This window comes from Arachis ipaensis, chromosome B3, assembly GCF_059453495.1.
Source record: "Arachis ipaensis isolate K30076 ecotype BB chromosome B3, ASM5945349v1, whole genome shotgun sequence".
Lineage (NCBI taxonomy): Eukaryota > Viridiplantae > Streptophyta > Magnoliopsida > Fabales > Fabaceae > Arachis > Arachis ipaensis.
Window position 1 is genome coordinate 136,334,371 of NC_142438.1, and position 72,089 is coordinate 136,406,459.

The window sequence follows — 72,089 nt, forward strand, 5'->3', positions numbered from 1 at the left end:
GATACCCTGACATTCGATTCCAGAACAGTTCACCATCATCGAATTCAAGTAATAATTATTCACCACGACCGGCCCTTCTGTATCTTCCTGCATAAAGTACACCGACTTTGTAGAACAATCAAGCAGGACATGGTTCTCAGATAACCAGTCCAATCCCAAGATAAGATCAAGACCGATCATCGGTAAGCAGATTAAATTATGGACAAAATCACGCTGCTTGAACCTGAACGAAACTTTCGGGCATCCTAGCCTAGTTACCATGGCTTCATGGGTAGCATTATGTACCTTTAGGTCATAACCTAAGGTTACGATCTTCAATCCTAACTCATGGGCTTTCTCAAATGCAATAAATGAATGCGATGCTCCCGAATCAAATAAAGCATTTAAAGTTTGACCAGCCATTTCACAGTTACCTCGAATGAGTGTCTCGGATCCCTCTGCACCCACAGCTGAGGTGGTGAACACCCGACCAGTCTGTTGTGCTTTCCCAGCACCTTGCTTTTGCTTCTCTGGATAACTTGCGGCTTTATGCCCCGCCTTTCCACAATTGTAGCACAAACCCCATCCGGCTTTGCATGGTGCTCCCGGATGGTGACTTCCACACCTAGTACAAGCTTGATCATTCTGAGGCTGCTTCCCAAACCTTTTCCATTGGGAGTTGTTGTTGTTGGGCCTCCTAAAAGAACCTCCCCTCTTGAAGGGCGGACCTCTAGGTGCAAAGCTCTTCCCTCGATTTTGTGAAAATGATCCTTTGTGACTCCCTTTCTCAGTGGCTGCCCTCTTCACACACTCTTCAGCAACCCTACACTTGTTCACCAACTCGGAGAAAGTCCTAATCTCCATTGACCCCACCGAACCGAAAATATCACTCCGGAGTCCTCCTTCGTACTTAACACACTTCCATTCCTCATATTCCACCGGAGTCCCTTGACACATACGAGAGAATCTGAACAGCTCCTCAAACTTGTCAGTATACTCAGATACGGACATAGTACCCTGCTTCAGCTACAATAATTCAAGCTCCTTGGCCGTCCTAGCAGAAGTCGGAAAGTACTTCTTATAGAACTCCTCTTGGAAGACATCCCAGATGATATAATCATCACCCTGCTGTAAGAGGCGTCGGATTCCTTGCCACCAATGCGACGCTCCACCAGTGAGCAAATAGGTAGCGAACTCCACACGCTGCCCTTCAGGTACCACCTGCGCTTGCAGTGCTCATTCCATAGCCTGAAACCACGTATCGGCTTCAGTCGGGCTAGTAGTTCCCTTGAACTTCGGTGGATTAACCTTCAAAAAGTTCGCCAGTGTCATCGGACCCTAAACTCCACCTCCGTCATTACCATGGTTATTCATCTGTTGACCAAGAGCCTCAGCAGTGGCTTGCATAGCAGCAGCCATGTTCTCTAACGCAGTCATAAAGTTCACCGGATCATTAGGGTTAGTCTCCGACACACGAGTATTAGTACGACCTCTCTCACGACCTCTACCGCGTCCACGAGGCGCCATTTGGTTCCTATACACACCAAACAATCGATATTAAGTTGATCAGTCTCAATATCGGAAGTTCAGTGCTTCAAAGTCCCAAATGCATGCTCATGAACGTTTATGCCAATTATATCAAGCAGATATACTAGTAGCACATAACACACACACAGAGAATGCACAGAAGCATAGTCAGTCCATTCCTCAGGCTCTACAGGAACGAACTGCTCTGATACCATAATGTAACACCCTACCATACAAAGTCTTATGCTTAAGTCATAATTCAGAGATGGCAAGGTATTACGACCTCTAAAACAAAAATTTAGTACGTATAGTAGTATGAATAATTGATTATAACTAGGAGCCTTTGTAGAAAAAGGGGGTAAACAAAAACCGTAACTCGAACGGGCAACACTCCGATCGACAACGTAACGAGCAAAGGATAAGCTAACGCAAGATCATATATATAAAGAGTGTCAAAAACGGGAATATCAAGACTCAAAATCCGGCTGCGAAGATAACCGGTCCGAGCATAATAATATATACATATAATAAAATAAGGAAACCCCAAAGGAAACCCAAAGGGACACAAATACATACAACCTATTCTCCAAAATCCCCTCTAGAAGGAGTCATCACAGTTTGTATTATTTAATGGAGATAAAAGTATCTAAACAAGATATATAAACCAAAACAGAGTCCCAAGAACAAAGGATCTTCGCTAATCCAGAAGTCTCCAGCATGCCTCAACGAGAAGCCTCGCGTCCTGCATCTGAAAACCACAAAATCCGCATGGGTGAGAACCAGAGGTCCCCAGCACGGTAACAGCTTCCACATATATAATACATAATAATAGAGGAAAGCCAAAGGCAATCCTAGAACTTCCTCCAGATAATATCAAAGCTTATAAACAAGCTAAACCATATAAGGGTATCTGACTAAAGATTCTTCAGTCTAACTAATACTTCCCTTTCCAATTCCTTCAAACCTCCCAACCACCAGCAGGAGTATATTATAGCAAACACAGTTATATCAGACAAAGAATATACAAATAGGAGCAGTTAAGACATTTAGACAATTAGCAAGTAATATGCAGTCAAATAGGCAATCTCAAACAATTCACATAGTATGCATATGATGAATGCCTGTCCCTAGTGGCTGATGATATCATCTGTCGGTTATAGAGCCAACCCGACAAGTCCTGGTAGCTAACCATTGGACTGTCCCTCTGTCGCGCATCCCCAACTCGAGTTATACTCGTTATAAACTTGATCATAAACATGATCCATATCCATCACCCTCACTGGTGAATATTTCGGGGGCGAGCTCATCCGGGTCTTTCACAGTGCCCGGCCACACTTACGACATAGGGTCAACAGAGTCTCGAGCCTCCACCTGGAGCACGTGGTGGCTAGCCACTGCTTCCTCCCAGGGATCTCGTGCCTCTGATAGTGGAAGTGCAAATCTCAATTATCAATAATTCAGCATAAGCATGCATGAATTCTCATCCATGGATCAACATCCATATCAGCCATCCGGCTCACGGTTCAGTCCAGAACCAGCAAATATTCATATTATACACAGCCTTTCCGGCTCACGGTTAAATCCATAACCAGCCGTTTCATTAGCAATTATAGCCTTTCGGCCCATGGCTTAACAAGCACTTCCACCACCATCCTCCGCATCTCACATAATCATCTTGATCCTCATTGATCATTCATTTTTCCCTTGCTTCACTCGCAAGTTACCTCATTCACTAGCCCCTTTTTAATAGCTAGGCATGTCATAATGATTTAAGACATAAATGGTGAGATCGGAGGCTTAGAAGTATGAGATTTGGCTTTTAAAACTCAAAAATCAACTTTGGGATGAAAACAGGGCCACGCGTACGCGCACTCCACGCGCACGCGTGGATGGCCTCAAAAACTCATCGACGCGCAAGCGTCATGCACGCTAACGCGTGGATTAAAGATTTGCCAATCGACGCGCACGCGCCAACCACGCGTACGCGTGGGTGTTCTCGTGCCCCAGGCACAACACTGGCACAGTTCTGGCATAACTCTCTGGAAAATGGCTGGGCATTGGGTGCAGCACAATCGGCGCGCCCGCGCACATCACGCGCACGCGTGGATGGCGCTTTCTGGAAGATCGGCGCGTACGCGCCAGGTGCGCCCACGCGCAAGGGGTCATTCTGCTAAAAATTTTCTAAGTTAAAAGCTGCAGAATTCACAGATTTAAACCCCAATCTTCCAACGGACATAACTTCCTCATTTTAAATCGTTTTTCACCCATTCTTTGAACGGCATGGACATCCCGGATCCAATTTCATTTCTAAACAGATTTGGTACAAAACGGAGATCCGTAGTCCAAGTTATGTCCCGCCAAAGTGTGCCCAAAAACCATATTTTCATACAAAACCACAAAGTGCCAATTTCAAAACAAGCCATTTCCAACTCTTTTCAAAACCAATCAAAACATGCTAGGTTCATCCCTTTTCTTTGAAATCAATCAAAATATATCAAATTCAACATCAAGCCTCCTCAACTCACACATTGACACACATTACCACAAATTACCAAAATCACTATCTCATCATTTTACCCCACTTCACCCAAGTGGCTCAAATTCAAACACATTGACATATCATATACTATTCCTCATGCCAATTCTCAACAACACCAATTCCAGTAAATTATTATTGTACACAATCAACATCATACTCACCATCAACATGGTTCAACCCACAATTCAACCATAACCAATCATCAAGTATATATCACAACATGCATATTTCTCATACATCATACCACTAAGGCCTTAATAATCATCATCACATATATGACCACATCATATATCTCAATCATTCAACAACATCAACAATTCAATGCCTATCTTAGGGCCTCTAGCCTAAGTATTTCCTACCACATTACATATTAGATACGGGAAACCGAAACCATACCTTAGCCGATTTTCCCAAGCTCCCCCGGAGCACTTCCAAACCAATTATCCACAAGCTCTCAAGGCCTCAACACCTCCAAGAACAGATTTTTCACCACCAAACCCTTTCCAAGCTTTTCAAAGTCACCAATCAAGCTCCAATATTCACATATACACAACCTAAGCCACAACCATCATACCCATACACAACATCTCAAAACCCAAACATCATAGAACAACAAAATCACACTAGGGTTGAGAATCTTACCACACCCAAGGTCCAAGGAGACAACATTAACCTTCTCCTTCAAGAGAGTTGGGTCCTATAACATCAAAGAACCCAAAATCTCAACATTTTACCCATGAAACTCGAAAATAAGGGCTGGAATTTCGAACAGAAACACGTGGCTTACCTCAAGATTAGTTGTATGGGTTTTGTAGAGCTCTCCGCGGTGAACGCGTGGCCGCAAACGGAGCGGCAATCGGAGCTCTAGATCAAAAGTTATGGTGGTTTGAAGATCAAGTGAGAGAAAGAACTTGAGAGAGTGTTCTTCCTCCCCTCTCTTCAATTTCAGCGTGTTTGAGTGTGTTGTGAGGAGAGAGAGTGCTGAAAACTAGGGTTTTGGTTTAGTTATGTTGGGCCAAGGGCCCACTTTGGGTCCGGTTGGCCCGGTTTGGCCCGTTCGGTCCAATCTTGGTCCGAATTCTATAAAATTGGTACCGAAATTCTCGTCTCAATTTCCTCTATCATATTAAGCCATAAAAATATCATTTTTGGCTTTCTAGAATAAATTCTCATATATGGGTTAATTAGCCGTTAATTAACCGGGTCTTACATTCTACCCACCTAATTGGGAATTTTGCCCACAAAATTCAAATTCAAATTCAATTACCTGAGAATAAGTGCGGATAATCCGTTCGCATCTCCGACTCAAGTTCCCAAGTGTGTTCCTCAACACCGCCTCGACTCCAAGCCACTTTGACTAATGAAACCTCTTTTCCACGCAACCGTTTGATACTAGTATCATCAATTCTGACTGGAGCCACTGGAAGCGTCAAATCTTCTCTTAACTGAACCGATTCGGGTTCTAACACATGGCTAGCATCAGGAGTGTACTTTCGAAGCTGCGACACGTGAAATACGTCGTGCAGGTTTGAAAGATGGGGTGGTAAAGCCACCCGATACGCCACTGGCCCAATCCTCTCCAAGGTCTGAAATGGACCAATGTATCGAGGATTCAACTTCTTTTCTTTAATCGCTCTACCTACTCCTGTGGTCGGAGTAACTTTCAGGAAAACATGATCTCCTGCCTCAAATTCTAAGGGCTTTCGCCTTTGATCGGCGTAACTCTTTTGACGACTCTGCGCCGTAAGCATCCTATCTCGGATCTTCTTGACTTGTTCAGTGGTCTCAGCTATCATTTCCGGCCCCAACAAGCCTTTCTCTCCAGCTTCATACCAACATAGTGGAGATTGACATTTTCTCCCATACAAAGCCTCATACGGAGCCATTCCGATGCTCGCATGGTAACTATTATTGTATGCAAACTCGTGACTGAGATAATCGGCTAACTTATAATACATTTATCTAAAGTAATTTTCAAATTATACCTTCATTTTGAAATGGGGGACAACTTGCATCGGTTAAGTTCTTGGTCCGAGGTCTACCAAATACAATAATAAAGAAATCAGATCCAAAGTCGACATATGAAGCCTAATGACTAAAGATTTGTACCTTGTTTGTTTGTTGTGTTGTGACTTTTTCTTGTACTGCCTAAAATCACATCCCTATCTCTTCTATTTTTTTTCCATTTTTATCTGGAACCTGATTGAGTGGGTTTATTAGATGGTTGCCTTCTGCCAGCAAGCTTAATAGCTATTTCTCTTCTATTCATTCTTGTGGCTGAATCAAAGAAATTTTCAAATACTCAAAAAATCATACTCTTTCAAACTGACAGATGTGAATAGAGTTTATAAATAGCTGTCATCTAAGACTATTGCCTTTACTCTAGCCATGGTGTATTTTGGCGAACCCATTGTTGGATCTTCCTATGCTTTTGAATTAACTATACATAATCCAATGACTAATTACTTCTATAAGACAATTGGATAGTGGGTTTATTCTTTAAATACATTTCACTGCACTCCATGTCCGTAATCTTTGTTAGGACATTGTCAGCAGCGAGGTTGTTTATATAACAAACTTAAAAACTTCAGCAAAATTACCAATCCTAAAAAATGAACCAAACATTAAAGCTTAGTGTGTGCATACCTTCATAATTACTCATTACATGTGGTCTATTCAGGGCCAAAAGTTGTAATGATCCAACTGTTGTTAACAATGGTGGTGAGGAAGTTGTGATTGATGGTTTAAAATGCACACTCCCAGAAACTTGCTGATTTTCCTTATTTTCACCCAATATTATTGATTGAGTCGATTTTAAGTTTTTCTTTGTGCCTAAAAAAATAATTACAATCAGATTTCATTATTAAGACTGCCCTTATTGTTAACATATAATCTGTGGTAGTATTCTGAATAACTTGCGCATGATACTAACCTTGCATCTCGAAATCTTTGATACATGTATCAGCTTTTCGTTTGTTTTTTAATACACCAGAACTTTCGTCATCTGAATAATAGCACCAAAAAATACTAATTAAGTAGTTTAAATAAATTACTTTCTCATATACTGCCTCACAAAAATAGATTGATATTTTTCAAGCTACTAAATGAAAACTTTATTAATAGTCATTAATTTACCTCGTCTAGGTGACCATGTGTTTAGACTGATATGCGTTAGCGGACTGGTTTGCAATGTTTCATTCTCTCCCTCCCTTCTAGAAGTTTGAAATTTCTTCTTCTTTTCATCTATAATACCCTTTCTTCTATTTCTAGCTATCAATGGAGTGTTGTTATCCATTTGAAATGCTTGTCATTTCCACTATTTCAACATCATTCTAGCATTAGGATTCTACAATATAAAAATATTCAAATACACCAAAGAAAACAAAAGTGAGTGAGTTTTGTTTGCTTTCTTGTGACAACACCTTCTATACTACAAAATTATAAGAATTTATTGATCTTTAAATTAGAGAAATTATTTAATTTTTTCAGGTTATTATATTTAGCATTGCTAATAAGCTATGAAGAATAAGTAAAATAAATACCTGGAAGCGTTAACCACGTAACTTATTTAGCATTGCATAATACTTCTTGCATTTGCATCCCTGCTTATGTGTTGATGTTGGAGTAAGATTCCAATATCATTTATGACTTTCAAGATCTTTCTTTATGAGCTGAATGTGAATGCTGAAAATAGAATGAAAACCAACCTAGATAAAATGCCTTACACTTATCTATGCTTTAACCACATTAACCATCTTGTGGGATGCTTTGGTAAGTAAGCCTGACCCAACTATGCTTGGGTGGAATTTCGATTTATGTGACCTTGGTGTTTAATTTATCTTGTGATAAAAACTGCTTATAATAAAAAATATATTACAGGACTTGTCAACTAAAAACATCTTTATTATATAATATATAGTATAAAATGATAAATTTGTTCCTATTATTATCCATTCGTAATTGATTCTTACTCCATTTAAAGTGGAACACTTATTTTTATTGACATGATTAAAGCTTAGTTTGGTAAAACTTTTCGAAGAGGTGCTTGTGTTTTTTAAAAGCTCAAGCTCCTCATTTTGTGTTTGGTAAATAAAAAAGAACATGTGCTTGTGCTTGCAGCTTTTAAAAGATCCGGATACTTTTGAAAGTACCTAAGATAGAGTTTTTTAAAATTGGCTTGTGCTTTTCAAAATTTAAAAGTCTAATATAATCTCATATGTTAAATAATTTTCAAATTTAATACTTGTTTTTATATCTATTATAGTATTTTTAAATTTTAAAAGCTATTTTACCAAACACAATTGTTGTTGCTTGTGTGTATTGAAAGCCATTTTTAATTTGATTTACCGAACATAAATGCTACAACTTTTAAAAAGCCATCTTTTAAAAATTAGCTTTTATAAGTTACTTTTGAAAAGTAAAAGCTAGGGGTGCACATGGGCCGGGTGAAGCCGGGTTTGATGTGACCCAGACCCGGCCCGAAATATACACCGGGTCTATTTATTAGACCCGAACCCGGTCCTAGACCCGATGAAACCAATACACTTTCGGGCCATAATTATACCGGGTGAAAACCGGATAAAAACCGGGCCGTTAACATTACATTACGTTGATACCTTCTTGTAAGCTAGCATGTAAAAAAATTCAAATTTTCAAGACTCCAACTATTAGTTAACATGGTAAAATTCACTTAGAAAAATATAACAAGAACCAACCCTTCTTCAAAATTAAAGCATAACCACAATCAATACTAAAGCATAACCACAATCAATACTAATATTGTCTAATAATACCAAATATTTAAATAAATACAAATAACACAATCTTATGTATTAGTCTAAAGTCTTATGCATTCTAAACATAAAACATTAATTTATAGTCTTATAATGACTAATAACACAAAATATTAAGATTTACAATACTTAAATTCCACATAAGAATAGTCATGATCTATCACTAATAACACAAAATATTAATTGTGTATAATGACCGGGCCACCGGGCCGACTTCGGGTGACCCGAACTATGGCCCGGACCCGACCCAAAATAATGATCGGGTCTATTTTTGAGACCCGCACCCGACCCTAGACCCGATGAAATCACACCAAATTAGTCCCTAAAGTATTCGGGACCGGGCCGGGCCTTCGGGCCGGGCCGGGTCTGTGCACCCCTAGTAAAAGCTTTACCAAACTAAGCCTAAGTGCTGAGTGAATGGCAACAATTGTTTCATAGGAACCAATGATGTAGATTAACACTTTGTTTGATTAATTTCTAAATCAAGTTATTCTGCCATTTAAGTATGCCAGTTTTGAATTAAACGTAGTTAATTAAAGTTTTTCAATGCAAATATCTATGAAATTTTTTCACCCTATTCTATGAATGGTTGAAAATATTCATTTAGTGGATTCTCTTGTCTTGTGAAGTGTATATTTTATACTGTTAATTTGGAAATATATATAATATTGTTATGGGTTATTGGCATTTTTAAATTAGTTTCTACTTTTTTTTCTTATCAAAACAATTTGCATATACGGGGATTGAAAGAATGATACATAAATACACCCTAATGCAAGTAGGATACATCATATACATATTTATTATATAATTAACTTATTTTTATATGTCACATTCTTTCTTTTTAACGACCACCTAAAATTGAAAGTCGGATACATGAGGTTGATGTTTATTTTAAGATTAAACTACCATGTGTAAGTTTGAACCTCTATTATTTCTACTACCAATTTCTGCATAATATGTTAAAATTAGTTGTGGAATAATAGTTTAAATATGAGTGGATAATCTCTAATTCCATATTACTTGTTAAACTTTGTAATAGATAGATCGATCCACACATGAGATCTGAATGATGACTTGATTTAAAAATAAGAAATAACAATAACATAAAACAAAGTAGCTTAGTACTAATAAATTTACACACATTTGAATGAACCATATAACAAATTAGAAAGGAACATACAACTCTAACACGTACACAACATAAGACAACTAAAGACATACTCCATACAATGGGGATACCCATCTGCCTTTGCTAACAACTAATGCCTAATGACTCTAAAGACATTAATGTAAACCATGATTTTATGCACTAAACCATAAACTAACAACTTAAGATCTAGAGACTACAACACAATCAGCATACTATTTAACTACTCTAGCCTTGACAAATCATCACACCATATAAAGATTGTCTGCGTGAAGCGTGACTGAGTTTACAGACACATGATCCTCCCAGCTCCAATGCATTAAATGCTCCCTCCTTACAAAGTGGCTCCTCAGTTTTGAAAGCAAGAGGTCTGTCTTTTTAGCATCATTTGCAAAACTTGTCCTAAATTCCATAACCGAAATGATATCCTTCTCAAGGAACATGGTGGGATTGTAAGGAACGCCAAGACCTGAAACCCTAAGTTTCCTTTCCCACCAAAGCTGATTCTAGGAATCTCTCTTAATAGACCATACTAACACAATTTTGTCATATCCAACTTTTTCAGTTGATATAAATCCAACACCGTCGTAAAAGTGTGTGAGTGCATGGTCCATGGACTTCGCCTCAACTGGGACTTCGGTTTGATAGAACACCCGTTGTTGCAGTGAGAACACTGCTATCACTGAAGGATCAGTGAAGTTAAGACCATTCCATCCAATCCAATATACAAATCCATCGACCACAATTGATTTGGGGCCCAGTTTCTCAACCTGGGTCTGAGCAATCCCAAAATGAGTCCAATCATTGTCATTTGAACTATAGAGACTCCATGACATGTTAGTATCTGAGTAGTGTTTCTTGTATACATGAACAATGCAATATTCCATTGAATGGTTCAGGAACCCAAATAAGAGAAACTACATGGTAACGGTGCTGCCTTGCCTCATTAGAAACGGTATGGAATTTTTGAATTAATGGATTCCAAATTAGGATACTGGAATCCAATCCTTCTTGAGAGAACCGTATACAGAGCACACCGTGGAAAGAACCAATAATTAAGTACCAACCGAATTGATTTATCACAACCGGAATGTTTAGAGGGATCTGCTGAGGATAATCGACATTGGTTCTTGTAAACCATATGGAATTTTCTTCCATAGATGGAAGACCAACTCCAATAATTATATTCTTATTCTTGTCTTTGTTCTCAAACCAATTCTGCTTGGCAAACATTGGGGTAGAAAGCCTACCATTCTATGTCTTGTTTAAGCATCTACATCTTTCCACTGTCTTTGGATCACTCTTGGTAAATATCTTCAAAAGTATATCCTGACCGAGATAAGGTAGTTGTGCTTTCTTCATTGTTGTGCCTTCCATTGTAGACAAACAACTTAAAATTTTGGTTGACATGTTATTAGGTAATGGTTAGGTTGTTGGTGCTTTGATACTATCCATGTTTGCCAAGTGTTATCGGTGGTGATTAATCAGGGAATAGCCAATGTGTGTGTTCACATTTGAAAGGGGTGAGTTAATGAGCAATAGTTTGTGAAGTACTCATTTTTTATATCACTACTATATAATAAAATATTCTTGTTAACACAATCCCTGGGTCACACATGATATAGTTTTGACAAAGATTTTTTTTGCAATACACAGTTTATTTGATTTTTTTGCATAATATTTTTCCTCTCACCTACCTGCCTTTCATCACAGTTTCCAAAGTTTCATGAATTGTATATCTTCTTGGTCAGTTTTTGTACTTTGTTAAAATAAGCTTTATAAACAATACATCTATTATTTTCTAGATATATATATATATATATATATATAAAATTTATTTATTGAGTCTTACTAAAAGTAATGAATGTGTGTTCCCTTTTATTTGGTTCGAAAATTGATGACATTTCTTTTTAAGTTATTTAGTATAATCCTCTATGTGCTGACAAAAAATATTGTTGTAATAGAAAAACCTGTATTCACTTATACTTTATTAGCATTCATTAGTCAAAATATCCACTTTCATAACTATAGTAATTTCAAAGGCATTAATTCTTTGCTTTTAAATTGCACCGTCTGGGATCGAGAAAAATAATAAATAATTCTATTGTTTAGCACCAATATGATAACCTTGATAACTACATCTCCTTTTGTAGACTCTTTTAGTATATATTTTGTTTGTAGGGAAACAAAGGCTATCATTCCAACTTCACTTAAGAAATACTCGAGACTCCCACCTTAATGATAATTTTTTAGGGAGGCTCATTGTATTTTTCTAGTATAAATATGTCGTATATATTTTATAAACTATTCATAAAAGGTTCTTATCTTTCTAACTTTCTTTGACTTGCTGAAAATTTTTTCCTATTCTAATTTTTTATTCTACTAAAGTTATTCCCTCTAATGCTTTACTAAAGCTACAAAAAATATGTCAGCATGAATCATAAAACATCCTATCAATATTTATGATTTAATAACTATATTCAACTATACACCTCAACATAATGAATTATTTAGTACTTTGCTTGGTTTGTGCCACTGCACCTGCTTAGTTTAGGCCTACTAAAAAATTTATATTCAACAATTGAGATGATATTTTTGACAAAGTTTTGAAACAATTTTGTTATTAATTTTTCTTAATTTATATTTAGAAATCACGAATTCAGCAAGTTACTTTATTCATTTATATTTATTAGTGAGGTCATACCCAAACTATATGAAAATCAGGTTCAGTATTCACCAGCTTGACTTTATCGTAGTTTCTTGAAAATTGCTTGCAGATCAAGTTCTGCAGCATCAGGCATCACCTATACTGATCAGTCCTTATGCAGCCTGCTCTACTTTCTGACTTATTAATCTCTCTATCTTTATATGCTATCCCTTAGTTAATTCTAAATTCATGGAAGCATTGAGTGATGGCTGTTTTGAAGAAATTTCTTCTATCAGGCAGAACACCATACAGATAGAGCCTCGGTTAGTGTTTCGCCTATAGTATGAATTTCTTAATTATCATCATATGTGTCCCTACAATATTGACAATGTGATTATAGCACTTTATTCCCATATTAGTAAGCTCTAACCCAAAATTCTTAAAAAATGGTTTTAGTATCCACAATGCCATCTTTATCCTAATTTCTTAAAAATTGGTTTAATATCACTTTCTGCAACATTGAGCCACACAATTCTGACCACTCCTTATGCAGCCTGGTCTAAATTTTGAATTATTACTGGTAATATGATATGTTTGGCATCCCTTAAAAACCTTAAACCTTGTGAAAGCATTGACTGATAGCCAATTTAGAGAAATTTCATTTGTCAGTCTGAACACCATACAGATAGAGCTTGAACTGGCGTTGTATCTAGACTCTGAATCCCTTCCTTGTTATGATATATGTTCTATGAATATTGACCATTTGATCAGAGTACTTATTTGTGAAGTTAATTTGATATCTTTGTTGGAAACATAGAAATCTTTCTCTGTTCTTTTAAAGAAGTAATATCAAATCATGCTTTTTCATGAAATGTTTTACCATGAATAAGAACCTGACTGAACACTCATCATGCAACTTGTTTCATTTGTCAAAATATTTTGATATCTTTGTGGGGAACATGAAAATCTTCTTCAATTTATAATCTTTACTCTTCAAAAATCTATTTTTCATAAAGTGCTTTACCAAAACTATGTTAAATTTTGTTGAATTATTGTTCTTGATTTTTTTTCATTATATCTTTTTTATATGTTTGTATTTTAGTTTGAAACTATCTATTTGGGACACTCATCATTCAAAAAAACCAAGTAAATTTGGGTAAGAAGAGCACAATAATTTTTTTAATGCGTTACTTGTCATGATGTGGAACCTTTTGCACGTTGAGTGTTTAGCATAATACTTGCTGACCAATATAACTACATCCACCAAAATTATCTTAGTTATAATCACCTAGTTTTGATAAAAATCCCCCCCCCCCAGACATTAAGAATCACAAATGTCCTTCTTAACACTATTTCTTGCTTCCTATACTAGTCAACTCTAACCCAATCATAAAAAATGGTTTTAGTATCCACAATGTTATCTTTATCCTAGTTTCTTGAAAACTGGTTTAATATCACCTTTTGCATCACTGAGCCACACAATTTTGACCACTCATTATGCAGTCTGGTCTAAATTCTGACTTATTACTGGTAATATGATATGTATGGCATTCCTTAAAAACCTTAAACCTCGTGAAAGCATTGACCGATTGCTAGTTTCGAGAAATTTCTTTTGTGAGTCTGAACAGCATACAAATAGAGCCTGGATTGGTGTTGTACCTAGACTCTGAATGTAGGGTATAGAATAAGACTTCATGATTACTTCAGACACCAATGATTTGCTTAATGCATTACTTGTGATGAGTTAGAACCTTTAGCATGGTGAGTGTGTAGCATAAGACTTCATGACCAATAAAACTACTAATTTATACAATGGTAGGACCTTAAATGCCTACTTTTGATAAAATCCCCTGTTAAGCTCGTTTCTTGATAGATGTATTAGTGAGGTGTAGCCCAAACTGGATGAAAAATCGGATTTGGTACACACGAGCTTATTTGTATCCTAATTTCTTCAAAACTGCTTTAAGATCACCTTATGCAGTATAGATCTATACATTAGCAGCATGTTCTAAATTTTGAATTATTACTCATAATATCATTAGTATGACATGGTTAAATTACTTTTTATTTCATCAAGGCTTTGACAATGTAGCCTCCATTATAGTATCACGCTAATAACTTTCTTCACTATTTAGGCATACTTATCTCCAGCATTGATAATCTGAGCAGGTTACTTTATTTCTTCTGTCCCAAACAATTAGACTTGACACACTTTTTGCTAAGTTGTTCAGATTTTGCACTACATGCAATATTGACAATGTGATCATGCGTACTTTATTTTCTCTCTCAACAAAAATTGGACTTGACACTCTTCATGCAAAGTATTTCAATTTTTTCCAACTTACTGTATTCATTCACTGTCATTAAGTTTTGGAATACCACATGAGACTTAAACAATTAATAATAAGAAGCATTTGTGAGTTCTGCCATGACTTTCTTCCTTGTTGTCAACAGTTAATAATCAGATCCAACTCCATGAGTTTTGGCTATCTAGTTTTAGTTAGATAAAAAACATTAAAATAATTATCTCATAGTTGGAATTTGGGAGTGCTATTATGTATTTTTTCTGATATATTCAATTTATGAAGGATTCTCCTAAATGTTACCATCTAATTTATTCACCATTTTATCCTGTTTATTCTTCTCCAATTACATCTTTATCTTATTAAAAATATAAATTTTAATTTTTGGGACTAAATATCAACTCATAGCGAACTCATAACTAAAGTGCATATTATTTTACTGTCAAATAGTAGATCAAATCAATAACTTAAATACATATTCATTAAATTCAGCTCAATGTGCATTATTCAATTGTGGCATTTGATTTTTAGTTCACACCTTTTTTCTAATTGTTTAAGTATATATATTGGAGGATGTTTTATTATACACTCACATAATAGATTTGATTTCATGATTTTTATAAGTTAAAGACTTGTCATAATACAAATGGTTAGGGGTTATTTTTTTTCATGGGATGTGCTCTATATGCCACAACTTCTAACATTTGGGATATTGTATTGAACTTTTTTTTTTCAACTTAGTTAAATTCACTATTGGATGCTATTCCTGTCTAACTTAGATTTGATTCTATTCTTTCATATTCAATTAGTTCATGTGTCATATCAATGTTAAATTATAAAAAATATTATGTCGATCAACTAATTCAAATTTAATTGCATGATAACAACAGCATATAGTTCACAAAACACAGATTCTAATATATAGTATCATACTCTGCTCATTACCGAACTGCATATAGTTCACAAAACACATGTTCTAATATATAGTATCATACTTTGCTCATCGCCAAACTTCTATTCTAGACAGAAATTCCAGTTCTATTAAGAGGGTTTAAGATATATGTCATAACAAAAAGGCAGATTAGCTATTACTAACAAAGTTATCTAATTTTATTAGACATCAGAATCACTAAACTGAGATTTCAGCTTCTTCGTCCCCTTGCTCCTGAGCTATTAGTAGAGTTTTGTCCTTCCTCCTCAATCAAGTTAATATTGATGTTGCCAATTTTTACACTGCTGGTAGTTCTCTTAGCTGGTGTTTTAAACTTGAGACTTGAAACACTTTCCTCAGCAGAATCCTTCACATAGAAAAAATTATATAAAGACCCACCACACTAAAAAATATGCACATTTCCTTCATCATATACAGGTATAATCACATTATCAAGTGTTTAGACTTTAGATAACTAATCATAGTAAGATGAGTATTAGTATCACTCGTAAGATTGACCACAATACCGAAATATCAACCAAGTTGCTGTAGTCATGGTCCTAAGAATAGACAAACCCTATTAAAAATTAGATAACACATTAAAGATTCACCAAAGTAAGAACAACAATGTGTGTGGGAACATGTAATTTGAGATAATTACATCTTCATTAGCAGCCAATTTATTGGGAAGGCTCTCTGGCATGTTTTTCATGATAATATCCTCATCGTCACAAATTTTCATCACTGTGTATACTGGATCATACTGTTTTATATTGGCAGACTTCACATTTAGTTTAAATAACACTCGTTTATCCATTATATTGTCCAGCGATTGTGGGTAATCATCTTCTCCAACTCCCTAACCAAGTACATAGATCAAAACAACTATTTCAGTGTTCTGGTTCCTAAATACACAACATAATTAAGTGTAATTTTAAAGGAATGTGAGTTTATAAACTCAGATTTTACTTACATTATCACAAATAATCTTGTCCACTGACTTTCCACACAACTGTGTGGTCTTCCTATCCCACAGGAGTAGTGACATGCTCCCTGTTCCATCGTGCACCGTTACCTCTAATTTTTACCTAAAAGCCGTTGTTCCGTGTGTGTGTCTGCACTTGCCACATTCATATCTGTTTCCAATGGGAGTTTCAACTTTTTTAGGGCACCTTCTGCAAGATTTGTAAAACCAATCATCATTTCCCACATTTATGGATACAATCGTCCCTAATATCTATATGGGACCTTCCTACAATGATGTGAAAATAATATAGAATATGAGTCATCAATGATTTTGAATTGGATTGGTTTTTTTATCAATTTACAGCAGTGTTATGCATCAGTATCAAAATTTATTGTGTAAAATTTAGCCACATTAGACCTCCATGGAATTGAGAGCTTCCTCTATTGTCTTGATAGCCACACTTCTGTGTTTTAACTCATCTAAGGCAGACCAAGCATTAGGAGATGACACCTGGCTGATCCTGGTCGAATTTGATGCGGCAGGACTACATAACCTACAATCATTAATGGTCACAAAATGTTAGATAAAACTAAAGTGTTTACCTTTTTGCTAAATCAAAACATATAGAAGATCTACAACACTAACTTGCTCTTGAATTGGATGATTTCTGTTAATTCGGGATTAATATGGACCTTCGAGATTTCAAAGTTGCTTTGCACCGATGTTTTTCCATTCCACCTTATTGCCTTAAAATATTGCAGCACAACAATAAGTGGTTCAGCTCTCTCCTCTTCAAGGTGCGGTAGGAGATGGTCAACCAAGTCACCAAACAAAATGCAATTAATCCTATTGTTTCTGAGTATAACACAACCAAGGATAAGGTTCTGTCACCATAACTTGTCAAGAAAACAATTTTAACTTAAACCTTTAAATGTATATATAATACATACTCGAGGTCTTGAAGGATGATAACCAATCGCTTAGTCTCCTTCCCTTTGCTAGTGATTAAGTCCCTAGGATCTTCCTTACAAATAACCTCTCCAATCAGATCTACACTTGTTAATAATGGTATTAGCTTCTGTGGAACATAAACCCAAACTTTTTTAAATGCATAATCTATGCTATAAGTATATATGATACTCACCAAACATTTCAGAATCTGGTAATTTGTCAGCAATTAGAAGATCCACATAGGACTTAAGGCAGAAAGCCTCAAGGGGAAAGCTTGGCTTCTTAACATGATTGACCAAAGTCCTCTGGAAGAATGTCAATACCATCCTACTCACACCATTCTTAAGGCAGAAATCCTCAAGGGGAAAGCTTGGCTTCTTAACATGATTGACCAAAGTCCTCTGGGAGAATATCAATACCATCCTACTCACACCATTCTTCTCCTTATACTTGTGGTCGAACACAATAAAATTAGTCATTGTGTACATCTGAAACTCAAAAATGGCACCACGCCATTTTTTTTACCAACCCCCGGGGAATAGTGCAATGGATTCTACCACTTTGTTTAGCATTACAAATAGATTTGTCTATTTCATGTATCACACTACTATAAAAATATCAACAGTAAATAGAAAGAATACATATTTCAGTGTGAGAATGATACTTTTGCATCTTGGAGAATCATTTCAATCGACCCAATCTCTTTCTCATTGTATTTGCTTGGAACCTCCCATATCCTAACAACATACACTTCGAAATGCCATTGAAGCTTTTTTGGATTCACATCAGTTACTAAATCAAATTTCTCTTCCATTTTTTTCAAGTTCTGCATGAAGTTGATGGGGAGAAAGTGATAAGGAGAGATAACTTTTATAAAATGCTTATTTCTCAATGTGTAGGACTAGCTATTTAAATAGTATCTTGAAAAAGTTGATGTGCCATTTTTTTTCTTTTATAAAATATTTACTTTGAATAATTTAAATAGGTTATACTCATTTTGCTTGTAAAATATTTACTATCCAAATACATGACTCTATTACTTGTTTTCTCTTGCTGTCATTTGGCAACTAAATAGCTATACACTTGTCATGTACAGAAGTTATACACTTGTCAAACAAAGAAACATGCACTAGTTGCTTATTATATATTAATAGATATTGTAATCCAGTTAGAGGTCATGGATTTGTTTAATAGAATTAGGAGAAATGTTAGAGAACACAAGAATTTATTATTTTTTATTATTATTTTTAGATATTAATTTATTTTTTTTAATTTAGTAATATAATAATATATTTTAATTTGTATTTTTTGATAATTGATGGTAAAAAAATAAATTGTAATGATTTTTTAGTATTTTTTTTTATAGAAAGTTAAAAATTTACTTTTGAGTTAAATATTTTTATTTTTATTAATGTGATAATATATTTATTATATTATGTTTTTTGCAAAATTTTATTATATGATAGAATAAAGAGTAATTATTTAAATCAGTGTAAAAAAATTTTAAATTGAATATTTTAGTTTCCAAAAAAATTAATAGAGAGATATTTTTAATGTTTGTCTCTATCAGACATAACAATTTTTTATCAATTTTTCGGCATGATTCACTAACGAAGAATGCTAAGTTGGCAGGTAATTAAATTCACACGGCCGTTAAGTGTCTACGTGTACATAAAGGACAAACTAGCCACTTAAACCATCACCACTGCTTCTACATCCTTTTCTCCGTCTTCTCGTCTTTTTTCTTCCTCCTCCTTTCTTCTTATTTTCCTTTCATAGTTAGACCCAGCCACACCACCATTACCGCCTCATTTTCCCTCATTATTCGCCTCTTCTACTGTGAAATCTCATATCTGACACCGTCATCATCACAACTCTTCCATAACACACAATAAGAACGCTTCTTCTGTCGCCCTCCTCTGTCACTCAACAACAACAGCTCCTTTGACATTCTATGTTCTGTCTTTTGTCAGCTCAATCACCAATCATGCCATAACGTATTCAGTCCAATGCCTTTTTCTTGCGATTCCGAGATAGCGCTTTGTGACAAAAATCTGTCAAGAGTATGGAACCATAGCGTAGGCGAAGCTGCTGCATGGAGAGAACATAGGGGTGCGTGAACGCCACGTGAAGTCGCGGAGGTTGAGGTGAAAGGTAGCAAAGGAAGGGGAAAGGTGGTCGCTAGGAAAGAGCGTATGCCAAAGAGGGATCCGCCAAGGACGTAAAGGTGGTGCCGGTGGGAGGGGCTGTCGCAAAGTTACAGAGACGATAAACCTAAGTGTTGTAGGACATGGGTGAAAGAGGGCGCCATGTGTGGTTCTTTGGGTTTAAGAAAAAGAGGGAAGCGATGGATAGGTCCTGCAAGAAGATGCAAAGGAGGTGGTTGTGGCGGTAGTGGAAGAGAGTAGAGAAAAAGATATTAAGGAGAGGAAACGGTTCCATGAGAGTTGAAGAAATGTTGCATTTTGCTCCGTGTTTCACCACTGCTCAAGGACTGTTTTGTCCTTCTCGCACACGTGAACCTTTAACTATCACGTGTGCGAGTTAATGTGCCAATTCAATAATTTCTATTAGCAAGTCATGCTGAAAATTGGACTAAAGTGACAATCGTTAGAAATTGATATATGTATTAATTTTTTTTTAAAGACTAAAATGTCCACTTTTATCATTTATATTCATAAATGTTCAGAATACTAACAAATCCACTTACAAAAAATAAAAAAGACTTTATATCTATAAAAAATAGATTTTGATAGACAAAAACTATCCAAACCTTAAAATTTTTTTCAAAATTCCTAAATTTTCCTTTCTAATTTAATTTATCACGCTCCAAATCCCAACCCTCAATCCTTCACCATTATACTAATTTACAACTTTTTACCACCACCATTCAAATCTTTTCCGTACGTCCAACACTCAACGCCAGCTAACGTCGTCGTTGTCGCCATCGCTGTCGCCACCCTCCACTACCGCCGCTGTGTTATTGATTACTCTGCACTCTCTAGATCCTTCCCTAGTAAACCAATTGCTCTTGTTGCGTTTTGCTATCCTTTTAGCGTTGGTGTTACTTAGGCATTTTCTAACCAAACGACAAAGAATGATGGAGGAGGACCTTGAATTCACTTTTCTCTTTCTCTTGAGTTTTAAGTTTGAATTTTTAATATATGTTTCTATGTTCTCCTATAAATTTGCTCGTAAAACTAATAGTCCTTTTAACCAATTTGTAAAATGAACTTGAAGGAGTTTCCTCCATGCTTGGTCAAACGCGGCAATGGATTACAAAGCAAATGTCGCAAACAACAAGAGTTATGTTTCATCATTTGGAAAATTGTCTCTCTCTTCTCTTGATTTACCAATGGAAGGTGGATATAAGCACAAAGAAGTGGGGTGAAAAAAGAGAGCTGATGGTAGTGGTCATGGTGACGACGGCGGTAGTGCGATAATAGTAGTGATAAAGGGTTGGAGATTGTGATAGTGTTGGTTTAGGAGAATTAGGAATAAGATAGAATAGGTTAAAAAGATACTTAAGGGATTTTGGATAATTTTATTGATTGAACTCATTGAAGTGAATTTTTTATGAATATAAAATTAATTTTGTTTTTCTATAGATAAATTTGTTAGATTTTGAATATTTATGATAAAAATGATAATTTATTCTCTATGGTAATATAAACTTTTTAAAATTAGAATTCTTCCATAATATTATGAATTTTATTTATTTATTTATTTTAAAGGTGAGTTTAGTAGCTATCAGTCTATTAATCTATTGAAGGTAGTATATTTTGGGATAAAAAATATTATTAGTCTATTAAAATTAGTTATTAAAATTAGTTATTATGTATTTATATACATATTTAATTTATTTTTTTATATATATTTTATATTAATAATTAATTTTAATAGTTAATTTAGATATACTCTTAAACATGATTGTTCGTGGAATTGGGGTAAGATATGTTAAGGTTAGTAACTGTAGGCGAAACAAGTGATGTTCATTATCCATGCTAGTTGGAATTGGTTGCTGCTGCTGTTCTTACATTGTGATTGTCCAACTAGGTTTAGAGCAAGATGGACCATCTAACTATTTCATGTTGGTGTGATTCAATTTATTTAAAAGCAAATGAATTCTTCTTCTCGTATTGAATCATGCGATATGTAAGCTATGAAGTTTAGCCATTGATAGTGGTGTATTTGTGGAGCTGAGCATTTCCGTTATTATTGAAAATTTGAAATTCCGTTGACTGAAATTGGTCTCTCATAATAGATGAGGAAAATCCTAAGCACATTCTTGGAAGGACATCAATATTTACTTGTAGGGATTTATGCTCAAGCACTAAGACGGTTTCAGAAGCTCCAGTTTGTGAATAACTTGCGTTGGTTTCGATAAGGATTACAGTCCTCCATATGAAAAGGGGACATTTATGAACCATTGACTGGAGATATCATTGCTTTCACTGATTTGGGGCCTGCATGCATAGATGATTTGAAGAGACCTGGAAAATCCTGTTATTGCTTTAAGTAGAAGGGCCAAACAAGACTGGTTTATTTTTGACTTTACAAATATCTTATCTACCTTTCAAGATTACTGTTTGTTGTATCTTGTATGATATTGAAAAATTGAATTAATACATTTACATGCTATTGTTATTGTTGCTGCTGCATCTTCTTAGACGTTGGAGAAAATTGTTTAGTGTTAGTCACTTTCTCTAGTGAAAGTTGCAGTATTGATGCATCAAATCTTGGTGCTGTCATCCGCTCTTTTGATTTGAATAAGTCACAAGAGGGAGTTTTAAGTTGTCTAGTTGCAAGGGAATGTTTTTGTGTGGAAATACAAAAATAGTTGGTTCATTATTATTTTCCCTCTTCAAACGGAAATGCAGAACGTTTATGCCAATTAGTGGTTAGTATAGTAGAGGGTTAAATAATAAGAGAATGACTCCTATCAAGATTAAAATCTATACCATTAGATTACCTTAATGCATGACAAACCAAGTTCAATCAAGTGCATCATAGCATTGTCCTCAATTATGTATGTCAATATATAAAATATGCAAGATTTTTTAAGTACGTGAGAATCAAAGCATTCCCATTTTCAGGATGATATAGTCATATTAATGTATACAAAATATAAATCTTTATGAAATTCAGCATGTTTGATCATTAAGTAATGTATAATGTCACATGATAGAATATTTGAATTGATAGTATTAAGAATGTACACACTATACAGAAATCATTCTTCGAACAACTAAATCCCTTCCATCTATATATTAAAGCAGTTTGGCAAAAATGGTCCATCACTACGATCTCAACAGCATAACATGCAAATTAGAGCTCTTTCGGCGCTACTCTACCTAGTCTATTCCTCTTGGTAGAAAAATAACAGATTCTATACGCATACAAGGTCACTCTGACAAGTCTTACACTTATTCTAATGCTGATATGAACTTCTGAATTTTGGTTTGTGCTCGTTCCTTCTCTTCTGGTCCATCAAGATCACCAATATTATCATGATATTCCTGAACCATGCAATTGAATTTTCAATCGATTAGAGCCTCAGCTATCTCATTTGAAGAATAATGGAGTTGTAGGGGTAATTTAAGGGATTATAGTATTCAAGCACATCATGAATAGGGATACTAAGCATGCTCAATTTTGGGAAAAGGGAACATAACTAAATTGCCAAAAGAACAGTGAAACTATGACAGCTTAAGTACATACAAAGACTCTTGAATCAAACTTTTTCTTAAAGGGAACACAAAAATATCATTTGGTTTTTAAAGTCACTAAATAAGAGATGCCCCAATACATAAAAAGACATAAATGGCAAGATATTAAAAGCTGATTTTATGCTTGGGCATAGGAACCCATTAATGTATGGTCACTATAGAAACCAAAACTTTTTTCAATAATAATAATAATAATAATAGTAATAACATAAAATAACTTCAAAATCAACATTTTAAAACATTATCAATAGAGGATAAATACCTGAAGTATATCCTTGAGATGGTTCTTACTAAGTTTGTTTTGCTTCAGTAGTAGTTCAATTCTTCCTCTCATTTGCGGGTGCCTGACCAGAAAGTATTTGATAGAGACAAGTCAGTTGAAAACATACATACCAGAGCTCATTAATATCCATTAATAAATCTAGGTGAAAATACTTACTCCGAGCACCAAATATGACCCAGAATGACAGCAATCAACTGCAGAATCACACAATCCTCTTGGTAAATTATTGCTACAGTTGTATGAGTACAAATAACAATCTCCAACCATGCTTGATATGAAGCCATAAGAAGACACTACTGCTTTATTAAGCAGTTGTGTAATGTGTATAAGTTGAAAAGACACCAAAATCTAGTGCTAAAATTCTACTGCTAAGTCTCTTATAAGGATATTAAGTGTATAAAAGTGAAACAAAATTTTACCTGAAGAGTATAAAGTCCAGCTTCCAGTTTACGATTGTATTTCTCGTCCTCATCCATCTATGAAACATAGGAAATAGGAATATTAAACTTCTAACCGAAACGGTTTCTTCAATACAGTATCCAGAAGTAGAGTAAACCAGTAACTACCTCCAAGTCATCAAGCTCAACTTCATTCAACCGTTCAGATTCTGCTTTGACTCTATCTGAATATCTGATGGGAAAAATAAAGCCAGGATGCTCAAATGAAAATATAAATTATTAAGACAACCAGCACAACTGTTACAGCTGTATATTGAAAAGATGTGTACTAACTTCAAGCCTGATTACTAGCATAAAACAATGGGCATAAAGTTTGATAATCTTGAAGTTGACAAACAGAAGAGGACATGTCCACCCTACCTCATGTATAGTTCCATTAGCCTGTCTATCTTCTCACACTCATTTTCAACAAATTTACTTAACAATCTTTCTCTCCTAGAACCCCTTAAGATCCCACCTAGCAAAAAATAGAGAGTATTGAAAGTTCAATATCACAAAAGGCAAAGTCCAGTATACATATAACATGCATGTATGAAATTAACTGTTCTACTAAAAATGTAAAAATCTGGTGTCTATTTAATATGCAAAATTGCAAATAACATGGAACAGACTACAATACTAAGGCAACAATGCGGGAGTGGGACATTCAACAATTAACAACTAGGCTTTATCTCATTCGGTAAGACTGGGAACTTCTACACGAGTCAATCAATGCAATTGAGGAAGATTAAAAATTAAACTGTCGATTAAACAATTGATCTGATAACACTCCTCTTTCTTTTTGACATTGATCATGTCAAGGAAAAATGCATAATGCACAGGCATTGCAAAACAGCAGGACAATGGTGTAATTTGACCATTACAGATTTCAAAACCTCAGATAAATTACATGCAAAATGGAAAAGCTATTCACTCCTATATCAAACATCCTAAGTGAACTCCATAGAAACCTCACTTGCCTGCTTACCAAATAATGAAGAAATCAGTGACACAATGCGCTCCTCCAATTCCTCTTGGTACCTTTCTTTCTTGTTCTTTTTATTGACAGGAATCTGAACAACAAAGCACACAACCTGAATTTCAGTCCCATGGACCCCATATTTTACCCATAAGGTAAGCGCAAGAAAGTCAAGTACTAATAAAGTCACAAATTAAAAATGCTATGGTTCTGCAAACAATCAACAGTGGGGAAGGCAATGTAGCACTTGCCTTACCCATAAAAGCTGCAAACGCCGTTTTCAACCCCAAGACATCCACAAACCGTTCACAAGCTGGAGGGTACTTGGTCATTGCAAAATCAAGCGCCCTTATGGCCGACCCATAAGCCAGTTTCTTCTGCTTCATGATGATGATCATCAACTCCACTCCTTCAGCCTTAACAAAACGCTCCTTGTTCTCCAATGGCATCAACAGGCAGCACAAGCAGTCAAACAGATTCTCCAGCATCTCCTCTTCATCAGAGCTCTTGGGGTCCCTGCTCTTGTACATTGCCACCGCCTGCAGCACCACATCCACCCCATTCATTTGCCCCAGCCTCTTTTGGTTTGCCGTGCTGCTCTGCAGCAGAATCGCCAGAATCTCCGATGCATACTGCTTATTCCCATCGAATTCCCTAACCTTACAACATAAACAACCGTTGGAGTTGGCTACAGGGTCGGTTATAGTGTCAATTACGGAGCTCGTGTTAATTTAATTTCACTGTAATAATCATACCTTAATCTTCCCAAGCAGCCACTTCATCAGCTTCGTCTTCTCGCAAACTAACTCTGCCACTGCCGGCTTCACTTCGATCAGATTCTCTATCGTTGCGAGCGTCGCGTAAACTGCGGCAGAATCGTCGGGATCAGAATCGTTGAGCCGATGGAGATTCTGCACCAGGAGCTCGAGAACACTGTTCTCTATCAAAGCATCAACTAAAACCTTAGCCGGTTCATCGTTGTCATCGAGGACATCCTCGTCAGTGAGGTCCTGGAGGAGCTGAACGACGTCGATGGCGATGTCAGTGTTGTCATGGTTGAGGAGGTCGACGATGGAGGGGACGACGTTGAGCGCGACAAGGTCAGGGTAGAGCTCAGGGGCTCCGGCGAGGATCTTCAGTTTCTGAAGCTCCTCGTGGAGGTCCAGTTCCGAATCGGCGAATCGGTCTGGTTGATTCGAGTACTTGAGGCGGGCCTCGATGTTCTCCTTGAGGCGGCGCTCGAAGGCGAGGACAAGCTTCTTTAGGGTTCGGAGGTCGAGGGCTTCCACGGCGTTCTGCGATTTCTCTATTGCTTCGAGAAGGGAGAGATCGACGTTGTTGTCAGCGACAGTGCCGTTGGACGTTAACGCGGGTGGTGGTTGTGGCGGTGAAATGGCGTCGTCGTACTTGCGTTTGGAGGAGTGGTTGCGCGTGTTTGCTGGCTCCATTGTTGTTTACGGAGCTGAGGTATGGGACTGTGAACTGAAAAGGTGAAAACTGAAAACCCTAACCTTATGCAAGTAATGGTCCTAAGCTTGGTCTGCAAACAATTGTTGCAAAAAGAAATAAAACGTGAACGGCAGGATTCGAACCTGCGCGGGCAAAGCCCACATGATTTCTAGTCATGCCCGATAACCACTCCGGCACGTTCACTTTGTTATTTAATCAAAAGAAACATTTTTATTATCTAACATTAAAAACCCTAATGATTTCTGATAAATAATTTTAATACAGCCAAAGACAAGAAGATGCGGCTGCAAATTCAGATAAGTCCAGAGATTTCGAATCTGTTTTACATGTGGTGATATCCACACCGTTTACTCGATCTGTTGATATCCATTTGTCCCACTCCATGTGCATATATCTCAGGTCGCAACAATCTTATTAGATTAAGTTTACAGAAAAGAGTCCCTTCATAATTTATAAACCTCAATTTGTTTACTTCACTTAATTAGTTTAATTTTCACCTTGATGAATTTCTATTGACAATCTATCATCACCTGATGGATAATAATATAAATTATTTTTATTTTTTGACATTTTTGAAATGATCCATTTGTCAATTTAATATTTTAAAAACATTTTTAACATTTTTAGTTTTGCTGGCACCGCTAGCTAAAAACGTGGACCCTTGAAATTATCGGCCAAATCGTGCGTTCTATCAGTTTCGAGTCGAGTTTCAACTCAAGCATATATAAAAGCAGCACATACAAAGCATGACACTCTCCAAACTCCAAAGCTTGAAGCTTTACTCAAAATATTATATACTGTCTGGTCTGTAGCTCTTATCTGATTAGCAGGCATGGCTTCCAAACGGGTTCTGCTGCTTTGTGGTGACTACATGGAAGACTATGAAGTAAGCTTCTTATCATCGTCATCTTCCTTCACTCACTTACGTGTCATTCTCAGTTCTTTATGAATGCAGGCCATGGTCCCCTTCCAAGCGCTGCAAGCCTATGGTCTAACCGTCGACGCCGTTTGTCCTGGCAAGAAAGCCGGAGATGTTTGCCGGACCGCAGTTCACCAGCTCTCCGGTCACCAGGTCTCTCTCTATCTCTCTTGCTATTTATGTTCTTGCGTCCTGTTTCACTTCAAAAATATGTGATTGGGGTTTCTGTTTGGATTTGATTTGGGATTCAACTCTTATGATTAGAATTTATTGCTGATGATTAAGGTTCTAGTTTTAATTGATTGCCTATTAAGCTGCCGTGTTTAGGAGAGGCGAAGGGATGAGTTTATAAGAATGAGATTGCAGCTTAGAATACCCGCAACTGAAAGGGGTTTTTTTGCATGTGAAGATTCTGTACAGTATTTTGAAAATGGATTTCATATTCTTTATGTTTAGATGCAAAGAGGTTTTGTTTATGAATCCAATTATTGAGCTTTGCATGTAGAGTTTTCATGTTGTTGAGGGTGTTACATATTGGCTGGTTTCAGACTTATTCTGAGACACGTGGTCACAATTTCGCCCTCAATGCAACGTTTGCTGAAATTGATGCTGCAAACTATGACGGGCTGCTGTTACCGGGTGGAAGAGCGCCAGAGTATCTTGCTCATGATCCTCTTGTTGTAGCACTGGTGATCAAGTTTTTCAGTTCTGGAAAAGCACTTGCTTCCATTTGCCACGGACAGTTGATTCTGGCGGCTGCAGGTGTAGCTAAAGATCGCAAGTGCACCGCTTTTCCTCCTGTTAAACCGGCATTGGTTGCCTCCGGTGCTCATTGGGTTGAACCAGACACCATGGCAGCAACAGTGGTGGATGGTAATCTCATTACTGCCGCCACGTATGAAGGGCACCCTGAATTTATTCAGCACTTTGTGAAGGCACTAGGAGGCAACATAAGTGGCTCCAACAAAAAAATCCTCTTTCTTTGTGGGGTACGTTCAAATGATTTTCAGGCACACAACTAACAGGGACTTAGTACTAAGGGTTTTAGGTCTTCGTGTTTCATACAGTAAACATTTCATCTTTATTTGTAATATTGATGAAGATATGTTTTAACAATTCTAAATTTCTAATTGCAGGATTACATGGAGGATTATGAGGTGACTGTTCCTTTTCAGTCGCTTCAGGCATTAGGGTGCCAAGTTGATGCAGTTTGCCCCAAAAAGAAGACCGGTGAAACTTGCCCAACAGCTATTCATGATTTTGAAGGTGATCAAACTTACAGTGAGAAGCCAGGACATGATTTTGCTTTGAATGCAACCTATGATGATGTGAATGCTTCAAGCTATGATGCTCTAGTCATTCCTGGAGGTCGTGCACCTGAGTATTTGGCACTTAATGAATCTGTCATTGCATTAGTGAAGCATTTTATGGAAAGCAAGAAGCCAGTGGCATCCATCTGCCATGGCCAACAGATTTTAGCTGCTGCAGATGTGCTCAAGGTACTCTCAGATCATGTTTGATATATTTCACACTTGTTTCTCAACGAGCTGTGTAGGCGAAACTTGTGCAGTGTCTACATTGATTTTATTTTCTCAAATTAGCATGATGTAAACTGTTCACATTAATTTGTTGACGCTTTAAACACAATTAAAGTTGGGGAGATAACCTTTTTGCAACTTGTGTGAATAGGTCTTTGTGTGTGCTTAGTGGCATGTATATTGATTTTTAGCAATTCACAATCATGGCACAGCTTGGTTGCACTTCATTTCTGTGTGCTTTTCTCCTTTTTGTGAAAGTCATAACTACGGTTCTCTTTAGTGGATGAGCTACTTCTGAATTTGTTCATATTGGAGGCAGGACTGGATACACTGAGTCACTGATCAATTAGTTACTAAGGTTGCGTTGTGTTTGGTGTAAAAGGTACTAGACTGAGTCATCAGTATTATGTTTAATTTAAAATAAATATGGAGATTGGAGGATAGATTCGGAATTTGAAAAGTTAAATTAAGATATTTTTTAGAAGAAATATTATTAAAGTTTCAATCTCTATCTCCAAAATTTCAGTCCTCTGTGTCCCCACTTTCTGGAAATACTGAAAGGACTGACATTTTGGAAACGGAGATTAAAATTTTAGTCCCAGTCTTTGGCCACCAAACACAATATTGAGTCTCAGTCCTCCAGTCTCAATCTCAGTCCCTCTAACCAAATGCTACCTAATGTACCATTAAAGAAATTAGATGTTAAATAGTAAATACGTAGGGCACTGAACAGATATGTTAACCCAAACAAAGTCTCAGGAAATTGCTTCTTTTGGCTAGTCTCTTGTGATCTACCTATTAACAAATTGGCAAAATCTTTGCTCTCTAGATGCACAAGTAATGGCCTTGTTGGAATGTATTCTACTTCTGCAGAACTTCCACAAAAAAAAAAAGGAAGAAAAAATACCCATTGCTATTATTTTCAAATTTTGCTGGTTAATTTAACCCTGTCTTTATGTGATGCCATTGTATATGGGGTGCATGCCACAAGTTAACAATGAGGGTTTCTGTTGATGCGACAGGGAAGGAGATGCACTGCATATCCGGCAGTGAAGCTGAATGTGGTGCTGGGAGGAGCAATATGGCTGGAGCCTAACCCCATAAGCCGCTGCTTCACCGATGGAAATCTGGTTACCGGGGCAGCATGGCCAGGCCACCCTGAGTTCATTGCTAAGTTGATGGCACTACTTGGTATTCATGTCACTTTCTAATGTGATGTGATCTTTGAAGCTTTGCATATGCACTTCTTGTGTATTAAGGTATTGTATATGATGTGACTTATATGAGGGACTTGTACAAGGCTGGCTGAGAATGAGATCTCGTGTATCTGAATAAAAGTCTATCTTTTATGTGTAGATTTTATTAATATATCTTTGAGCAGGATATCTCCGGTGACAACCATGCAACGATTTCCTGCTACATCTTTCAGTACCAACATGTCTTGTTTTGCAACGATTGTTTCACATGTAAACTAACAGTTTTACCATTTTCTTCTAAATATGACAAATATTTCAATGTGCATAATGTGACCTCAACAATTAGATGGAAATTTTAACAATTTCCAACAATAATGAAATGTCATTTTACCCGACTCATTTTAAAAATGAGAAATACTCTATAGTGTATACATTTTTTTCTAGAGAAATGACATTTATATCATCATTCTTGGTGTATTTTTTCCCATCTATCACTTTAGAGAAAATAAAATAAAATTGTTATGAAATTCCAATTTTGCGAATGTCAGTTTTTTAAGAGTGATATGTATAACAAAAATGTATAAAAAATTGTGTAAATATAATAAAATATAATATAATATTAAGAGAAAAAAAATCCTAAATGGTCCCTAACAATAACATCAAAAAACAAGGCCTCTAGAGAAAAAAAAGCCCTTTTTTGGTTTCTATCTTTTAACTCCGTTAGACAAGTTAGCCCCTCCATTAATAATTTTTCGCTAGAGTTAACTAACTATGAATACGTGGCACGATAAGTTAATGATGTGTCAGTTAAATGCCAACTTGGATGGGTAGATTAATGGGCCATCCAACCTGCCCCCTAAGAATTGTACTAAAAAGAGAAGATTCACTCCTGATGACATAAAAGTCCTCTTTCACTCTCTGGAATTACAGAAAATTCTAATCCTCTGTCTCAAAAAATTCGTTGACGACGCTTCACTTGGAGGAAGAAGTTGGTTCCGATGGAACTATTGACGGCGCCGTAATGGAAGAACTGACTGTTGAGGTAAGCTTCGTTACTCTCTCTGCCAATGCATGTGTATGATCAAATTGAATATATTTTTATTCACATTCTCTGCCATTGAATATGTTTTGAAACCTATGATTTGGAGTATAATTTATATTTAAATTTTGCATGATGGGCTGAATTTATATTTATATTTATATATATATATATGCTCTGTATATTTTGACCTTAAAGCTTATGTGTTTTGTTGATGCTTCCATTTTTTATTATTCATAAATTTGCATTTTATTCTACTGCAATGCAATATTGCATTTTATCCATAAGTTTGCTTATTTCTTATTATTCATAAGCTTATTGTGTTTGTTTTGAATCTTATTTGCAATGCAATATTGTGTTTATTTCACCACACACTAGCTAGCACACAAAAATGTTCCATTGGTCATAGATTTTCATTAACTTATTGCATAGTTTTATTTAAATTTTTGCAAGAGTTTAAACATGTATACCTTAAAATCATTTGGTGAATTTTAGATAAGTTGATATATAATTCACATTGACCTGCTTAATTAGACATGACTATTGTTACCTAGATTATTTTTTTATCAATAATAGGCTTACCATTGTAATTATTTTTTTAGTGGGAGTACATAAAGAGTACATAGTATATAAGGTGTAATAACTCAACAAATGTTTTCTAAGGGGATTTTTCATTCTCTTCAACAATGAGAAGAACTTATTTCTCTCCCTCTCTTAATCCCTTCTGGTTCATCAAACCATCAACATCACAGCTTGAACAGTTTAGGGCATAAGATTTTCTTCATGGTGCGGTGAGCGTAGAGAGCAACCAAGTTGTGAATCAATTAAAAAAAACAGAAAAGCTCTGCATACAAGCCCTAATGACTTGTATGGTTTACAAGTTCATTAACAAATAAAACCCCAAAACGCGCTCCAAGGGTTACGTTGTATACACGCGCTATATAGAGATCCCGCGTATATCTAACTACCAAATTTAAAAGATTTGTTTCCTTCTTCGTTTTCGTTATTTGCAGATTTGCTCGTTCTTCTTCTCGCGAAGCTTTCCCTGGTTTCTTCGATCGTTCTTTTCCCCTCCTTTCTCACTCGTTTCTTCTTCCTCATTTACGTTAGTTCCTCTCTCTGTAACTCCAGCTTCGTTTTCTATTTGATTTTTTGTTTTCTGAAATCAAAGTTTGAACTCGTTTTGAAGATAATGGATGATTCAACCTCAGATTGTCAGCTGAATCCAGGCGAAGTGGATTATGAATTTGAATTTAACAAAGTTCTTGAGGTTTGATTTACATAGGATTACTATGAATTTTGTTGCAGTAATTTGTATAGCATTGTGTAGGTGAATAATTCGTGAACATTGAATGTCAAAATAATGCATGAAGATAAATCTGTGGATTGAATGTAATGTATTAGTTTTGATTAATTATCTGGAATTTATAGCAGACGATCAGGTGTAGATCAGAACTTTTTTGGGTGTATTTACAGTTTACTGCTTTTTATGTTATTTTAACTGAGTTGTTGTTGTTCGGGTGTATTATATCAGACATGATTGGGTGTGTTTTTAGTTTTTGACATGGTGTATTCTGCAGCCTGTGTATTTACAATTTATGGCTTTTATTGTCATTTTAGTTGAGTTGTTGCGGTTCGGGTGTATTATATCAGACATGATTGGGTGTATTTTTAGTTTTTGACATGGTGTATTCTGCAGCCTCTCTCTGTTGTTGATGACCAGTTTGTTCCGAAGGTTGGAATGACCTTTACCACCCTTGAAGATGCTGGAAAATTTTACAGGAACTACGCCAAGGCTGCAGGTTTTTCTACAAGAGTTCGGAGCACAAATAGGAAGGGAAACGAGATTAAGAATCAATTGATTACATGTAGCAGAGAGGGAAAATAGAAATCTAAAATATCTCCGATCGAGAAGACTAATCCGACAGCCGGTTTAAACTGTCCTGCAAAAATTTATATACACACATTGAAGGATGTTGGTGCTTGGATCATTTCAAAGGTTGTGTTGGATCATTCACATCCCTGCTGTCCAAGTAAAGCAGAGATGCTCAAACAGCACAGAAAACTAACAATGTCCATTCGTCGTACAATAGAGAATAACGAGGAGGCCGGTATCAGACCAAGCAAAACCTACCAATCATTTGTTGCGGCTACCGGGGGTCACCGCGAGTTAAATTTTATCGAAAAGGATGTGAGGAATTACATTACCAGGGAAGTGCGGAATGTTTCCGAACAAGAAGATGCAAAGGAATTCGGGAAATATTTGTTAAGAATGAAAGAGAAGAATCAGAATTTCTTTTTTGAGCTTGAACTCGAGGAGGATCAATCGATTAAGCTGGCTTTTTGGGCCGATACAAGAAGTAGAGCTGCCTTTGAGTATTTCGGAGACGTTATTTCATTTGACACCACCTACAATACAAACAGGTAACAAACTGCCCCTGTTTATGATGCTAAATTAATGTATTTTTATGAATCCGCAGCAGAGGTGTATATTGACTATTTTTTGGGTGTATACGAAGCATTTGTTGGGTGTATCTAATGATTTTGCATTCTGCACTATGGTAATTTGTTTCAGGTATAATTTGGTTTATGGTTCTTTTGTCGGGGTGAATCACCATGGTCAGTCAACACTTCTCGGATGCTCTTTGATGAAAAACGAAGAAATTGAATCACTCAAATGGTTATTTCAATGTTGGCTTCGTTGCATGGGAGGAAACGCTCCGAAAGGGTTTCTCACCGATCAATGCGCATCAATGAAAAGGGCTTTAGAGGCCTGTATGCCAACAACAATTCACCGTTGGTGTATTTGGCACATCATGAAGAAGATACCAAGCAAATTAAACGGGTACAAGGGACATGTAGATATTGAACAAGAAATGAGCCAAGTTGTTTGGAACTCTCATAGCAAAGACTCATTCGATAGGAATTGGAATGATTTTCTGCTGAATTTTGGTCTTGTGGACAACAAGTGGCTTTCAGGTAATGTTTGTTAAAAATCTGCAGTAGAGATGTAAATTGCATGTTTTTTCGGGTGTATTTTATAGTCTGTGTTTGGGTGTATTCTGCAGATCTGTATGAAGACCGTCATATATGGGTTCCTATCTATCTGGATCACCACTTCTGGGCAGGGATGAGAAGCACACAAAGGAGCGAGAGCATGCATTCATTTTTTAACAAGTTTATCACCCGGAACAGCTCGCTTATTCAGTTCGTCAAACAATACGATAATTGCCTCGGAAGCCAGGAGCAAGCAGAGAGAGAATCAGATGCTGCAGATTTTTATACGGTCATACCGTGTGCAACCAAATCCTCCATTGAAGCTCAGTTTCAAGATGTGTACACTCATCAAAAGTTTAGGGAAGTCCAAGCGCAATTCAGAGGAAAGGCGAATTGCATTACCAGATTAACGAATTCCGCTCTAGGCTATTCAGTATACGAAGTCGGAGAACAAGTTTCCAGCTCAATATTCAACAAGTTTGTGGTTACTTACGACTCAGTTGCAGCCGAGGTAAAATGCCAATGCTTATTATTCGAGTCGAGAGGGATACTGTGTCGTCACACACTAAGCGTGTTAAGCTTTGAACAAGTAAGCCAAGTGTCACCGAGATATATACTGGAACGATGGAGCAATAAGGTAAAGAGGCGACACACACACATCAAGAGCAGCCACGACGAGCCACTGTTGGAGCCAAGAAGCAAGAGGTTTGACCAATTTGTTTTTCGTTCGCAAAATATTTGCGAATTTTTATCCGAATCAGAGGAGCTGACTGCAATTCTGCACCGTGCGTATGATAACGTCATGGCTGAGATGGAATCATTAAAAGCCAAAAGGAAGGGGACATCTTCTTTATCCCACGAAGACGCCAACTTGGAATCCGTTAACGAGCTTCAAAGCCTGCCAAGGATTCGAACAAGAGGACGTCCAAAAAATAGGCTAGGTTCAAAGTTGGACAAACAGATTGCAAATGCCACAAAGAAGAAGAAAACGAAAGTTTTAAGCGAGGTAAAAGTAATGTTCTTTAAATTTGTGGTGATTGAGTTTATTTTTCTCATTAATAGTTTAGCTAATATGTGAGTTTCTTATATTCAGATAAACTTGTTTGATGCTGCATCAGTGGTGCATTCAACTTCCAGCCAATATCAAGGACATGTTATGAATTATCAGTTCAGGGTACCAGGAGCAGGGGATAACTCTTTGGGTGTATAGTTACTGAATATGGGTGTAAAAGCACTGTTCTTTTGGGTGTATTTTTGTGAATTTTCTTGTGATTCACATTCTACATATAGATACATATATATAATATTAGGGTTCAGGGTTTTAGGGTTTACAGGTTAGGGGTAAGGGTTTATGTTTTAAGTGTTTAGGGTTCAGGGATTTAGGCTCAAAGCATCAGGGGGGATAGATTTCAGGGTGTATATTCAACTTTGTTTGGGTGTAAAAAATCGCAGGTTATGGGTGTATATTTGATTTGATATTTTTCTTCATATTATAGTACCTGTAATTCATATATTTTGAATACAGCACAGACAGTTTAACAGCACAGACAGTTTGGGTGTATATTTAAGCAATCTTGGGTGTATATTAAACTTCCGTTGGGTGTAAAAGTTTAGAATTTGTGTTTAGATCTGCCTTGATGTTTTCCTTCATATTTTACCACCTGTAATACAGAGCTTTTGAATACAGCACAGACAGTTTAACTATGGAAAAAAATTTCATTGAATAGAAGTTGTTTATAAATGGCAAATTTTACAGCATTTGTTCAATTTACAAACTAGCTAGCAGTTAGATTACTTAGTTTCTATATCAGTAGAATTTATTTGACAAAATGGACTCAATAATACTGAGGATGGCTTGGACAGTCTTATTGCATTACTCGCTTTAATTGCTTGATCTCTCTCTTTATTCATTTCACTTAACAGTATCTACGAAGCATATTCTACTCTATAGTGGTCCACCTCGTCCTACAATTAAAAAGTATATTCTGTTTAAACAACAATATTAATTCAGTAAAGTAATACAGAGTTATATAGTTTTAAAGACAGTTACCTGTGGCCAATTATCCCATTCATACTTCGCCCTTTTAATGTTTTCGGGCTCAATTAACTCAAGCCACTTCATAACGTAAATAGCACAGTCATAGCTGAAAACGAAGAAAATAAATTACAAATCTCATTTAGGAAAGTTTAATGTTCAGAGTCACAAATTTATACCTTGATTTTTGGCCTGAGATATTAACGTATGTTGGTTTAATTTCCAACTCATTCTCCTTTTTCTTCAGAGGTGCCCCGCCGGCATATGCTCTCATTCTTGAAATTACATATCCCTTAAAAAATAAAATAAATCAGTAATACACCCGAATGAAATACACCCAAAAGAGAATACTTACACCCAAAGCAAAACATACATACACTTTATATTGAATTGAAATACACCTATCTATTAAAATAAAGAACACAGAGCCAACTTACAGTGAATTTATTAAGCTGCTTTCTCTCATTGCTTGGAGCTTTCTTGTGTAGCGGGTCAAGTATATAAAATCTTCGCTTTGTTGTATCAATCACCCATAACCACCAATGGCCTGAGTAGCAAAAGGTGCAAAAATATGAAGGATTGACACATTTCAACAGTGTGTTATTTTATTTGGCATATAAGTAAAGAACGGTACTAACAAATTTTACAAATGAAAACTTACATATCGATGCGAAGTTAATTTATTTTGCATCTATGAAGGGAATAAACATTGGGTAGTCTTCCACCTTGAATTCTTTATTGGTTTAGGTGATATGAATTCCCCGTTTGGGTGCTTCGAAATGACCATGCTCTGCAACAATTGTGAAACAACAAATGAAATACTGAAAATACACCCAAGTGAATACTTTAAATAAATCCAAATGACTACACAACTTACACCCAATTGAACGTAAAAAATACACCCAAATGAATACAAAAACAGACCCGTTGATCAGAGAATATACACCCTAAGGAATACAGAAAATACAGCCAAAATTCGTAGAAGTAACACTTACCACAATATCAGGGGGGAGACAGTATACTTGTTCTTGAAACCTTTTATCATTTTTCTGGTTGAGGATGAGGCACATGGCAGATACAATCTAGAAATATATGCCGAAATCAATTTACATTAATAAACATTGCAGTTAACTTTGGTGTTAAAACATTAATGTTATTCTAATATTACCTCAGATTCTATATAACTTCTTGCCTGGAGCGATGCAAGGTGCATTCTATTCAAAATGTATTTATCTTGGGCAATCAGAGTGCACACGTTGTCAAACTCGTTAGTACTGCCATCTGCGTATGTCTTCACTCGCGTCCCCCAGATGTAGCACTTCTCTTTCATATCACCCGTATTCTGATTTATTCCCACAGGAGTTTCAAACTTCCCAGAACTTTCTCCGCCAGTCTCCTTTTGAATTTGTGGACTTTTACTTTCTTCTTTCGCCGCACTGCTTGCTATTTTTTGTACCAAATCCTCTAATTGTTCTAGCAAATTTGCAGTTTCTGGAGTTTTTGCCCTGTCTGCCTCCTGCGTTGACGCTCCCTCCTGCGTTGCTGCTTCTTCTTGGCTTGAATCAGTGAAGCCAAGGCTGAATGATGGCATTGGATCTGTTTTAGGAACATACGATGCTGTCCGTGCCATCATCATCAGGGCAGCAGCATCTTTTGCGGCTGGATAACTGCATGATCATGTATAACGTATTATAAGAGTAAGAATATACGGATGATAAGCAAAGATTGATTTTAGTCTGATGAACTTACCTTTTAGATGGAGCTGGGGGAAGCGTGGGTGTGCTTTCTTCAAGTTTTTGGGGGGGGGGGGTTCAGGAGTGCTGCACGGCACATAAAATTAATCATGACATAAAAAAAACTATTCAGGAACAATATACACCCAAACTGTAACCCAATATACACCCATACATTGATTTTACTCTAATGAACTTACCTTTTAGATGGAGCTGGGGGAAATGTGGCTGTGCTTTCTTCAAGTTATTGGGGGGTTCAGGAGTGCTGCATGGCACATCAAATTAATCACGACGAAAAAAAACTATTCAGGAACAATATATACCCAAACTGTAACCCAATATACACCCGAACTGTAACCCAATATACACCCAAACTCAAAACAAATATACACCCAATACTATTTCTTACGTTTTTGTAGTTCCTTCAATTTGTAGCAGAGGGGTTGGTTGAAATTCTGTCTCAGGTGTTTCTTCAAATTCCGGCACGGTGGTTGTTTGGGACACTGGCACGAAAACTTGAATCGGAACTCTAAACAAGAAGAAAAATGAAAGGTTAACAACGCCTTTGAAAATAATAAGGTTATAAGATTGAAATATTCTTGAAAAACTCACATTGCAAGCGCTTCCGACGGTGTCTCTTCCCTCACAATCATTATATTCGAATCAGCCGGCTCACTGGCTGACTCTTGAACCAGACTCAACCTAAAATACACCCAAAGAGAGTCAAAAAATACACCCGAACAATTCAAAAGGAAGACAGGCTTTGTTTTTTAAGAACTTACATACTTGCAGTTTTTGCTTTTTTTTCCTGCCTTTTTTTTCTCGAATAAAATAATAAAGGGCTTTTTTTCTAAAAAAATATATACAGAATTAGAAGTAGAAGGTAATAAAAGAACAGAAGTAACGGTTATTTGAAAGAGAAATTACATGCTCTCTGCAGGCCTATTTACACTACTTTGTTCTGTGTGTCCTTGAGAGGAAGGATCATCACTTCCCAAGTTCACGTCCGGTATTCTAAATAGATTTCATGTTATTCAGACAAAATATGATACACGTAAATCATGATAAAAAGATTTTATTAAATAAAGCTTCTTACGTTTCAGAGGAGACATAGTGACCTTCTGTCGATCGCATGTCAGCTTCCTTCTCCCTGCGAAACAAGAAACAATTATTAGCAAAGAAAACACACTAAAATCTGAAATATACACCCCAACAAGACATACCGCTCTGCAGCAGATTTTTCATTGTTTTCTCTTAACAATTCATCTAGATCTTCACTTCCTATTTCATATCTCTCACTGCATTCATAAAAGAAGATGTTAACAAAAATAATTATGATGATAGATGGTAATATAGCTTACGAAGTACTGTACCCATCATAGGATTGATCTTCTTCAAGAGATGAATGCTCAATAACAACCTTTTTCTTTTTGGATTGTGTTCTGGGTGGAAAAAATAAGTATGAATCAGAAATAAAAAATTAATTTTATCACAGAATATTATCCAAAGAAGTGCTTACTTTTTTGGTGTTCTTTGTGTCTTTTTCTTTTTTTTTTTTTGCTTCTTCACCGGTGATGATTCTTCGCTTCTATACGTTAATAAGAGACACTTCAGTTAATACACGAAATCTTGATAATTAAGCCAAGAGAAAGGAGTAATAATTTTAGAACATTACTCATCAGTTGATTCAGATTCTGAATCAGAATCAAAATCCTCTTGACTCTTCTTCCTTTTTTTGGAGACCATTCTGGAAGGCAAACAATCATTATTTAGAACATACTAAAGATATAAAATACACCCAAATGAATGCACAAGATACAACCAACTGAATGGACAATATACACCCAACACAAAAAATGAAATACACTCAACTTAATAAACAACATACACCCAAGTTGATAAACAAAATACACCCAAATGGTTTCACAAAATACACCCAACTCGATAAAGAAAATACACCCAAGTATGGTACTTACTTTTTTCCTTTTTTGCTGGGTTGTTTTCTTGGTGAATCCTCTGAATCTTCTTGAGTCTCAGACTCAGAGGTAGAACTGTCACTATCAGTTGTTTCTGTCTCCGAAGACGATGTTGAACTTGCCTTCCTTTTTTTATTTTTTTTATTTCTTTTTTTTTCTCTATTTTTTTCATTTTCTCACTTGTTTGCGCCATCTTTACAATCCCCTGAAACATTAGAAATTTTAGTTAGCAGCATTCAGGTAAATAAAATACACCCAACATATTATGTTCACTTACCAAATTTTCCTCTATTTCCGCACTCATTCTTTCGTCCAACTGCTCCTTACTCTAGTTGGCAATCCAGGGTTTTGGCGGTCTTTCAGCCCTCTTCTTGCCTTTATTTTTAGAAAGATGAAAATAAATTATCATCAGGGCAAAGAGGCAGCCATCAATTGCCTTTTTCTTTTTCTCCTTGTAGTCGGTTATGCCCTTGACGATAAAACTCAAAACATGCCCTCCCCAGTTTCTCTCTGTTATGGTGTCCATCTCAAAAATTGGGGCCAGGTGCACAGGCGAGATTTTGTTTATTGTCGTTGGTAAAAGGAACGCCATCTGTATATAGAGGATGAAAATCCTCTTGAACATTAGGCGATCCTGTTCGTTACCAGCGCCAATATCCATTATCTCATCTGTAAGACTTTTGAGGGTCTTACCCTGGAATCTTCTAAAAATTTCTTTGTCATCCTCAGAAAGTTCCTTATAATTGACTTTCTGAGGAAATAGATCTCCTACAAAAAGAAAAACAACAAAGTATGAATATCAGTTCAAATACACCCAAGCATCAACTAAAATACACCCAAGCGTCAGTTAATATACACCTATAATTTTTAGCGAGTTACCTGTTGCGTTGATGCCAAGCGCATCACCTATTTTTTTGGTGTTATTTTAAAAGAACCGTATCCGGTTTCCAGTCTGTTCTCCCCTAATTTGAAGTTGTTAGCCAGCTCCCTTAACACTTGGTGATGCACCCTTAGTGGTGGGATGTGCATCAAGCCACCGAATCCCAAATCCCTCACAATCGTTTTCTTCTCCTCACTCATGTTTCTAAATTTATCATTTAACAAATGTGTTGCACACTTAAGGTCTTTGGTTTGCTGTAAACAAAAATAAAATTATAGTCAAATATGTTTCTATTATATAAAACTGATTTTATCTAAGACATATATTTGTTCTTACATTTCTTCCAGGTTGGTTTCTCGCTGCCATTTTTTCTGAAATGAAAAATACACCCAAAGTTATCAGTAAGATACACCCATATATATGAGTCAGATACACCCATAGATATCAGTAAGATACACCCATAGATATGAGTCAGATACACCCATAGATATCAGTAAGATACACCTATAGATATAATTCAAATACACCCATATATATCAGTCAGATATCACTCAAACATGCATCAATATACAAGGTCAAGCAACATTACAAGGTCAAGCAATATACACCCATGGACAAGCAAATATAAGAACAGTTGCAACTGCTGACTATTACAGTATATCAGTTCAGAAAAATACACCCAACAATTTATGCCATATACACCCAAAAAATTACCTCATATACACCCACCAAACTACGAAATATACCCCCAAAAATTAGTTACCAGAAGAACTAGAACAATAAGAACAGTAACACCTAGAAGAACTAAGAAGAACATTGTAACATAGAACCAAGAATAATAGTAAAACCTAGAACAAGTAGAACATCATAAACTGTAAAATGAGACGTAGAGCAAGAAGAACAGTAAAACGTAAAACAACGTAGAAGAACAGTAAAACCTAGTTCTTCAATTTCGAAATGTGGAAAATATACAGGAATGGTAATGTAACGTACCTTGAGTATGATAGCTTTGTTTTCTCTGGAGATTCTTGATCGAGAGTTCTATGTTGTGTTGATGGAATTTTTGAATATTAGCGACGAGTTGTATATTTTCAGTATCGAATGATGCTCGAAAATGGAACGTTTGCTTTTTCTCTGAATGGCTTTGAGAAGTGGAAGAAGTGGAAGAGTCTGCCATTAAGGGGCGGTTTACGCGAAGCGTAACCGTTTGAGTGGAGCGCGTGTAAATGACACCCCATTCAATGCTCTTCTCTGCGCGTGTGGAATGTTTGTGGGCTGGGGGCTTGGATAACTTGTAAGGCCTTTTTGCTTGTATGTGTAGCAGGCCCGTAAAAAAAATTGTGAATTGAGATCAATCCAATTTTGCCATTTTCTTTCTATCCCTAATTTTTCTTTTGACATTTTCTTTCTCCATTCTTATCTCTTCCTTTGAACTCATCCAATAGAGTTTGATGAAAGGCTATTTTGCAAGATTCTTTCTTGGTGAACATAGTTGTTCCGATCAACGAGTTGGAAAGTAGAAGATCTGAATCCCTATTACTCTGTGACTCATTGATTTCTCAAAATGGTGAACATGGTAAACAGATCCTCCCATTGTAGAGGTCGTGGAGCTACATTGGCTTGCTCTCATTGCAACAAGCAAGGCCACACAGAAGATGTATGCTATAAGAAGCATGGGTACTCCTCCCATTTCTATCAACGGCAGCAACATAACACCACCATCAATCACGTGATCACTGAGAGGCATGATGATATACTCAGTGACAAACAATTCCAGCTCAATTGTCTCCAAGAGAACACTGGAATATCAAGATCTGGGTTCACTCCAGAGCAAAGATTTGCCTTGTTAGAGTTGATCAAAGACAAAAGTGTGCAGCAACAACCTCATAATGCAAAACAAATTTTGACTAATTCTATTCAAACTTCCATTCCAGGTAAAACCATTGCATTGCATTTTAATGCGAAAATTATGAGTATTATCACTCCAAAATCTGCACTATGGGTCATTGATTCCAGTGCAACAGATCATGTGACTTTTGACTTAAAAGATTTTGCAAGTTTTCAAAATATTGCTCCAATCAATATGATATTGCCAAATGGGACCAAAACTGTTAGCACCATCATTGGCACAATCACATTCTCTAAAAAAATTTTTCTCAAAAATGTTTTATACATTCCTTCTTTTGATTTTAAACTGATATCTGTGTCAAAGTTAACCTCAAACTTACATTGTCAACTGTTAATCAATGATAAGTGTTGTGAGATATAAGATAGATCCACATCAAAGATGATTGGCATTGCTGAGTGTATAGAAGGGTTATATACAATGAGTAGAGAACCAGAATTCTCTCACTTTTCCTCTCTTCCAACAAAGCAAGCTTCATTGGCGGCAACTACGACTACTACTCATCCCACCACACCTTCACACAGTGAGCACAACAACATTTGGCATCTTAGATTAGGACACATACCCATGCATAAATTGATTTTTCTGAAGAAGTATTATCCTTTTATAGATTGTATTGCTTTAAAACTTCCTTGTGATTCATGTCATTTTGCAAAACAAAAGAAATTATCTTTTAATCTTAGTACAACTAAAATAAAAGATTGTTTTGACTTAGTTCATATGGATATTTGGGGTCCTATTTCTGTCCCTTCCAATGAAGGACATAGGTATTTTTTTTACTATGGTGGATGGCAAGAGCAAATTCACTTGGATTTTTTTTTATGAAAACCAAATCTGAAGCATCACAATTGATTATTAATTTTGTGAATTTTGTCAGAGTACAATTTAAAAAACAAGTTAAGTATATAAGGACTGACAATGGGCCAGAGTTTACTCTAAAATCTTTTTTTTGCATCAACTGCAATTTTACACTAAACTTCTTGTGTAGAAATACCAGAGCAAAACGGGATTGTAGAGAGAAAACACCAGCATATTTTAGGTGTTGCTAGAGCACTGCTATTTCAATCAGGAATTCTACATTGTTTTTAGCAATACGCAGTTGCTCATGCCATTCACCTAATTAATAGGATGCCCAACACTAACCTGGATAATGCTAGTCATTACAAGCTTTTGTATGGTAACTTACCTGACCTTTCATATTTAAGAGTATTTGGTTCTCTTACATATGCCTCCACATTAACAAATTCAAGAACAAAATTAGACCCAAGAGCTAGAAAAACAGCTTTTCTTGGTTTTAAATTAGGAACAAAGGGTTTTCGACTTATTGATTTAAAATCAAAGGAAATTTTCATATCCAGAAATGTAACTTTTTATGAAACTCATTTTCATTTTTACATTCCACTAGCACTGACATTTTTGTGGTATCCATTCGTACTCCACAATGCATTGATCTTTTTCAATATGATACATCATCCACACATCATTTGCAATCACCCACACATACCACACTCACATATTCAAATGAACATTTCTCAAGCTCAATGCACTCACCAATTTCCTCACACACCATTGCATCCATTACCACACCACACACTAACAATGCACCTGTATCACAACACTCTGACATCACACATGACTGTATTACTAGAAAGTCTAAAAGAGTTAAGAAACCGCCTGCTTATTTGAAGGACTATCATTGTATGACAACCCACAGCTCACTCTAACAACTTTGCCAACTCTAACTCTTTATATCGTATCTCACAACACTTGTCATATGATAAACTAACCCCAAAATATAAGTCGCTTTCTCTAGCCATTACCTCAAATCAAGAACCTAGCACTTATGAGGAAGCGGCTGCACATGAATGTTGGAGAAAGGCAATACAAGATGAATTGACAGCTCTAGATCAGAACAGAACTTGGTGTCTCACTAAACTCCCAAAAGACAAGAAGGCTGTGGGTTGCAAATGGATTTTTCGGGTAAAATTCAATCCCGATGGCACCATAGAGAGGCACAAAGCGAGACTAGTTGCAAAAGGATTCACTCAAGTGTAAGGAGTAGATTATGGTGATACTTTTAGTCCAGTTGTCAAAATGACTACCCTACGAGTAATGTTAGCATTAGCAGCGGCAAAGAAATGGCATTTGAAACAGCTGGACGTCAACACTGCCTTCCTTCATGGATATTTGGACAAGGAAGTTTATATGAAGATTCCACCCGGTTTGCCTGTGTCACAACCAGGTTTGGTTTGTAAATTGTAAAAATCTCTATATGGGCTTAAGCAAGCAAGCAGGCAATGGAACATTAAGCTCACTCAGACTCTTGTGGATGCTGGTTATAAGCAGTTTTTTTTATGATCATTCACTCTTCATCAAGAAACAATCTGAAAGCTTCACTGCCATTCTAGTATATGTTGATGACTTGGTTTTAACCGGGAATGACATTGGTGAAATCAATTTCATCAAGCAAAATTTGGATGACAAATTCAAAATAAAGAATCTTGGTGATCTCAAATACTTCTTGGGAATGGAAGTAGCACGCTCTAACTCTGGAATTCACATTTATTAGCGGAAGTACACCATGGACCTTCTCAGAGATTTTGGTTATCTAGATTGCAAGCCTCTCTCTACCCCATTTGATTAGTCAGAAACTCTCAAAGGAATCAGGTACCATTTTAACAGACAACACTGTTTACAGACAGCTCATCGGCCGACTCCTTTACCTCACAAACACTAGACCCGATATCTCTTATGCTGTGGGACGTTTGAGCCAATTTTTGGACTGTGCAACCACTTCTCACCTACAGACTGCTTTTCACATACTCCGATATTTAAAAGGCCGACCTGCAACTGGTCTCTTCTTCTCCTCTTCTTCTAATCTGCATCTCACTAGATTTGCCGACGCTGACTGGGCTACCTGTGCTGATACTCGTCGCTGATGCGTGAGCATCCTTCCTATCTTTTCCTAGTGAATTTGCATTTAATTTGTTGAGTTTAATCAAGAATTAATTATCTTTTAGCCACTACGGATGCTACTTTAAGTCGTGTACAATTCTGTTTATTTTAGGTAGCATTTGGTTGGATTTGATAGAGCTTCTGCAGAAAAAGAGAAGAAGGCTATATAGGACAGGAATGGCTTAAAGGATGGAGAAGAAGCTTGCACAAATGGAATCAGCACAAGAATTAAAGGAGATGACAGCGAGGAGAGACGCGTGCGCGTACCTGACGCGTGCGCGTGATTTGGAGATTTGCTCAGCGACGCGTGCGCGTATCTGATGTGTACGCGTGACACGCGAAGAAGACCATCGATGCGTACGCGTGACATACGCCACGTGCAGAAAATGCAGAAAACGTTGATTATTTAATTAATTCTGATTTAAACTTTATTTTATTTTTAAAATAGGAAAAGATGTTATTTTAGTTTTAGAAAATAGATTTTAAATTAATTAGGATTAGATATAAAAGAGAAAAGAAACTTCTCTTCTGGGGATCCCAACATTAGTTAACTTTTTATTCCACCTCAACCCAATTTACAATCCTAGTTTTTCACTCTGAACCATGAGCAACTAAACTTCCACTGTTAAGGTTAGGAGCTCTGTCTATTGTATGGATTGATACTATTATTTTTCTATTTTAATTCACGTACTGATTTATATTTCAAGAATTGTTTTCGTTCTTTATCTTATGAATTTGGGTGGAACGGAAGTATGACCCTCTTTCTAATTGAGTTCTTGTATAACTTGGAAAAGCTCTTTACTTGAACAACAGCTTGAAAATAATTTCTCCTAAATTCTAATTATCTGGACTTAACGGGATACGTGACATATAATCCTCTTATATTTGGGTAATTAGGATTTTTGTGGCATAATAACTAGAATTAAACTTCACCCCCTAATTGGAATTAATTGACCAAGGAATTGGCGGTTGATGAATTTTAGAGGAGACTAGAAAGGTCTAAGGAATTAGGGTCTAGTCACATATAGTTTGCCATGAATTAAATCTTGCATGATTAGAATAAATTAATAAGAAAAGTCAATCCGAAAAATAGATAACTCTGAAGCCTTAACTGCCTTCTCCATATTTTATTCACAACTTGTTTACTGCTTGCTTTATTAATTTTTTGAATTTACTGTTTAATGCTTTTGAACTCTCAAACACTATTTTCTTCTTGTCTAACTAATTAAATCACTTAACCGTTGTTGCTTAATCCATCAATCCTCGTGGAATCGACCCTCACTCACTTGAGGTATTACTTGGTACGACCCGGTGCACTTGTCGGTTAGTTTGTGGTTATAAATTCTGCACCATTCGCTCTGTTTTTGGTTATTGTTTCATGCTTGGGAACTCTCTCATTAGCTGGAACAGTAAGAAGCAAACCACAGTTGCCAAGTCCTCTGCAGAAGCTGAATATAGGTCTCTTGCTTTTGCCACTTGTGAAGCTATTTAGTTATCTTTCTTAATGGATTTCATTGGTTTGTCGCTTCAAAAGTCTATCATTTTATTCTGTGACAACCAGTCAGCCATTCACATTGCCAATAATTCCATCTTTCATGAAAGAACCAAACACATTGAAGTGGACTGCCATATTGTTCGTGAAAAGTATTTGTTTGGTCTCATTCATCTTATGCTAGTTCGTTCCAATGATCAACTTGCTGATTTTCTTACCAAAGCTCTGCCACCGGGTCCTTTTCTTGCTAATGTTTCCAAGCTAGAATTGTTAGATTTACACAATTCTAGCTTGCGGGAGGGTGTTACCTAGATTATTTCTTTATCAATAATAGGCTTACCATTGTAATTATTTTTTTAGTGAGAGTACATAAAGAGTACATAGTATATAAGGTGTAATAACTCAACAATGAGAAGAACTTATTTCTCTCCCTCTCTTAATCCCTTCTGGTTCATCAAATCATCAACATCACAGCTTGAACAGCTTAAGGCATGAGATTTTCTTCAACTATCAATCATTAAAATTATTAAATAATCTACATTACTTTCAAATATATCTATCTATTAACTATTGTTATTGCTGCTAAATTTGTCTTTTGTTGGTGTTGCAAATGTCTAACTTTGCAGTACCTGTATTTAACTATGGTGGGAGGCTTGGGAAGGATAGTAATGGGGTGTTGCAGTATGTGGATGAAAAGGTACATAAATTTCTTCTAACAAACTTAGATTTAGTGAACTTTTTTTATCTGAAAGAACTACTAAAGAGTTTAGGCTATGCTGATTATGCTGCAATATACTGGTTAGAACCCACAACTCGAAATTTAAAATTTGGACTTCATGTGATTAAGGGAGATTCTGAGATAAATAATTTGAAAAACAGTTTCTTGGCAAGTGACTGTCTGGATTTTAATTTATACTTTAAATACCCAGTTGGTGAGTTTTGCTATGTTAACAAGGATTTAGGTCAAGCTGCCGGTCAACTTAATGATTCTTCTTCCTCATCCTCGTCTGGTGAAGATGACGAGAGTTCCGAGGATGAGGCATACAATCCTCCTTCAGATGCATGCGATGAGAGTAGTGACACTAATAGTGACGAAGATAGAATAAAGTTGAGGACGTCTATTAAAAAGAAGGTTGATGATGGGAAAGATGATTGTGGTAATGGGAAGGGTGGTGCTGACGAGAAGGCTGCTGGAAATGTGAACATAGACAAGAAGAAGGCCAATTCAAATAAATATGCTGGGAAGAGAAAGAAACATGCTAGGCCCAATTTTAGTCATAGTAGAAAGGGTAATGTTGGAGTTGGTTCAGGGGGCAATATAGGCGGACAACATACTGGGCTTAGTAGTTCTAAGGCCCAACCTAATTCTAGATAAGATAAAAGTGTGTCAAGTCACACTAAGGGTGTTGAGCCCATTATAGAAGAGGTTGATTCTGAAGAAGAGAAGGAGTATGTTTATGAGAGTAAAGCATTTGTCTCCCCTATTTCATTAGATGATGAGAGAGGTAATAAACACAAATGGCCAGAGCACAAAACCAGTTATGGCTATGGAAAAGTGTACTTTGAGTTGGGTATGGAGTTTGACACAATGGCTGAGTTCAAGGAGTGCTTGAAGGATTACTTTGTTTATGAGGGAAAGGAATGCCGATATATTAAGAACGAACGAGAAAGAATTAGGGTGACGTGTGCTGAAGAAGGATGTCCATGGTTAATCTATACCTTATATAATTCTAGAGATGGTTCAAAACTTTTGTAAATAACCATACGTGTGGGAGGGATTTTGGTTCTAATCTGGCTTACCGCAAGTGGGCTGCAAGCAAGTTGGTTAAGGTTTTGGAAACTCGACCGGACTTGACACCAAAAGAGGCTAAGGTGCACATGGTTGAAGAGTATAATGTGCAATTGCATGACAAGATGATTGCAAGAGCCTTGAAGGCTGCAAGGGAACAAGTAATTGGAAAAGAAGGAGGACCAATACGGTAAAATACAAGACTACTTGAGTGAGCTGTTAAGGAACAACCCAGGTTCCACTGCAATAATGTGGACAATACCTCAACCAGAGGGTCTGCCACTGTTTGATAGGCTTTACATCTCGCTTGAGGCTTGCAAGCTTGGGTTCAAGGCTGGTTGCTGGCGGTTGATTGGCCTTGATGGATGCTTTCTGAAAAGATATTATGGTGGACAACTCCTATCTGCAATAGCACAAGATGAAAATAATCATTTCTTTATTATATCTTATGCAGTGGTGGACAGTGAAAACACTGAAACATGGAAGTGATTTTCTAACAAGGTTGAAAGAAGACTTGGTTGATGTTTTCAATGAAGAACTGAATTTCATCTCGGACCAATAGAAGATAAGCATTCTATAACATGCTAAAGAGTATTATTAGTGAACTTTATTAGTGAAGTTTATTTATGATGCTTATGGTGTTTTGAATTCTGTTATAATATGTTTTAAATTTTGTTATCAGAGTATGATTCGTGAAGTTTATTTATAATGTTTATGATTTTGCTTAATTCTGTTATAAGAGTTTATTAGTGAAGTTTATTTAATTGTGTTTATAAGAGTATAATTAGTGAAGGTTAGTTATAATTCTGTTATAATGTGTTTTGAATTTTGTTATAAGAGTATGATTAGTGAAGTTTAGTTATGATGTTATGGTTTTGCTGAGTTCTGTTATAGGATTTTATTAGTGAAGTTTATTTATGGTGTTGCTGAATTCTGTTATAGGATTTTATTAGTGAAGTTTATTAGTGGAGTTGTGAGGAATTGAGATGCTATATTATGTGAAAAATGGCCAATCACAAGAGAAAACTAGCTAAATACAATGGTAAATTGACTTCTGTGCAACATATTAAGCTGGAACAGATTATTATGTCTGAAAGCAACAAGTGAAATGCAGTATGGAGTAGAGATAATGACAAAATTATCTATAAAGTTCAAAGAAATTCCCACAAGCTTTGTGTAAATCTCAAAGAGCACACTTGCACATGCAATGTGTGGCAGCTCACAGGTAATTCATGTATACTATGCTATCATTAGTTATATTAACTATATATATACCTATTCATTATGGTCTTTGATTTGTTAAAAATGTATGTAGGACATCCATGCAAGCATGCAGTTGCTACAATTTCTAGATTGAAAAACATGGGATACAAATCAGAAGACCTTGTCGATAAGTCACTGACAATGGATGCTGTCCAAGCAGCATACTCTTGTGTCATCCAACCAGTAAACAGTGAGAAATATTGAATCCCCAGTCCCCACAGATTGTCAATAAATCCTCCCTTCCCCAATCGTACGTCCAGCTGGCCGGCCAAAACTTAGGAGGATGGAATCTCTTATCGAAATGGTGATTGGAAATAAAGTTAAAAGATCGTGCTAAATAACTTGTAGTAAGTGTGAAGAGAAAGGTCATTATCACAAGACTTGCAAAGGTGCACCTAAGGATCCAAATTGGCAGTCAAAGGCTAAAAGAACAAAGAAGGCAAGCAAGACTCAATCAGGAACTTCCGTTGGAGCTACAACAAACAAGCAAGGACAACAACATAATTCGATGGTTGCATTTGTTATTTTTTGTATTCTATTTTTTTAATTGTGTTAATTCTGCTAGATCTGTTATGTGTTGTTGATTGCAAATTGCTAAATCTATATATTATATTTGCATCATCATTTTCAGGCAAAGGCAAAAAAGAATAAGAAAAAGATATCAAAAGTGACAGCCTCGCCCAATGCAGATTTTGTTGAAGAGATTGATTTATCTCAATTTGCATCCCATAATGATGGACCTGTGAGTATGTTGTTGTATCGGGAATGGATCCTCTCAATTGTTAAAAAAAATTGAGAGTGTAAAGTGTGATCTCTAACCCTTTATTGTTCTCTCTCTCATATTTATTTTTGGTCCCACTTATAAAATTATTGGTGGAAGATCACACTTTACTCCCTCAATTGTTAAAAAAAATTGAGAGGATCCATTCCCGTCCCTTGTTGTATCTGGTGACTTTAGTATTGCTCATTTTTTATGCTGAAAATGGTTATTTTATCTTGTGCAGGCTACTCAGCAAATTTTCAAACCTCCTGTTGGGTTCCGAATAAAACAAACCATTGTGAAGCCTCCAATACCACCCCCTCAAAACCATCTAGAGCCACTTGGAGCAGCTACCTCAAGAACATCCGGCAGCTTGTTTACCTTTATGTCAACACCTGGTTTTAGGCCTCCAACTCACACTTGAGGAGATTTATTAATGGATTGCAAGCACCAAGTGAAGACTCATATGTATTTTGCTGGTCTATAAGTCAAGTCATATGTAACTTATGAACTCAATTAATTATCTTTTGGTTCATTAATAGTTGTAAACTTATTCGCTGGTATATAAGTTAGACAACCAGTAATTTAGAGACATTATTTTGCTACTGCACAAACAATCATACTTTGGTGCTGAGTTTATTATAACAGATTATGAAACTATTTTAAATTGTGCTTATAGTTCCATCTTTACTATCATATAGCACATATGAAAATCATATTGTAGAGACTTTTTTTAGATTGATGAAACATATATTTTAGATTTAGCTTACAATGATTGTATATCCAAATTTTTATATATTCATCCATCAAAATATGTGATTACACATTTGTAGTATAATCTAATTTCTTTCAATAAATATCATTTCAGATTAAAGTGATAGCAAATTCATTAACATAAAATATAATCTTACACAGGTTTAGTTACATCTTAAAAGCATTACAAAACAACATAATTATCACAAAATGTCACAACTAAGGTTATGACAATTACTTAGAACATGTCCTAAAGACTAAAGCAATTATGATATCAATTATACCCAAAATTATAAGCCTAAAATATTTGAAGTAATATCATTCTATGTTCTACCTCCTTCATCCTACTACCTTGAGATCCAATTTTGATTTTTCAAATTCAATTTCATCTCTAACTCCTTCATTCTATGTTCTACCTCCTTCAATCTCCTTTTTATTAAAATAGCATTTTTAGAAGTAATATTCTCATCAATATTTTCTTGAACTAATATATTTAGCCACTTGAAATACTTGCAATGTGGGATGAGTGCTTGAAAAATTAAAATTTTCAATTGTAAAAATACAAAAATTATATAAAATTTTTAAACGTAAAAAATATACAAAAAAAAAGTATAACTTCATGCAAAAATTATAAATCAATACTTACATTGTAATTAGGGCATCTCAAGAAAAACCTATCTGGATTAAGTTTTGTACAAGATTGGAAGAGAATCGCATCAGTGTCACAGTGACATTTTGGAGGCATAAATTTCTTCTTTCTTGGCTGCCCAACACTTCCAGAAGAAAAGGTGCAGCTCCTACTCTCTTCGCCAACACTATAACCACACAGCGTGCGACTCCTAGTTTCTGAAGAATAATCTCCATGGCTCATGGTGGTAGCACAGTTAGGGTTCTACATAAGGAGGAATGAGGACGAAGCACTTAGGGTTGCTCATGTTCTACGCAAATAAAACACGAAGTTCTATTTTAAAAAATTGTCAGAGAATGGGTTGGGTGATTTATTAATATGTCAATATAGGCTGGCACTTAATAGACATATCACCATCTTAACGTGCCACGTATTCACGTTTCATTAACTCCAAAGATAGATTATTGACGTAGGGGCTAATTTGTCTCACGAAAAAATTTACCAGGGACAAAAAGTGGTTTATTTTTTTCTAAAAATCCGTTGTTCTTCGAAAAAATTGTCAAATACCAAATTGGGTATTCACTCTAATATTAATTTTGTAATTGAAAAAAAATAGTATATATATTTTTTCCTCACAAAAAAGTAATAAAACTTTATTTTATGAGTAAATATGTAAATTGATCCAAAAAATTTTAGATTAGATATTTTAGACCTCAATAAATTTTTATTTTCTAAAAATTCTTAAAAGTTACTATCCGTAGTGTCTCCCTTCACTTTTAATCAATTATATGCATATTGAACAAATAAAATTTTAATAAATTTATTATAAGATAATTAGATCCTTAAAAAAATATAATCCAAGACAAATTAATTTTTTTTAAACGATCCAAAAATCATTCTGTAGAATAAAAATTTGTTAGTGGCGATAGGCCAAAGATTAACAAGTTACTACATGTAAACAAGATTCACATATTCAAGATTTGTTTAAACAGATTAGTGAACTAACTACTAAATTAACTCAATTTAATTATAAAATATAAAATTTCTTAAAATTAATTTGGATATTTATTTATTATTTATTTATTGCCCATCAATTCATAGTAGAAAATCATTAACAAGCCCACCAACCACAGCTCCACTTTCCGCCTCAACATTGTCTTACTACCATCACCCCGATAGCCTCGTGTTTTTCAAGAAAATAAAAAATAAACAAAAAAATAAAAAAAATTTCTGAATTATTCATTCTCAGCAGTCAGCACAAAATAATTAACGAATTATTGGAGAGAAACGAGGAAAAAAAAATCTCAAGTCTCAACACGAATTAGAAAATCCCATATCTGTATAAATGTTTTGTTTTGTTAGATAAAGATTGGGCACTGGAGATAGTGGGCCAGAATAATTGAATGGGGGTTGATAGAGTGGGCTATGCACGTTGAGTAGAGTGGGCTTCAAGAGTAGGTAATCTCTTCTCGATGAATGGATAGATGAATGACACGTAAGCATTTCTTCTTACCACTTCCCTTCCAACACGCTTCTCTCTCTCCTCTTCTCTCCTCTCCTCTTCCTTCATTCCCTTCTTTGCCCTAATCAACAATCTCAATTCTCAGATCTCTTCCCTCCATTTCCAGTAAGCTTTCTCTCTCTCTGTCTTTTTTATCTCTCTAACTTCTTGGCTGAGTTTTCTTTGCGCTCCTAAATGCTTACTTTAATTTCTCGTTAGTTCTTTCTAAATTGCCCTTATTCGCTTCTTGTTTGTTTTCTTCAACTGTTGCTCCTCTTATTATGATCTATAATATAAGATAATCTATTTTTTATTTATTTGTTAGTCTTTTCTGTTGGAAAAAATTATGTATTTTGGATTTTAGCTTTCTTTATTGGGGTTTCCTTTTTGGACTATGCTAGTGCTGTTGCAACATTGATGTTTAATAGTCCTAAGTTATTCTTACTTACCCTTCCCTGTTGAAGTGATACTATTTTAGGGTTAAGCTGGGAGTTTTTTATATTAAACCGTTGCTGCTTTCTGTGATGTAGAGAAAATAAATTGACTCTATTTTGGGGTTTTGCATACTGGATTTGATGTGCATAGTAAGATGTTTGAAGAGTCATGTGAATATGCAGTGTTTTCTATTGAATAGCTGAACCTGAAACGCCTTTTACCCGCCTCGAAGCCTCCACAACTTGTAATCAACCTACATACTTATGTGCTTTAGATATCAGCGAAACGTACTTTTAGGAGCCATAGGTTTTATGAGTTTTCTTCCTAGAAAGTTTTGTTGATGTCACACTTGAAATGGGCCATGATTTATTCTGGAACTCTGATCTGATGTGGACTTTCACAAAGTCTTGGTTGATACAAGGGTATATGCTTGTAAATATTGATAAGGTACACACTGCTTCCAGTTGTTAAATTGGAATGATTCTTTTAAGTATTTAAATTGCTGAGAATTTATGCTTCAATTTTTTTGTTGAAAGGGGTATCTTCTTATGAAAGCAAAAGAATATGTATGTGGTTTTCTTTATTTTAATTTATTTTTATTCTTAAATTATTGATTACTTATCTACACCTGAGGTTTTGTTGATGTGGTGTTTTTTTGGTGTAGTATGTGATCCTTTGGTAGATTTTGTTGATAATTTTATTGTGAATATCAATACAACAACAACAAAGCCTTATCCCACTGGGTGGGTCCTGCAAACACATGAATAGAAGCTTCTCTGATTTATCAGAGCCAGGTTTCAATGAAGGCTTCTTGGTTGCCCTGGCTCACTTTGGAGCTATGCAAATTGCAAACATGCTTTTGAGAACCACTGGCACACACCCACAGAAAAAATGTTTCCTAGAATTAGGTTTGGCTTACTGATTAATCTTTAATGGCTATATTTTCGAAGCGAAGTTTTGTCTGGTTACTTTTGGGGTGTTACGAGTATATGTTCTGGCTAAGCATACTATGGAGCTGATTTTAGATTGGATTAAATTTCATTTACAATTCTAATGGCAATGTTCTCTATATTAGGTTTTTTTTTTTTTTTTGGGGGGGGGGGGGGGGGGATCACTTTATTCCTTTAAATAACTTTTCCTGGATGTTGAATTTCATCAAACCATTGAATTGGAAGGTCTGACTACTTAGATCAGGTTAAAAGTTCATAGAATTTCAAAAAGGTTATGATTCTTGGTTATTTGGCTATAATAATGTTTTTAAAAATTGAAATAAATGTCAAATATTAGATTATATATCTTTCAGTGTCCTTTTCTAAAATTTTTGCAGTATGCTTGATCTTCAAGATAATATCACATGACTTAGCAGTTATCTTTCTCGGCTTCAATGTTTTTAAAACTTTTTAAACAAAATAAGTGTACAAGAGCTACTCTTGGATTAAATAAATCCCTTCCCTTCAGCACGCATTGAACATCTGTTCTCTAATCTGAATTCTGACTGCTGTTATGTTGGGATGTTATAATTTGACTTCTTCCTGTTGTCTTTTGTGGGAGATGCATATCTTAGCTTCTGTTTGAGTTAATGGTTGTTCTTTTTTCTTTTTTTGGTTCCCACGGGGGGCTAAGCCTTCTGCTTTAGTTTCTCTCTTATAATTATGAAATTCTCTTTACCTTTTCTCTTTTGAGTTAAAAGATAAGAACCTGGAGCATAAACAGTCATTCTTAGATTTTAGAAGTTCATTCTAATAATGCCATGGACCTTTACAGGTGCATCGCATCTTAGCTTTTTGACGTCACAAATTGTAGATACTTTGATACTCAATATGGAGCTGAGTACTATTAAAGATGCATTTGATCGTGTCACAAAGAAGCAAAAGTTATCTAGTGCGAAGACTCAGGAAATGCTTGATCAAATCAGACAGGAAATTGAGAGTGCTTTAGACAAGATGCAGTCAGCCAATAACTCGGACCCTGAGCACAATTATAAAGCTGTCCTCAATGAGCTCAAGGCCAATTTGCTTAAAATTGCTCCCCTTAGCCAAATGGAAGGCACACAAAAAGAGCTAAATGTAGCACTCAGCAAGTATGGGAAGCTACTTGAGAAATATTTCAATCCTGATATATCAAAGGCTTATAGAAATATTGATGTTGATACACATACGTTAAACCAAATAATTGCCAACCATTTTTATCGCCAGGAACTTTTTGATATTGGTGATCATTTTGTGAGTGTGGCTGGAGAACCAGAATCTGCTTCCACTATGAAAGCTCCATTCCTAGAAATGTATCAAATACTTGAAGCCATTAAGAACCAGAACCTGGAGCCAGCCCTAAACTGGGCTTCAATGAACTCTGACAAACTTGCTCAAAGTGGATCTGATATTGTGTTGAAGCTTCACTCTATGCAATTTGTAAAAATACTTCAAAATGGAACTAGAGATGAAGCTCTTCATTACGCCCGAACTCACCTGTCTCCTTTTGCTTCCAGTCACATGGCTGAAATCCAGAAGCTCATGGCCTCCCTCCTGTGGACCGGAAAACTTGATCGGTCTCCATACCATGCATTATTATCTGGATCTAACTGGGACAAGTTGGCCGAGGAACTTAAACGGGAGTTCTGCAATCTCTTGGGGCAGTCATACAACAGTCCATTGAGTGTGACTGTAGCAGCAGGGGTTCAGGTTTTGCCGCCTCTCCTTAAATTTATGAATGTCATGGCAGGGAAGAAGCAGGAATGGCAGACAATGAATCAGTTGCCTGTGCCAGTTGAGTTGGACCGGGAATTCCAGTTCCATTCTATTTTTGTTTGTCCTGTCTCAAAGGAACAAGCAACCGAGGATAATCCGCCAATGTTGATGTCCTGCGGCCATGTCCTTTGTAAGCAGTCTATCTTGAAGATGTCGAAGAATCACACAAAGATGTTTAAGTGCCCTTACTGTCCCTTTGATATTGATGCTGTACAATGCAGGCAGCTATATTTCTGATGTTGAATAATTTGTATGAAACTCTGTTGTACAACTGAATCCACGTGTTGTTGAATAGTTCCGTTAAAGCATGGGCATTGGCATGCCAGTGTTTGGTGACTGCAAAATGCCATGCCAAATTGTGATGTCTGTATGTCTGTATGTCGAATAACATTTGTTGTAAATAGAAATTCTTTCAAGTTGGTTATGTCCTGCAAGTTCTTAATTTGAAGTCACCTCTCTCATATGGTAAAGCATTGATACCCATAAATTTGACTTTCCTATGGTTGGACGGTCATTTTATGTGTTCAATAAAATACCATAACGGGAAAATCTCACACACCCTAGATAGGTGATTTGTGCTTGATATACGTTAATTATTTTTACCAAATCCACTCAAGAATGTAGTGGATTAAGCCTAATAATTTTGAGCAACTTGTGAGGGATAACACAATTGAAGTTTATCTTTCTGTTAATCTGTCTTTTACTTTAATATAATATATGTCAGCTAAAGTTTACAAAATATTTTTCCTCTGTTAGGCGTTAAAATATCCTTTTTGCAATGATTCATGAGGCCAATGCAATACAGATGGAACATGATCTTGAAAATAATGTTGAAATCCACGTCAAAGAATAGCATAAAAAATTAAGTATACAGTGTAATGACTACATAGCTTACTCATATGCTAATTTTATGTTTAAAACAAGACAGCTATCCAACGTTCTCAACATTTTCCTTGATGCAAATTCAGTCTAACTTCTGTGGTTCACTAACAGGCTGGCTGGGCTAGATTAGTTTGACTAGTTAATTGACCTGATTAATATATCAGTTCTTTTTTATTTGTACGGACAGCACATCCATCTATGCTTAGATAGAAGAAGTATAAGCTAAGAGTGCACCTTTATTGGGATTTACATGATAGAAAATACTCCTTTGAGATGCACAAATGAAAGTAAATGCAACAACTCAGGAGGGCCATTTTATAGCGTAAACAAAATTAAAGAACTTTATAGAGCCATGAGTGGTTCCAACTTTAATTTATTGTGCCCATGATATAATGGGATCCTCATCTCAATTAATACAAACATGTAATGCTGTTGTCAATTCTTTAATATCTTATTTTCTTTTCTTTTCCCTTTTGATTCTTTATAAGATTTTCCGAGTACTATAATAGGGGAGTGGATCCTCTCCAGTGAATAAAAAACTGGATGGTGTGCAGTGTTTAATCTAACTATTCACCACATTCTTTCTCTTATTTATTTCTGGTCCTACTATTAAAATCAAAGGTGAGAGATTGCACTATATTTTGTGAAGTGTTGAAAAAACTGGAGATGATCCATTTCCCTATAATAGTTTATGAGTAATGCGAAACAAGAATGATGATGGGATGTTGAACAGTTCGGAGACAAGGAAGCGAAGATGATGTTATAGTGCTAGCAAAATAATATCTAAAATTATTTTATATATCATAATATTTATTATTTTATATATAATATTTGTAATTAAATGTTTATTATATCTAAATTATATAATTATTTTAGTAATAATTAATAAATATTAAATAAAATAATTTTAAATCGTTTGAATTAATTTTTTATTGTCTTTTAAATATTATCGTTATAATAATATAATTACATGCCATGAGGAATGAGGTGGGATTTTGATTTGAGATAAGGATGCTGGTGTTGATATTCGTGTTTTTTTTTAAAGCGTATGAAAAAGTAAATACCTTTTGAAATACAATGATTAGCACCATATTAACTTATTAAGAATCCAAGGGACCAATAACTATAGATGTGGATGTGGGTGTTTAATATTTACAAGATATACCTAAGCGCAATACATCTAAGTGAGAAATTCAAGAGTTTTTTACTATCACATAAGTGTAATTTTTAATATCGGAAATGTTTGGTAATGAAAAAGAATTAGTCAAAAATAGTAAAAATTTATTTTATTTAATATTTATTAATTATTATAAAATTAATAAATATTAAATAAGATAAATTTTGATTTTTTTTTGTCTTTTTAATATTATTGTTTTTAATACTAATGAAAAAGTTCTTAATCTATAAGATTATTTTAGAACCAGAATATGAATTAAACTATTTTTTTTAATTTTAAAAAAATTATTGTAAATAAATATTATGTTAAGTGTATATCAAAATTAATTATTAGTATAAAATAAATATTAAAATATAAAATACATATTAAAAATAAATTAAATTATAATGTAGCTATAAAAAATATATATAATGACTAATTTTAGTATACACAATATTTTTGTTAAATCTTGTTAGCATGTATTTTAAGAATATATTTTAAAAATATTATAAAAAAAAAACAATTTACTAAAAGTAATTAAAAAAGAAATTTTTTTCAATTTTCAATTTATTGAATGCATTAAAATAAATAATATATTACTATTAAAGTACACCTTTTAAATACATGATAACTAAATCCTAATTTGATATATCATTTTTTACTTTTACATGCTTCCATAGTTCCATCATCTCGTCTTTTTTGCTTTGCCTGAGATCCGTGTCACAAGTCGGATCCCAAAATTTTCCCATCAACATATGTCTTACTGTCAAAAACTCCGTTGGTGACGGAAAGCAAAACAAAGGGAACGCGTTATCGACATTGATGATTTGTCGCACAATGTAGTACCCTTTTGCTCCTTTTCTTTGTAAAGGGTCCACACGTGACACCGTCAAAACTTCATGACCAGATAAGATAAGTACTTCCAATAAAGGTAAATATACTATACCAATGAAATACAATTTGGCACAAAATCGACATACTCAATAGAAGGAGAATGATTAAACGAATCGAAGGGACATACTTGGTGGCATGCATGCATCTTATCTTCATACATAACCTTGTATTTTCGTTTATGAAAGAAAGAATGAATCTCTTCTCGTTAGTGGAGGATGTACGTTCTCCTTTAATTTCCATAATTCCATCACATATAGTTTTAGTTGCTTGCCATAATTTTGTATTTTTATCAAGTAATTCTGTAATTGTTAGGCACGAAGGAAGCAAATAAAACCGCACTACTGCACTAGCTTATAGTGTGCTATAAGCCACAAAACATGGATATAGCACTAAGAAAAATCAAGATGACAAGATCTTTACATCTGTACTTTCAGTATACGATGCAGATTCGGTTTCAAACAAAATCTCAAATTCAATGGGCTTAGATAAGAAAAATAATTTAAAAAATTCCTATGCCAAATTTCTTAAAAGGAAAACAACATCAATTCTGAATTGTTCACTCCGTAAAGTGCCAAAGTACTTGACATTATTCTTTGTCCGTATGTGAAACGAGACACACCACCTTGCTTTGAACCCACCAGACACAAACAAAAGAACTTAATGGCTCATCGTGCAGACGTACGAAATTGCTAAAGCAAATTATATCATTCTCCTTCTTCAGAGATCAGACCCAAACGGCAGTTGCAATTTCACGATAGCGAAAATACATAACATGAAAACAATGGCTACAAAACTTTAACCTAAAATCAAATAGTCTCATTTCTTTTTCTGAATTTACTCCATACCCAATCACTCGAAGTGCTTCACTCTACAATGATTTCTGACCCCCTTCTATATAGAAAAAAAAAAGGGTCACCAAAAAAAAAAAAAAAGGGCCTAGCCGTTTGCTACTACTTATCCCTATTATTATGTTGTGGCTCTTGCTCCATCTCCACCACCGTGACTACAACTATACCATTTATTTATTTATTTACATACAAAAACTATATATAACTTCTATATTATATTTTTTTCGGAAACAAATGAAAATTACATTTAAAATCTGGCATTCTCAAATCCGTGCAGGTCACTGACTCTATTCATGGACTTTCTCATCTTAGCCAATTTTGCAAGTCGCTCTGCGGCACGCCAAGCTGACATTGGTGTAAACGGCTCCAGCTTCTCTTCCAAGCAATTGTTTGCACACGACTTTTGACTCTGAATTTGGCGCTTCAGCTGGCCTTGTTCAGCTTCAAGCCATTGCAGGAACTCATTGTCTTTGGGGCAATTTGATTCACGGCTTGGCTGAATCAGCAGGGTTTGAGCTGATGAGAGCAAGCGAACGGCTCCAGCCAAGTCATTTTTAGCCGACAATTGTCTTGACTCGGCTACAGCTCGACTGCTGATGTGGAGACTTCTCAGCCGTTCTATTGTTGTATCCGAAGATCCAACGGCATGAGGACGCGGAACCCTGACGGCACGCTCCTTTGAATGAACAAGCTCTTGGGTGAAGGGGTCGCGGTGTGAGCAACGTACGGAAATGATGTGGTGGTAGGTCCCACGGGCGATGGTTCCGGCTGGGACTCTAAACTCCACCACTAACTCCCTCTCTTCTTCGGCGTGGAGATCTCCAATGACGACGGAATCCGGTGAGAGAACGAGAACACCCGCAGAAACAGAATACACGGCAGCAATCTCCGTTGGCGATGAACGCGACGACACTCTCAATTCGAGTTTAAGGTCCTGAGCTGCCAAATTCAACACATTCCCTACTCGCTGAGCCAGCGCGCTATCCTGCCAACACGCGCAGTTGCGATCTGCTATTTCAAGATGAGAGAAACTCGTGGCAGATAACAGGCGGTCCTCACTATCGTTCGAGATGAGCACGATCTTTCCAACGGGATTCTTCTCCCTCCGGTCTTCCAGAACCTTTGCGGCCTTCTTCAGGGCGTCGTTCCTCGACGGAGCTCGGCCGCGGCTCCGCTCTACTGCAGCAAGAGCATCCACGACTCGGCGCGCGGCCCTCTGGCCCTTTCCGGCCATCCTCCGCAATGGAAACAGCCGCTTGGATCCGCCGGAGAACGCCACGACAGAGAGACGGTCGGTGGAGCCGAGCGACGATATCACGACTCGCATCGCACGCTTGAGCGCTCGAAGGTCCTCGGCGGACGAGACCCCGCCGACGTCGATCACCGCTACCAGATCAATCGGCTGACGAGGTGCCGCCGAATCACACGCCGGAGCCTTCACCTTGAGAACAGCGACGTAGGTATCATAGCTTCTGTTAGAGGCAACAATAGCAGCTTCCGGTGAGAAGCACACTTCAACCGTTCTTCTGGTTTTCAACGGCGAAGATGGGGACACATGGAAGCCTGGGAAATGCGTTGATATTTGATTTTCTTCGCCTTCGTTTTCTTCTCCGGATTCAGGTATGGGGACGAAGGCCGAAACAGAGGTTGGAGAGGCAAGGGGCTCGTCGTCGTTGTAGAGCTTAACGGACGGCGTCGTTTTGGCGTGTTGGTTGTGGTGCGGCGGGGTGTTTTCATCTGCTACGGTAAGCTGCTTCCAGGTGGCACTGCATACGGGACACGTGAGGAGCTGGCGCATCCTCACGTGAGCAGCGATGCATGGGAAGTGAAAGGTGTGAGAGCACTCCGCTGTGAAAATTGCGGTTCCTTGTCCAGCTTTGACCCCCTGCGTACATATTCCACATCGGTTCTGAAAAATAACAACAGAACGTTAGAATTATACTAAAATAGTAATAAATAATGAAGCGTGAATGTGGTGTGTTATTAAATTGGTACCTTGGAAAGGCGTAAGGTGGATTTGAGAAGGTATGAGAAAGTTGAGGGAGTAAGTGTAAGAGTGGTGTTGTTGGTCAATTGAAGTTGACTGGGGCTGTTGGGAAGGGAGCAAGTGGTTCGGCATTCAAGTTTGGGGCTGTAAGAATCTGAGTTTGGAGTTGATGGGTTGGAATAAAAAGTGAGGTTGGGATCGTGCTTGTGGGTTAATGCATTGGCTTTGGGCATGGATGTGCAAAACGTCTTTCTCCACCCTGTTACCATTCTTCTTCAGACTCAGCTGGATGACTAGACTCAGACAACACTTTTCTTCTTTTATCTCCCTATTTTTCTTTTCTTTTTCTCTTCTCTATGCCTTCCTATACTTCCCTACCGTCCTCTATTTATATAATCATCTTATTCAAGTCTTTATTTTCAAACTTTCAAGTTTCAACAAACCAAAATAAATAAACAAAATAAGTAAAATAAAATTAAAAAGAGCCCATTTGCTCACTATGTTTGGTTTAAAAAAAAAGGACTAGGGTCAGCAACTTTGTTAAATTTTGGCCAGCATGTAACCAATAAAAAAAAGTGAGCTATTGAATGAAATCTCACACCATTAAAACCATCATTGATGGCTATTTGATGGTTACAAATCACAAAAATTGATGGCCCTAATATTTCTCTTAAAAAAAATAAGAGGAAGAAAAAAAAATGAAAGAAAAATTAATAATTTTTTTTGTTTGGATGCTAAAAAAAATGAAAAAGAAAAAAAATTTTATGTAAGTCCTACTAAAAATTTTTTTTATCCATTATAAGTAAGAAAATAAGAAAAGAACAATTATCTTTTATGTATTTATAATGTTACCTATATTATATTATTATTAATAGTTATCAATATAAATTTAGTTTTAATAATTTTAATATATTATTATAATAGAGATTTATATTTAAATATTATATATGTATTAGATAAATAATTTAAATCAAATATAAATAAATGAAAATATTTATATTTTATTTTATTATAAAGATATTAATGTAATTTTATACTATTATGATTTTTTTTTTATTTTTTTTATTTAAACAAAAAAAATTTTTTTCTATTTTTTTTTATTCATTTTCTCTTCATCTAAATCACACACAAATAATTTTATTTTTCTTTTTATTTTCTCTCTTCTCATTTTTTTCTTCTTATTTTCTTTCCTATATCCAAACAAAATCGCATTTCACTTCATAATATCCTTTATTTTCCGCTTATCAATACTATAGAAAATCAACAAAATATTAGGTAATCTAGTTAAGCTGAATCAGTTTATAATATAATTCGTTTTCAAAGATCGGTTGAACTTAGCTAATGAGTTATAACTCAAATGGCATAGACTCTCCATACTCAATTAAGAGGTCACGAGTTCGAGTCATATATCGTTCGAGTCTTCATATCTTTGGTAAAAAAAAAAATCGGTTGAACTTTTATTTGAACTAAGAAAACAATCGATATTGATTAGTAAAATTAAAATTAATTTACACGAAATTTTTTTATTTTATTTTATTTTGTTTTGTTTATTTGGGTAGTATGCATAACTGCCACTATACAAGTTAAAATGACACGCATTGATTAGTGAAAGCTCAGTGTTATGGTTTCATGCCTTCATCCCCTTACAAAAGTTTCTCTGATAATAAAGAATAACAAATAAAACAGTTGAATTAAAACCATTTGTTAAAAATATTTTAAAAAGTACTCAATTAAGGTTTTCAAGAGGAACAAATAAAAAAGAAATCGGAGTATATTTAAATAAAAAAATACATTAAAAATTTAAATTTTTTATAATTTTTAATAAACTTTTTTTTTAATTTATAATCTTAATACGTATACTTAGAACACAAGTTAAATAAATCTAATAATAATTAATATATTAAACCATTCTTTGATTTTGTTATGTTAAGTTTACCATAAATTTAAAAACTAAAAGACAATATTTTGAAAAGAAAAAAGTACTAATATAAATCCTGTTTAACAAAATTCTTATACTAATGCTATACAAATCTGTCTTAATAATTGTTTGTGATTAGCTTTAAATTTAACTAAATGGCTGGCTACCCTTCGATCCTAGTAAATCAGTTTAGGATATATAAATTGATTTATATAAAATAAAACATCTTATTAAATCAGTTTAACATAAATTAAATTATAATAAAATATTATTTTTTACTAAATCAATTTAATTTAAAACAATTTACATGATAAGAGTAAATCAATTTAACTGAAAATAATTTACCATAAATATATACTAAATTAGTTTAAATTGGATTAATTTTTATAAAAATAATTTCTAAACAAAAATAAAATCAGGATAATTGAATAATATTAAATATCAAACAATTTAAAATAGTGATTTACTAAAATTAACCAATTACCCATTATAAAGTTTAGAAACACGTGCCCTAACGTGAGTAGTACTATATTGGAGGTAAGAGTAAAACGGAGACCAGTGCATTGGTATTAACATGGCAACTGTAAAGTGAGGGTTAATTAAGTACCTAAGTTACATGTAAGAGAAGATTTTGAATATCCAAATACTAATATTTTATGTGAAGAACATTCATTTTATACATTATTTTTAAATTTAAGTATATAGATGTTATTATATAAAAGTAAAACTTTTATCTTCTCCTTATAAACATTCATAATATTTAAAAAATAAATAAATATATATTCAATCTAACCTATAAAGTACGACGCTTTGCTTTGCTGAGTTATTGTATTTACATATCGGACACATTTTAGACAATACTTTTTGACATTTGTCCAATACGCGTGTCTACTGTAGCCAATTGTATCTTAATAAAAAATAAAAAACTCTTCTTCAAATATTTTTGAACACACTTAAATACTATCACGTATTTACGTGTCAATCTAATTTTATTATTAACACATATTTTTAAAATAAATTAAAAAATTAATTTATATTTTAATAAATATAAAAAATTAAAATATCATTAAAATTTATCTAAAAAATACTTTATATGTATTCGTGTTATTATACCTTATCAGATTTTTAAATTTCTGTGTTAACACTTAACGTGTTCTTTATATATTGTCTATCTTTATATAAATTATGTAATTATCAATAAAAAATATCTCAATTTTTTTATAAATATATACTTATCTTTCTTAACTCAAAATTATGCCATTTGGAGCGATCAAATAACCCAAACTTTTGACAACAAAACAGTTTGATTTAGATTAAAAACAACACATGTATATATCAGCATATAAATAATTAAATGCTATTTTATCATTTATTTTGGTTAAGAGTTATATGGTCATAGACAGAAACCAAAATTAGGAATTATTTTAAGAAAAAACACTGAATAAAGTCAACGTGCCCTCCTTGGAATTATGGATTTTGGCAACAATAGGGCTGTGAGTTAGATAGTAATTAATCTAATTTCGATTTTCTCATCTTTATATACATTATTCCTCAACGTTATCTAATAATTTCTGTATAGCTGGGTTCTTTATAGAGTATAGAATTAAATAACTCCCTTAGTACTCTTCGTGAAAATTAGTAAAATTAATTTTAGAAAATAAATAAATAAATAAATAAATAATTAAATAAAATAAAAGATAATAAACAATTCTAGTTTATAATTTTAGAATTTTAATGGTTGAAAAAAAGAAGAATTATATACTTCTAATTGACGGATGGTTCATATTGAAGAGAATCACCTATAAATTGAGTTTTTCTTTAATTCATTTCAATCAAGTCATTCAAATAGAATAACATAATATTTTTTTGAGTAATTTTCTCCTATATATGATAGAGAGAAGTGTGTTCTCCTTTTATCAAGAGAGAGTGTTATTGTAATCTCCTTCTGATAGAAAGAAGTTGTAATTTTCAAAGAAAGTTATTCAATTGTTTCTATATTTTATACAAATTTCTAATTTTTACATCTCTATATTTTACTGTGTCATTTGTCTGGTACCTAACAGTGGTATCAGAGCCAAAGGTTGCTGATTAATATTTTTTTTGCTGCGAGTTACCGTCTAAAAAAAATGGCAGCAAAGTATGAAATTCCAAAATTCAGTGGGAGTAATTTTTTCATATGGAAATTGAAGAATAAAGCTATTATGAGAAAAGACAATTGCGTTACAGCAATTGAAGGTAGACCCACTGGAATTACAAATGAAAAATGGAAGGAGATGGACAATAATGCTTTGCAAACTTACACTTGGTACTAGCTGACTCAGTTTTATCAAGTGTAGCAGAGAAAAAGACAGCAAAAGAAATTTGGGATACTCTCACCAAATTATATGAAGTCAAGTCACTTCACAACAAGATATTCTTGAAGAGAAGACTTTATACTCTTCGAATGAGTGAGTCCACATCGGCAACGGATCACATCAACAATCTAAATACGCTATTTTCTCAACTCTCATCGTTGGAATATACCATAGCGGAAAACGAACGTGCAGAGCTCTTACTTCAAAGTCTACCAAATTCATATGATCAGCTTATCATTAACTTAACTAATAATGTTTTGACTGATTATCTTTCTTTTGATAACATGGCTGCTGCGGTTCTTGAACAAGAATCTAGGCGCAAGAATAAGGAAGATAGATTAGAGAGCTCAAAACAAGCAGAGGCTTTGTTGATGAAAAGAGGAAGATCAATGGAGCGTAGTTCCAGTGGGAGTCAAAGTAAGAAGTAGGTCAAATGCTACAATTGTGGTAAGAGATGGCACTTCAAGAAAGATTGTTGGAATAAGAAGAGTATAGAGAAGGTTCCAGAAGGATCAAGTTCTCAAGGATGTGTTGCGAGCACCTCTGATGATGGAGAAATCCTGTATGGCGAAGCAACAATTGGTTCTAAAGGCAGTAAACAGCTCACTGATGTTTGGATTGTTGATTCAGGAGCAACATGGCACATGACTCCTCATCGTGATTGGTTTTGTACATATGAACCAGTCTTGGAAGGATTGGTATTTATGGGAAACGATCATGCCTTAGAAATTGTTGGAATGTGTACTGTCAAAATAAAAATGTTTGATGGTTCTATTCGTTCACTTCAAGGGATAAGACACGTGAAAGGCTTAAAGAAGAATTTGTTGTCGATTGGGCAATTGGATGAACTTGGTTACAAGACCTATATTAAAGGTGGGATCTTGAAAGTTGTTAAAGGAGCTCTTGTCGTAATAAAAGCAGAAAAGATTGCAGCAAATCTATACATGCTTGTGGGAGATACTTTGCAAGAGGCAGAGGCATCAGTTGCTTCAACAAGCCAAGAAGAAATGACAATGATATGGCATTGCAAACTAGGCCACATGTCAGAACGAGGCTTGAAGATTCTTGTAGAACGTAATCTCATTCCCGGGCTCAAATTGGTAAACTTACCATTTTGTAAGCACTGCGTTATAAGCAAACAACATAGATTGACATTTGGTGGATCAACTGCTCGGAGCAAGCACATATTGGAGTTGATTCATTCTGATGTATGGGAATCGCCAGAAATGTCCCTAGGAGGAGTAAAATATCTTATATCATTTATTGATGATTACTCTAGGAGGCTATGGGTGTACCCGATCAAGAAGAAGTCAGACATATTTGCGATGTTCAAAGAGTTCAAAGCAAAGTTAGAACTTGAATCTGGAAAGAAGATCAAGTGTTTAAGGACAAATAATTGAGTAGAATATGTCAATGGTAATTTTCTAACATTTTGCAAGTAAGCAGGTATTCAACGACAATTCACAGTTGCATATACGCCTCAGCAAAATGGTGTAGCAGAGCGAATGAATAGGACTCTCTTAGAAAGAGCACGAGCTATGTTGCAAACTGCAGGCTTAGCCAAGTCTTTTTGGGTAGAACTGTTAAAACTATCTGTTATGTGATAACTCGGTCACCACCAACTGCAATTGGGTTGAAGACACCAATGGAGATGTGGCAAGGTAAGCTACCTAATTATTCTTCTTTACATATATTTGGTTGTCCTGTGTACGTGATGTACAATTCCCAGGAAAGAACAAAGTTGGACCCAAAGTCTAGAAAATGTATATTCTTGGGTTATACTGACGGAGTTAAGGGGTATCGCCTGTGGGACCCCACTGCCCGCAAGGTAGTTGTCAGTAGAGATGTGATATTTGCAAAAGATGAATTGCAAAAAGAACAAGAAAATGAAAGCACTGTTAAAGAGATAACCACTATTCAAATAGATGAAAAATGCAGAGAAGATGATCTTTCTGAAGTAGAACCACAGCACGAAGAACAAGAAGCAGAGGCCAATGACATAGAAGTTCGTCGATCCACTCGACAAAGAAGAACACCATCATGACACTCAAATTATGTTTTGACAAACCATGATGCATATTGTCTTTTGACAGAAGATAGAGAGCCAACAAATTTTGTGGAGGCTATTTGCAATCCAGACGCTTCTATGTGGATGACAGCAATGCAAGAAGAAATTGAGGCATTACATAGAAACCATACTTGGAAACTTGTTGAACTTCCATCAGGTCGAAAAGCCATTGGTAACAAATGGGTTTACAAGATCAAACGAGATAGTAATGATCAGGTGGAACGATATTGTGCAAGATTAGTTGTCAAGGGATATGCTCAGAAAGAAGGTGTTGACTTCAATGAAATATTTTCTCTAGTGGTGAGACTAACTACTATTAGAGTAGTTTTGGCTATGTGTGCTGTATTTGATTTATATCTAGAGCAATTAGATGTAAAGACTGCTTTTCTTCATGGATAACTTGAAGAAGAGATATATATGCTGCAACCAGAAGGTTTTGAAGAACAAGGAAAAGAAAACTTAGTTTGCAGGTTAACTAAATCTTTGTACGGTCTAAAGCAGGCGCCAAGGTGTTGGTACAAGAGATTTGATTCTTTCATTATTAGCCTTGGATACAACAGACTTAGTTCAGATCATTATACCTATTATAAGAGGTCTGGTGATAATGATTTCATCATTCTGCTGTTGTATGTAGATGACATGTTGGTGGTAGGTCCCAACAAAGATCAAATCCAAGAATTGAAGGCACAGTTAGCTAGGGAGTTTGATATGAAAGACTTGGAACCAGAAAACAAGATTTTAGGGATGCAAATTCACCGAGGCAAAAAAGATAGGAAGATTTAGCTATCGCAAAAGAATTATTTGAAAAAGATCTTGCAATGCTTTAACATGCAAGAATGTAAGCCAATTTCAACCCCACTTCCTATGAATTTTAAAAAATTATCCTCAAGTATGTGCCCTAGTAGTGAACTAGAGATGATGGACATGTCTCGAGTGCCGTATGCATCAGCAGTGGGAAGCCTTATGTATGCCATGATCTATTGATGAGCGGATAATTTATACGCTTTTTGGCATTATTTTTAGTATGTTTTTAGTAGGATCTAGTTACTTTTAGGGATGTTTTCATACATTTCTGGACTTTACTATGAGTTTGTGTATTTTTTTGTGATTTCAGGTATTTTCTGGCTGAAATTGAGGGACTTGAGCAAAAATCAGATTCAGAGGTTGAAGAAGGACTGCTGATGCTGTTGGATTCTGACCTCCCTGCACTCAAAGTGGATTTTTTGGAGCTACAGAACTCGAAATGGCGCGCTTCAAATTGCGTTGGAAAGTAGACATCCAGGGCTTTCCAGAAATGTATAATAGTCTATACTTTGCCCAAGTTTAGATGACGCAAACTGGCGTTCAACGCCAGCTCTCTGCCCAATTCTGGCGTCCAGCGCCAGAAACAAGTTGCAAAGTGGAGTTCAACGCCCAAAATGACACAAAAGGTGGCGTTCAACTCCAGGAATGACCTCTACACGTGTAACACTCAAGCTCAGCCCAAGCACACACCAAGTGGGCCCCGGAAGTGGATTTATGCATCAATTACTTACTTCTGTAAACCCTAGTAACTAGTTTATTACAAATAGGACTCTTTACTATTGTATTAGACATCTTTTGATCATTTTTAGATCTCTAGACCTCCATGGGAGGCTGGCCACTCGGCCATGCTTACCCTCTATTCACTTATGTATTTTTAACGGTAGAGTTTCTACACTCCATATATTAAGGTGTGGAGCTCTGCTGTTCTTCAAAGATTAATGCAAAGTACTACTGTTTTCTATTCAATTCATCTTATTTTGCTTCTAAGATATTCATTCGCACTTCAACCTGAATGTGATGAACGTGACAATCATCATCATTCCCTACGAACGCGTGCCTGACAACCACTTCCGTTCTGCATTAGATTGAATGAGTATCTCTTAGATCTCTTAATCAGAATCTTCGTGGTATAAGCTAGATTGATGGCGGCATTCATGAGAGTCCGGAAAGTCTAAACCTTGTCCGTGGTATTTCGAGTAGGACTCTGGGATTGAATGACTGTGACAAACTCAAAACTCGCGAGTGCTGGGCGTAGTGACAGACGCAAAAGGATAGTAAATCCTATTCCAGTATGATCGAGAACCTCCAAGATGATTAGCCATGCAGTGACAGCGCATTGGACCATTTTCACAGAGAGGAATAGGATGCAACCAACGACAAGGGTGATGCCTCCAGACGATTAGCCGTGCTGTGACAGAGCATTTGGACCATTTTCCCGAGAGAGATCAAAAGTAGCCATTGACACCGGTGACATCCTTACAAACAGCCAGCCATAGAAAGGAGTAAGACGGATTGGATGAAGACAGCAGGAAAGCAGAGGTTCAAAGGAACAAATGCATCTCCATACGCTTATCTGAAATCCTCACCAATAATTTACATAAGTATTTCTATCCTTCTTTTATTAATTAATTTCGAAAACCCCATTACTATTTTATATCCACCTGACTGAGATTTACAAGGTGACCATAGCTTGCTTCATACCAACAATCTCCGTGGGATTCGACCCTTACTCACGTAAGTTATTACTTGGACGACCCAGTGCACTTGCTGATTAGTTGTGCGAAGTTGTGAACCATGGTATTGGCATCATGTTTTTGGCGCCATTACCAGGGAAAGAAAGAGCAATGAATTTTACATAATCAAAGTGTAATCACAATTTCTGCGCACCAAGTTTTTGGCGCCGTTGCCGGAGATTGTTTGAGTTTGAACAACTGACGGTTCATCCTGTTGCTCA

At 35.7% G+C, this 72,089-nt stretch overlaps 4 protein-coding genes and 1 non-coding gene across 12 annotated transcripts; 2 read left to right on the forward strand and 3 right to left on the reverse strand.

Moving 5' to 3' along the window:
* Positions 1–22,921: 22,921 nt before the first annotated feature.
* On the reverse strand, positions 22,922–26,803 carry LOC107631401 (ARM repeat superfamily protein). 3 transcript variants are annotated; one of them, XR_015907518.1, is made up of 9 exons: positions 25,971–26,755; positions 25,467–25,874; positions 25,225–25,309; positions 24,618–24,714; positions 24,366–24,429; positions 24,219–24,275; positions 23,956–24,095; positions 23,779–23,860; positions 22,922–23,306 (listed from the first exon to the last, which is right to left on the reverse strand). XR_015907518.1 is itself a non-coding variant. In XM_016334832.3 (9 exons), the coding sequence occupies exons 1-9, from the start codon at positions 26,661–26,663 to the stop codon at positions 23,214–23,216; spliced, it is 1,617 nt and encodes a 538-aa protein (XP_016190318.1). In that variant the 5' UTR covers positions 26,664–26,803; the 3' UTR covers positions 22,922–23,213. The 3 variants fall into 3 exon arrangements, 2 of the variants coding, with proteins under 2 accessions (XP_016190318.1, XP_088365565.1); XM_016334832.3 differs by having other exon boundaries at positions 23,956–23,993; positions 25,971–26,803; XM_088509439.1 differs by lacking the exons at positions 22,922–23,306; positions 23,779–23,860 and having other exon boundaries at positions 24,051–24,098.
* On the reverse strand, positions 26,787–26,868 carry TRNAS-AGA (transfer RNA serine (anticodon AGA)). Its single transcript has one exon. It is a non-coding gene; the product is annotated as a tRNA-Ser (tRNA).
* Positions 26,869–27,082: 214 nt separating this feature from the next.
* Positions 27,083–30,661, forward strand: DJ1D (Class I glutamine amidotransferase-like superfamily protein). The gene is made up of 5 exons (XM_016334830.3): positions 27,083–27,571; positions 27,641–27,757; positions 28,153–28,593; positions 28,741–29,103; positions 30,165–30,661. The coding sequence occupies exons 1-5, from the start codon at positions 27,518–27,520 to the stop codon at positions 30,351–30,353; spliced, it is 1,164 nt and encodes a 387-aa protein (XP_016190316.1). The 5' UTR covers positions 27,083–27,517; the 3' UTR covers positions 30,354–30,661.
* A 23,245-nt stretch (positions 30,662–53,906) lies between these two features.
* LOC107631398 (protein RMD5 homolog) lies at positions 53,907–57,648 on the forward strand. Of its 5 annotated transcripts, XM_088509345.1 has the most exons (4): positions 53,945–54,171; positions 54,576–54,927; positions 55,145–55,388; positions 56,245–57,648. In XM_088509345.1, exons 3-4 carry the CDS (start codon positions 55,241–55,243, stop codon positions 57,459–57,461), a joined length of 1,365 nt encoding a protein of 454 aa, XP_088365471.1. In that variant the 5' UTR covers positions 53,945–54,171; positions 54,576–54,927; positions 55,145–55,240; the 3' UTR covers positions 57,462–57,648. The 5 variants fall into 5 exon arrangements, with proteins under 5 accessions (XP_088365473.1, XP_088365471.1, XP_088365472.1 ...); XM_088509346.1 differs by lacking the exon at positions 54,576–54,927; XM_088509348.1 differs by lacking the exon at positions 55,145–55,388 and having other exon boundaries at positions 53,950–54,171.
* Positions 57,649–60,950: 3,302 nt separating this feature from the next.
* LOC107631397 (E3 ubiquitin-protein ligase WAVH1) lies at positions 60,951–63,372 on the reverse strand. 2 transcript variants are annotated; one of them, XR_015907475.1, is made up of 3 exons: positions 63,000–63,372; positions 61,024–62,913; positions 60,951–60,978 (listed from the first exon to the last, which is right to left on the reverse strand). XR_015907475.1 is itself a non-coding variant. In XM_016334828.3 (2 exons), exons 1-2 carry the CDS (start codon positions 63,258–63,260, stop codon positions 61,252–61,254), a joined length of 1,923 nt encoding a protein of 640 aa, XP_016190314.1. In that variant the 5' UTR covers positions 63,261–63,372; the 3' UTR covers positions 60,951–61,251. The 2 variants fall into 2 exon arrangements, 1 of the variants encoding a protein (XP_016190314.1); XM_016334828.3 differs by having other exon boundaries at positions 60,951–62,913.
* Positions 63,373–72,089: the final 8,717 nt, after the last annotated feature.

Bases quoted from the DNA above. Each gene is read 5' to 3' on its own strand.
- LOC107631401 (XM_016334832.3), bottom strand. From the start codon at position 26,663: ATGGAGCCAGCAAACACGCGCAACCACTCCTCCAAACGCAAGTACGAC. The intron at 25,310-25,466 runs GCAAGTGCTACA...TTTGTTGTTCAG, and splicing joins TTGCAGCTTTTATGGGTAAG to ATTCCTGTCAATAAAAAGAA. The intron at 24,430-24,617 runs GTAGGGTGGACA...TTTTCCCATCAG, and splicing joins CTAATGGAACTATACATGAG to ATATTCAGATAGAGTCAAAG.
- DJ1D (XM_016334830.3), top strand. From the start codon at position 27,518: ATGGCTTCCAAACGGGTTCTGCTGCTTTGTGGTGACTACATGGAAGAC. The intron at 28,594-28,740 runs GTACGTTCAAAT...TTCTAATTGCAG, and splicing joins AAATCCTCTTTCTTTGTGGG to GATTACATGGAGGATTATGA. The intron at 29,104-30,164 runs GTACTCTCAGAT...TTGATGCGACAG, and splicing joins CTGCTGCAGATGTGCTCAAG to GGAAGGAGATGCACTGCATA.
- LOC107631398 (XM_088509345.1), top strand. From the start codon at position 55,241: ATGAATAGAAGCTTCTCTGATTTATCAGAGCCAGGTTTCAATGAAGGC. The intron at 55,389-56,244 runs GTTTGGCTTACT...GGACCTTTACAG, and splicing joins AAAATGTTTCCTAGAATTAG to GTGCATCGCATCTTAGCTTT.
- LOC107631397 (XM_016334828.3), bottom strand. From the start codon at position 63,260: ATGGTAACAGGGTGGAGAAAGACGTTTTGCACATCCATGCCCAAAGCC. The intron at 62,914-62,999 runs GTACCAATTTAA...GTTATTTTTCAG, and splicing joins CCACCTTACGCCTTTCCAAG to AACCGATGTGGAATATGTAC.